General features: G+C 41.6%; 1 protein-coding gene across 1 annotated transcript; it reads right to left on the bottom strand.

Moving 5' to 3' along the window:
• Nucleotides 1-12,434: 12,434 nt before the first annotated feature.
• Nucleotides 12,435-54,103, bottom strand: LOC148041028 (protein yippee-like At4g27745). Its single transcript, XM_087675599.1, has 2 exons — nt 53,613-54,103; nt 12,435-13,040 (listed from the first exon to the last, which is right to left on the bottom strand). The coding sequence occupies exons 1-2, from the start codon at nt 53,706-53,708 to the stop codon at nt 12,813-12,815; spliced, it is 324 nt and encodes a 107-aa protein (XP_087531725.1). The 5' UTR covers nt 53,709-54,103; the 3' UTR covers nt 12,435-12,812.
• Nucleotides 54,104-72,089: the final 17,986 nt, after the last annotated feature.

The following is a 72,089-nucleotide window of genomic DNA, read 5'->3' as shown; positions in this document are numbered from 1 at the left end:
ACGCGCCACCCATATCTACGGGTGTAGTGAGCTTACCTCCATGCCGTTTGAGTTACCTCCTCTCCCACCCACTCCGGTAGCTCCACGATCCAAGTGCAAGCTCCACACTCCAAGCTCCATCACTGCGAGCAAGAGAAGAGAAGAGAAGAGAAGAGAAGAGAAGAGAAGAGAAGAGAAGAGAAGAAGAGAGGAGAAGATGGAGAGCTTCTCCACCCCACGGTTCCTCACCCTCACACACTCACTCCCTCACACTCTCACACTCCCTCTCTCAAGCACAAGCTCAAGCAAGCAAGCACAAGAAGAAGAAGAAGAAGAAGAGGAGAGCCACTTTTTGCCACACACAAGAATGAGCTTCTCATTCACTTTTCAACTTTATATACAAAACCCTAAATCCCTTTTGGGCGGTCATCCCCTTTTCCCTTTTTTACATGGCCGGCCGTAGCCTAGGCCCTTTTTCCCATTGGCCTTCTATCTTCCTAGCTTTCTTTCCACCGCCCATCTATATTTACAAATTGCACGGGTGAGAGCCCAGCACTCCTTGAATTAAACCGCGATGCGCTTGCGCTCTTTTGCACAAGTTTTGTCTTGCGCTTTTCCTTGTGCGCCTTTGCCTTTCATTTCTCTTGCCTTGGCCTTTGTCTTTGTCTTTTATTTTAGCTTTCCGGATTTTCCACCGCCTGGCTCTCGTTTACAAGATTTTAGGGTGTGCCTTTGTATTTTAAAATGCACCTTTCCCCTTTTGCAGTTGCCTTGGACTTTTAAGGTTGCCCTTGCGCTTTTGGCCTTTTCTCCTCTTCTTTCTTCAATCGAGCTACCTTTTTTCCGCCTTTGCCCTATGTCTTTTTTATTTCCTTTTGCTTTCTTCGTGTTGGGGTTAACACACACACACACACTCCCTCTCTCTAAGTGAACTTTCTAATTAAAACACAATTTGTAAGCTTACAATCGTTGTTTTTCATGGTGGATACACATTTTTATATTCATCCTTTGGCAATCCCCACCTCCATCCTATATACAAACTTTTATGATACAATGTGGAGGAACATTGTCCTTAATACCAACCCCTTTACTCTACATAATGGATATGTGTATCATATTGGTGCAACAATTTTTGTCAAAGAGTTTATTGATGGCTACGAGCAACATGTCATACTCATGAGTCATTCAATTACATCATCTTGCACCTCCACCATAGGAGCAAGGTCAATGGTTTCATGTCTTAATATTTTTCATGTTTGACAATTTTTCCATTATGTCTGGGATACTTGACCATATAAGGCAATGTAGATTCATGTATCCCACATGAAGGATGATGATATTGTCCTCATTTTTTATCTTCCTCATACATAGCATAATTAGGTGCTTTTTTATTTACTTCACAAGATTTCTTGACATCCTTTGCCTATTGGTCTCTCAATGTCTTGAATGGTAAACCTTTTTTCCACAAAAACATAGTATGCTTAATTAACAATAGATGAGGAAGTGCAATACTAATTATACTTAATGTGCAAATGGTCATGAATTTGGATATATGTCTTGAGATGTCCCTACCTACATAGTAGTTTAGGCCATCACATCATTGTGTGCTAGGCATGAGTGACAGGTCAACTATAGGTGGTGAAGACCTCCAAGAGCTCCTGTGGATTGAGAAATAGTAAATGAAAAAGGGTCTTTTAACTCATTATGTTGACTTGAAAATTACTATTTTTTGTGAGCTTAAAAAAGGCTCTTGTAAATGACATTGAGTTTAGTTATTCATTAGTGTTAGCTCGTCATGTAAGAAAAGAAATAGTACTTGAAGTGTTAGCATGATGTTCATAGAGTTAGGAGAGTATGTCTGACCAAGTGATTGAGCAATCACTATGCAAAGAAAATGTGCTTTACTCATATCCCATTATGAAGCTCATGCAATGTACATAATAGAATTCAACATGAAATTTGTGGTTTAGGGTTTTTATATTTACACATTTGCTTGGCTTTCTAACTTCATCTAACAAAAGCATTGCACTAACTCTTACATATGTTTCTCATTTAGACAACCTACGTGGTTCTCATTTACTTGAAGTGTTAGCATTATGTTCATAGAGTTAGGAGAGTATCTCTAACCAAGTGATTGAGTAATTATTGCACAAAGAAAGCATGATTTACTCATATCTCATTATGAAGCTTGTGTGCAATGTACATAATAGAATGCAACATCAAAATTGTGGTTTAGGGATTTAAAAACAAATCACTACATGCCATGTGATACACATTATTATTTTATTTAGATAGACTCAAAGAAAAGTTGTAAATATATACTAATAAACTATGTATATTTGATAGATACATTACATGTATATTGATTTAAGACTAACAATGCAATTGTTAGTAGCACAAGTTCCAAATTATGATTTGAAGAACATTGTGCCCTTGCTAGTAGAATGTGTTTCTCAATTCTCATTAGAGTGTATGAGGATCTTGTGCAAGAATAACTCGAACACATACAAAAGACTTAAAACTCAATATGCACAATCATTTGACAAAGATGTCGATAGCCATGACATTGATGATGGTATGAATGATTTATTTGATGATTGGTAGTGAAGATTGCCAGGAAGGTAATGAGGCTTACCTTCAAAACGAAGCCCTCCAGCCTCTCTATCCTACTTCAAATTTGACATGACCAAGTGTAAGTTTATTAATCCTTAATCTCCAAAATTGTTATTCTTGGAGCAATGTGTCTATAACATCTCTATTAAAGTAATTATCTTGCTCTTAATGCAACCAAGTGTAAGTTTATTAATCCTTAATCTCCAAAATTGTCATTCTTGGAGCAATGTGTCTATAACATCTCTATTAAAGTAATTATCTTGCTCTTAATGCAATCAACTGTTCAATTTATGTTGGTCAATGTGTAATTTTTTCTCTCTTCTTTGTAGGTGTCTCTTTCTCCTCGATATAAAGATGTTTCAAACAAGGCGCCACAAAGAGTACTATCATGTGCAATCAAAAAATATCAAAATCTTATAGACATTGATTTTCTATATTCATTCACGTAGAATTTTTTCTCCTTAAAACATGATGTTTTGTGACAAGTTATCTTGAAGGTAGATTTGTTCCATGTTGTTGAGTACAAAGGCACAAATGCGACACTAAGACTTGAGCCCACAGGTTTTTGGTCCATCAACTCACTTGATTTATGACCATGAAGGAACCGTGTATCTTTTTTGTGCACTATGAGAAAGCATTTCTTTACAAATATCCAAAGTCTCTTACTGTGCATGGTTATAAGTCGTGTCAATGAATCCTAGAGGATGATGAATTTTTGACAATACAAATCCTAATATTAGTGATGTGAGGGACAAGACAACACAATGTTGGATGTCAAGGCAAGAGCAACGTTGGAGCTGCAAGTGTCAAGCTCGTCAATTATCTTGAAGGTAGATTTGTTGCGTGTTGTTGAGTACAAAGGCACAAATGTGACACTAAGACTTGAGCCCACATGTTTTTGGTCCATCAACTCCACTTGATTGATGACCATGAAGGAACCATATATCCTTTTTGTGCAATGTGAGAAAGCATTGCTTTACAAATATCCAAAGTCTCTTACTATGCATGGTAATAAGTCGTGTCAATGAATCCTAGAGGATGATGAAGTTTTGACAATACAAATCCTAATATTAGTGAGAGTGAGGTGCAAGACAACACAATGTTGGAGGTCAAGGCAAGAGCAACGTTGGAGCTACAAGTGTCAAGCTCGTCAACTAATGGCAATGAGAACAATACAAAGGATGCTCAAAAGATGACTTCTTGATGTTGGAGTTGGAAATTATTCTTCAAATGGCAAAAGCAATAGTTGACAAGATTCTAGCCCATGAGCTCAAAGGAGTATTAGGGATAATATGGGCATTGAATTGATTAATTATCATTCCATCAATAGTGTACATTGAGAGTTGCATGCAAGTTCATGTGGCTTAAAAAAGGTAACTTGTTTAAATCAATTTTTGTACATAGTTGTTTTCTATACATTTGTAACAAATGGTGGAGAGTGGTGGGGAGCCCATGTGGTGACCTTTAAAGGTCAATAGGGATTTGATACCCTTCAGGCTTGATGTAATGTTGGTCAACATTGGAGTGATTGCATTGCTATATACTAAAATACATACTAATTTGAGTGTCTAATTGAGACGAATTCAAAGCTTACTGATCAAGGCCAGTGAGAATAAGGACATAGAAATTAAAGTGAATTTGTTTCATTGAAGAGTGAGACACAAGAGGAATCATTAGCAAAGAGTTTCGGTCTATGATAGATGCGCTGATTGCATAGCTAGCTCGCAAGTGGTTCTATAAATTCTCTTCTCCAACAAGTGGGTTGTGGACCTTTAAGGACAATTTGTTGTTATCTACTAATGTAAGAGCGCTCAGTCTTTGAGAATCTTATACTCATTTTCATTCACTAATGGCATTCATTCATTTTACATTCATTTTTCTTCTCCAACTATGTGGTTTTTCATTTTTTGCATTCTTTTCTAAGTTGTGTGCTTTAGTCAACTTTAATGAATGTGAATATACCATGCATGTTTTTGTTTGTGTTATGGATTTGCTTATGGTTCCTACTAGTCCCAAACTCTTGCTAAACTTATTTCACATTGAATTTTGATCTCTATATTTCATTGCCATGAGACAACCAAAGTTAGCACAAGAATTAGATTAATGTTATAAGCTTGGATTTATACTTACACCCAAGATAAATGAACATACGGCATGTAGAGGTCAACAATGTCGCAAATCCTTCAAAAAATGTAAATTCTCCTCAAAGTGGGATGGTGTAGCCATTACGATCACTATCACAAGTTATGCCACATGTCCTTGTGTGGGCGGCCTAACCTAGAGAACATAAGAAACTAAACATATGAAGAAATATAAGAGATGATTCTGAAACACGTATATAATTATAGTAACATAAAATAAGCTAGAAGAATATACTTGGGAGGACATAGACTCTTACTCCTTGAAGCACTAGCATAGGACTCACACTATTGTAGTAGACTAAGGAGATGGTCTTTGCAATAACTCAAGTTGCTAAAGATTGAGAATTTCACTTCTCCATCACATAAAATAAATTATTATATATTTTGAGAACTCATACCTTGGTCATGCCCCAACCTAAGTGATGTGACCCTTTCCTTTAGCAACCTATTTCTGCTTTCAATTTTGAACTAGCTCCTCTTGTTCTCTTCTTGCCCACTTTATTGTGGTCACTATTACTTCTCCATACCTATCATATTAACTATAATTTTCCCTTTTCTTTCTATTTTGTTCCATTAGGTCATGCTTTGGATTTATATGTTTAATAACTTTCTTAAGACGTGCTTTCAATCTTGGGGTACGAGAAAAATCAATTGAATTATGCAAAAGAGATGCATGTATTCGTTTTAAGTAAGAACAATTATAGATGAAGGAAAAGACGTAGAAGCAATGCTTGTGAACTTTGACCCACATAGGAATACAATTCTCTTACTTAACACTCCTAGACAACTTTGGGTAACCATTATGTATGTGAATAGTTGCTTTGTCTTCAACAGTACTTCATGAATGATTACTCATCAAACAATAAACCCTCTCGATTGATGTAATAGTAGAGATTAAGGTATATTTGAGGCACCTACCTAAATGGATAATCTAAATGACATGATGTTGAGCTCTTGTATATGAGGAGAAAGGGACTTGCATGTGAGCATGGTCCTAGAGACTCGATAGTCTAAAGTGGAAGGTGTACTTTTCAAAAAAGCATTCATTGATCAAAATGGAGGTATGAGACATGCCATATTAAGTGGATAGCCATTTATAGACACTAACCATGATGCTTTCTAAGTGTTAATGAAAGCAAGGTATTGCCTATGCCGTATTAAGTGGATAGCCATTAATAGACACTAACAATGATGCTTTTTGGGTGTTAATGAAAGCAAGGCATTGCATATTGCTAATGTACCTATTAAGAAGAGGGGTATGTACTAAGAGGGAATACATGAAGGAGAGTTAGTACCCTAGTGTCATGGAGACTCGAGGAGTACAAGGGAGCATGGAGTGGTTGTTTTCTAGTGCTTACTAAGTTGAAATGTGGGTATAGTATTGTAGGACTTCCTAGAGTGTATTCATTGTTGCGAGTTTGTGAAGTCAAGGGCCATCCTACTTGTGCAATAGGTAGTGTATTGTGACTCTGGAATAGGTGGTTGTAAGGATTTGACTCCCTACTTTTTGCGAATGTGGTGGAAGCTTTGTGGTTGTTCTTGCTCATGGTGTTTGAAGACAAGGTGGTGTTCATAGAGATGTGGAGAGTTCAAGCTATACAATAGAGTTAGAGGACTCCCCAAGAATCCTCTTGGATGATCTACTTGCCTATGTGTTGTGATGTTGAGGAGATCTAGGTGTGTTGATTCTCTTTATTTGGTGGATAGTTATTTGTTCCTCAAGGAGGATGATGAGCACGAGGGAGCTATTATGCGCAATGAAGAGAGTGTGGTTGTATTTAGTATGCCTAAAACTTTGAGGTATCCCCACAATGCTCGAATCAAGTTTTCAAAGGAATAATAAAAGAGTGATGTTAACCTTTCTTGAAACTAAAATAGGTCTTTGTAGTTTCTTGTGTGTTTGTTGAGATCCATATATTGGCCTATTTCTATAATTATTTTGTCTTGGTGGACTAGGTCTTTAACTTAGGTTTGATGTTGTGGTGGGTGTGACAATCTTGAGCATTGTCTTTTTCCTTTTAAGAAAAAAGCCTTACATGAATGTTGTTCCTCTAGATAAGAAAAAATGTCCACAAATTTGAAACCATTCCATGGCAACAAAGACAAGGATGTCCTCTAGTTTGTTGAAGAGTTCAAGACCGCATGTATGGTGGGAGATCTCATGGAAAACAAGTGATTAAAGATTTTTGGTATCAAGGTGAGGAGTTCTCTCTTTGCATATGCAAGAGTAGCTTGCTAGCCTATGGAAAGACTAAGATACAAGAGACGTGAGGCAACAAGTAGCACGTAAAGAATAGAAAGCTTGTTACAATTCAAGCTTGGTCATGTAAGCCTCAATTTTCCTTACATACCACAAAGAAGGGGGAGACATGTGACTTATGCCAATGAATCCTTCCACTAGAAGGAACTACTATTGCTATCAAAATCAACATGAAACCTTTGAGTCAAGAGAAAGACCAATCAAAACAAGGGTCTAACTCAATCAAGCATATGAGGTATGAGGGATCTAGGAGAGGAAAATACTTGCCACTAGCTACCATACTCCTCACAATGATGCTTGCTTCTCATGATGGTGTCTATTGTTTGGTGAAGAGAAAATGAAACTGTGATAAGCCTTTTTTTGTGAGAGATTTGTAGTAAAATATGTTGCTTTTTAAAGGATGCAATTTTGTGGACGTCTCTTAAGCATCGAAATTCAATCTACATTTATTGTAAAAATCATGCAAGAAGTGTAAGTGACATTCAAAAAACATCATTTGTGGGACAATAAATCAAGTTGTCTATGCAATACTTTTAACGTTCATCTCATAAGGGATGCTTGTCGATTTTACAAGCCCCATCACAAACAACTCTTAATCTGGTAGTGACTGCAATTGCAATGGATGTTTTAAGGATGACTAAGTCAAGCCTACTAGTGAGCACTAGATGAGGAAAATTTCTAACCTTGTAACAAGAAATGACATGCGTAAGGACTTAGTTGCATATGAAGTGGCCTATTTATCCATCATATCATAATGGAGGTAAAGGATGACAAAGTGTTGCCTATTGGAGCTCTTGCGACCTTTCAAAGTGGCAAAGTTTGAATGAATGCATGAAGCAAAGGACAAGAAGCATGATCTTCTTTTAAGAAGAAAATCTTACAAATTTGGCTTGGAGTTCCCATTGAGTGATTCACATTGATTGTAAAGTATTTTTAATATATTACTACTTTCAAATAATTTATACTACTTGTAAGACATATATTATGCTAGTTTACAAATGCAAATAATTTACACTACTTGTAAGACATATATTATGCTAGTTTACAAAAGAATGCTTTGGAAATGAATTGCAAAGTTGCTTTGTAGTGTACTATTATTTGTTATTGCTAGATCATTTTATTTTCGCTCTACACTTGGGTGTAACCTGATTTGGAGTTGTCCATCTCCCCCACTAGTTTCCCATCTTTGATAACTCCATCAATTACCAATAGTTTACTTGCAAATTTCTTGTGTGTTGCACCTAGAATATTTGTCCCTCTTTTTTAAGTGGGGTATATGGTAAAATAACATGAAAAAATCTTCTACTACTGCAATGCTTCACCTTTTCCACCACCGTGCTATGTGCATTTAAAGCAGCCACCATGGGTCCTCCATCCAACACGACTTCTCCATTCCCTGAGCACTCCACATAGAGAGACTAATACATGTATGTATTGATGGTGCAAAAGCCATGTGCTTGAAGAATGTGTTGAAAATATGTGGAAAAGTCACAATAACAAGCTTTGCGATCAAGAATTTCATGCGGGACTTTCCTACCTTGCAAAGTTGCAAGAGGCTAAGAGGACAAGGTCAAGGTGAGAGGCTATGATCAACATGCTGAATTCCAAGGAAGACCTTATGAGAGTGATAGAATGGTTAAAGAAGAAAGGAAGGTGAGAATGTGAGAAGTTCACTACGATGCATGGCCTTAGAGATAATGAATGAGGAGGGAGGCCAGCTGGTTAGTTACAAGGCACAACCGACATGGAGGGCAGAACGAGATAAACCCCTTTGGAGGGAAAGAGAATGTGTGTAAATATTGGTGCCTGCCGAAGAATGACTCCTACTTCTGGAAAAAGCAGTAAATAATCAGAGACAATTATTTATTGCTAGTTATCAATAAGATCACCGCTACGGCTTCCTGTAAAAACTCTGATTCATTCTTTCAGACCTGGTAAATATCTATCCTCATGCTAATGCAATTTCATCACATTTCTCCAACTTTTCTTACTTGCCATTTACCATTTTGTAAAACTAATGTTGGCCATCATTTTTGAACCCTTAGGTCCAATGCTACATCGCGCGTGAAAGAACTTTTTAAAAACATATGAGCCAATCTCAAGATGTGGGAATGTTTATATAAATTATTGGAACACTAAAATTGAAATCTTAGGCAACAATTTTCGTATTGTAATAAACAAAATGTGTTACATTAATTTATCTTGTTGACAACACAGAGAAGATAGTTCTAATCATGTTTTCACCCGCGCATCCTAGCTACTTATATAGCCCTTTGCATAACTATCATCTAACTTGTGGATTGGTTATATATATGCATCTTCAAAGGGAGATCCTCAACACGCACAACATGTTCCTAGATGGCCTCTAGCATGATAGAATGCATGCAATACTTATCCAAGTAGGACCAAAGAATTTGACATTTGACCATTTGAACAACGGGTACTTCTCTTGTGTTTTAGTTCATGGACATCCACTCCTTGCGTGTCTTGGGAAATAATACCATATGATAGTTCTTCATTAACCAAATTTGTTGTGATAGGGATCCTTAAAAATGGAGTCGATTGTTACTAGGGGTGTGGTGGTGGCAACTATGGCATTCAACATTATGGCTATGGCATTGGTCCAAACTCTATTGCATCCCTTATAGATTCCAAATTGCCTTGAAGAACTCATTAATATCCTTGTGATGAAAATCCTTATTTCATTTTATATAACCATGGCTCACTAGCACATTTACAATGTGGACCACCTTGATATGGATGCTTATTAGCTAATTGTCAACTTGTATTCTTAACAGTTTTCCTATCTCGCTTACTATATAAAGTTGAACATCATTCTTTCCTTGAGTAATAGAAAAGTATTAGTTGATAATTGTAATGATGCGCATCATGCCAAACATATGGTAAGGCCTTTTCTTATACTCCATGTGTCCATGGAATTGAATTGCTTCTAGCTTTTCTTATACTCCATGTGGATGAGTTTAAAGTGGGTAACACCTCGTGTTTCTCACACATTCTTGTCATGGAATCAAAGCTTGAGTTGTGAACAGGTTCATTTTTAAGCTAATATTAGAAGTGGCATTGAAAACAAATAGCTCATACAGGTTGGGACATTTAGGGTGGTTACAAGAGATAGTATAGTTATATCTATGGATATATACCCTTCAGACATAACTCTTTAAATCACATCCATTTATTTATAAATACCCACCACTTGATTATAATCACAACTTGTATTTTACATTATAAAGTAAAATAGGCTCACATGAAGGATTCAACCCCACCCTCATTGCTTCACAATTTTCTCAAGAATAAAACAATAATACTCTCGGGTAACAATCAATATTCTTCTAATGCATTTCCTCCAAGTTGTTTAGACTTATTTCAAATGCTACAAAGTTCCAATTGTGGAGAAATTCACATGCTTAAGAATGTTCAAATAGAAAAGAAGAAAGTACTCTCTTCCTATAGGAACCACCATTTATGTAAATAGTGCATGTATATACGTACATCTTCACATTATGTTGATAATATGTGTAAAGCTATGTACTAGCTCATATAGTGATTGGAACAAATCTTTATTATATGCATTTATAAAAATGAAAGCATCCACATATATATATATATATATATATATATATACACACATTTACACAAATCTTCATAAAGTCATTTGTATTTATGCCAGTACGACCATTAAAGCTTTTCATACTTACACCACCACCACCATTATAATAACCAAAATTCCTTATAAAAAGTTGCCATATATTTTAAACTAATTGCGTGTGATCCTTACCAAAGAATTCTTCCATCTCAAGGTAAACATTATGTTTATTTGGTGTGCTAAAGTGATATGGGTCTAGCTAGTTGCGAGGTTATGCTGTGTGCTAAATTAATACGGGTTTAAGCTAACCTCAAAGGGCTCCCTTGACATCAAACGCATACGTTATACTAAACAATCAGAATAGCTATGATCCATTTGGTGCTCTCTATTGGTATGCAGAGAACACAGTCTCCACCATTGCATCTTCTATGTTCGTTTGTCTTTCCCACTTTTGTGCAAAGCAAATTTTCTCTCAAAGTCTCTATTGTCACCTACCACCTGTTCTCAAAAACACTGGATATCAACCACTTTTCAACACATTTCTCAATAGAACCATATACAGCAACAAGAAGCCATATTGCATTTTTAATAATGTCCAAATAAACCGGTTTTCATCAATGCCTGCAAGCTTAGGGAGATCCACAACCACAACTATTTGGTGAAGTGATAGGTCTATCTCAACTCTTTTCACCCCACAAGTAGACGCACAGATCTGACTTCAATATTAGTTGTTGAGTTTGCTTCTTTGTCTAAACTTCTAACTTCAATATCAATTGTTAAGTTGCTTCTCAAAGTACAATCACTTTTGGCATATAGCATACAATATAGGATGATCTCGTTTCCTACTACCTAGCCTCCTCTGAAAGGTGATGATACTTGTTTAAAAATGAGGTTGCCTCTCACATGTATGCAAGAGAACATCCACCACCATGAAGACCTTTGTCTCATCTTTGTAAATCCAATCAAGGTCTCACAGGTTTTCCAGACTGGTGTTTGTTGTTGCCTCGTAATTGTTGCGTCGCCTCATCTTCAAACAACCTTGATTAAAACAAAGTTCTGCCTTGAGGCAACTCACTTTTGTCATTACAGTCTTAGAAACCGACAAAAGATGGCAGTTTCTTTATTTTTTACACAAACAAGACATTGGATGGCAAAGTCAGAAGGCCCCAACATTTTGAAAGTGTTTAAACATGCAAAGGGAGCACTATACCAACAATTCCTTAAATTAGCAGTAGACTGTAAGGGAGCTTAAATTCATCCCTATGCATTCATCTTATTTTTATGTCAGACATCAATGTATCATTGGTAGCCAACATGAATCACTATAAAATCCATCCACATATAGACCTGAACAAACATACCAGCATTCTAGGAGTCCCCCTCGAAATTTATGTGGCAAAGACTACCACTAGAGCTGCAAGTAGACAACAGCACAAACCAGAGAGAGGAAATTCTACTGACCAGACTGACCTTCTCAGACACAAGTGATTATGTCCCCACTGCAACCACCTCCCTAATGCCAAAACATTGGTCCTCATCACAACCCCAACCTTCTATGCTTTTCATCTTTTGCCAGCTTAGCAACTTGTAATACAGCTTCATCACCGAGATTACATTGAGGCTGTAGATGAAATGTCTCCATTGGAAAACAAAATTTCCAGCTATGTGAGCTTTGATCCTCTATAAAATAGACATCCTCAAATTCTAATGCCACATAGTTGAGTGAAGTTCCGTCAGAGAGATCACCAGATTTACATACCCTCTGTATGATCCTCTTCTATCCGTACACTGGAGACACTTTGAACCATGTCAAACCCAATAGTCAGTCACTTGGAAGTACACAAATCTGTATCCTTGTACATAAATGTTCACAGCATACATATATACATTTAATGCAGTAGTTTATCAAAAAATGAGACACACAAAAAGGGTCTGGTTACAGCCGAAACTTCTAGAAATGTGGCACACACTTTTGTCTATCAACAACAGGGTGTGAAGCTACTTTAGACCAGCTTTCCTTCCATGGGCATAATGTTGGCACCAATTTATCAGCGCCATGTTTGCACAAGTAATGTTCCTGCCTCTATTCATGCCAAGGCGATTGAGTGTCATGACTTTAGTATTCATGGAGTTATTGTTAAGGCTATTTTGGAGGGACCCTATCTGACAATGGTCCTGAATTGAGGGTATAAGTGGTTCAAGAAAGTTGTGGATTTCACCTATCCTCCCTTGAAACTTTAGCCTTTTCAAGAATAAACTTTCCTTCCTTATATTTCTGACTCTCCTCATATGCTTTTTCATATTTCCAGCCAAGAACTTCTTGACATTGACAGCAAAAGACATCAGCCACAGTATGCAGCCCCGTCATAAGATGCCGATCTTCTTTAGGTCCCACGGATATGTTGACAACATTTGACAAAAGAAATGCACGTCCGTTTCTTCCCTGTGTTAACTCATCTTCAGTTTGAATTTCCATACCAGAAAACACAAAGAATGGCTCCACAAGCTCCATAAAGCACAATACAAAAAGCCAACAGTGAAGTCCAGGTGAATTTCTTTAAAATTAAGCTTCTTAAACAGCTTAAATTTGATAGTCAGCTGTGCATGTGTGCATGCACACACGTGTGTGAGATGGCAAACATACCCTCTCTAAACACTTGACCTGGTTGCACATTCCCAACTTTGAGTTTATACAGATCCTATCATATCATACCAATGAAAATCTCTCTCTTATGTCCCTACACAAACCAAATTGCTTTGGGTGGATAATATCTGAGAGAATGGCCTAGATAGAACTCAGTTAGCTCAGTTTTGACAGGTTTTATTATGGTAATAACAGTTTGGACGATGAGGATACAATAGTGGGATCTATGCTTTGAATGCCTCTTGTTGCCTACATGGCATTTAGGCTATCCTCTCTCTCTCTCTCTCTCTCTCTCTCTCTCTCTCTCTCTCTCTCTCTCTATATATATATATATATATATATATATATATATATATATATATATATATATATATATATATATATATATATATATATATATATATATATATATATGTGTGTGTGTGTGTGTGTGTGTGTGTGTGTGTGTGTGTGTGTGTGTAAAATGATCACATTCACATAAATCCTTCAAGGCAACATGAAAAATGCATGTAAAACACATGCAAACAGCAAGTGAAGCTATTGTGTCATTCTAGTCTCCCTGCCTGTTCCCCCCTCCAACCCACCCCCCCACCCAAACAACAAAAAGAAAAATCCTCTAAAATTTTCTATTCTTAGTTTTGTGTCCCTCTAATTTAACTGTCAATGAACCATCAAATTGTGTGACTTTTATTTCTATGAACGGTGCAATCTAGAATGCATGTATGATTGAGTCAGCATACTTACTTCTAAATACAATTAGCATTTGGTTTACATAGACTGTTAATGATCAAAAGACAAAAAAGATTAAAGCCCAAGTTGGGTTTGTGCACAAATAGATGATCTCAATGATAAAAGACAATTCTCAAAAAGCAGAAGGAAGAGATAAATCACCACTAACATTTGACACACGGAGGTGGCAATTCATGACCTCACTCTACAAAACCAAATAAATTATTCACATTGTCAGCCTTGCAACCCAACTTTAAGAGGAGGAAACCCAAATTACAAAGGCAATTAGAGCACAGACTGGATCGCCTAGAGCATTTGGTGATTCCCAATTCAGTGAATGAAATTTTTAATACCTTGGGCACCAGTTCACAATACTAGACGGTCCACTCCCCTAGTTAGTATGCACAATGGTTTTGATGGTGAGCAATTCTCAGCTGGTCTATGCCACTTGGTCATGATAGGAGCCCTCTCCTAAGATCAATTACAGGCATGTTCTGAGTGCTGAGATGACTGACTCTCCTTTCAACTCCTCCAACTGCAGGGTGTCACACTGTCAAGTGTACCCTCAACATCATCGACTACACTAGGCATCATCATTTTCATCAAGTTCTGCGCCACAAGACTGACATCAGCTCCTCCTCTACCTTTGGTATCAACATCCATGGTTTGAGAAGGGGTTTCTTTTCCCACAAGGTACTGTTGAGCGACTAATAGTAGGGTTTGCACTTAGTCATAATTATGGTGCATTAGCCACTACAGTACTCTCTTTAAAACAGCTCCAAAAAAGTAATTAATGCAAAACTACCAAAAATATATGGCTTTATTTTTGACAATAGGACAAATACAACCCCCAATCCTCTGTAAATAGCAGTCGAGTTTGTGCATCCTCATTTCATATTCAGCCAGCCACACCTTCAAATCTCTCATCATCCACTTTTGCTCACACCCCTTCTAGCAAAAATCCACAATTCATGGAGCCTGTTCAAGTGCTGCCCCAGCTGAAGACCTGATTTCCAGTCATCTACTGCTACATTTTCAGTCAGCCTACTGCCCTGCTGGTTCTGAACTCCACTCAGCTGCCTACACATCTTCATCAGCCTGGCAACCAAATTTGACCCTGATACAATTGCGTTTCCTGCATCCTGCTACCACCCAGCTGATTAGACGTCTGCCCCAACTGTCATCAGGTTTGAGAAAATACTGGTTTGCCTCAACCTAGAACTTGTTTACCTTGGGAAAAATCCTTCCCAATTTTTTGGAAGAAGGAAATAAATAACATTCTCTCAAAATATAGTTTTTTTTTAAATTTATGTATAAAATACCACCTCAATAGAGGATCCTTCTCAGATGATGATGAGAAAGACTTACTTCCTCTTTCCTAGAAAAATTTTCCCCAAACCTTGTCATCTTCATCCACAGACAGTCATCTACATTCCAGCACCTAGTGTCTTGCTGATTGGAGGTCACCTACTCCTGCTGTACCTACACTTTGCTGACTAGCAGGCTGTTGTGCTACTGCCTAGTGATTCTGGCATTATCACCTTTCCAACCCTAATCTGCATTTTCAGCTGTCACTGCTGCTGCTGACTTCATTAGACAGATTTCAAATTGCTACTGCATTTTCAGGATCCCTTGGAGTGCACCACACTCTGACACCCACTCCTTCAGCCACCTCTGCCCCAGTCCTAGATTTCAAATTGCTACTGCATTTTCAGGATCCCTTGGAGTGCACCACACTCTGACACCCACTTCTTTAGCCACCTCTGCCCCAATCCTAGAGACACAAAGGTTCGAGCCCCACTACTTGTATCATCTTCAGACTCATTATTCGTTCATTATCATTCAGCATTTTACAGATTGTGTTGTTCATATTGTCATGCATTTTTTGTTTGTGTGTTTACCATACCATTTATTTGCATGATATCAGAGGGGTGCCCCAAGAGTTAAAGCTCTTCTCCCCTAGTGAAGAACAAAGTTTGGCCTTCCAAAACACATGGACACCTTATGAGTTGTCTTCCACATTGTCACCACAGCATTCTCCCTTGAAGCCTATGTGACCGCAGCTGAAAGGGAGTGGTATTCTCAACTATCTCCTTCAGAGGCCATGACATCAGGAGGTCTAAGGGATTGGTATCTCAATCCAAAATGTATAGAACTATTGGAGGAATACAAAATGATTTGATGTGTAGGATTGGGATCAAGTTGGAGCAAGCTCAAATGCTCCTTATCCACCACACCACACCTTCAGCATACAAGTCCACCAACCCAAGTCTACTACCTAGGAGACCTTGCACATTCGTCAAATATCCATGTCAGTGCATATCACAAATCCCCAACAAAAAAAAAGACAAACCGAGTTGGGAAACAAGCTATCAGCTGTCATCCATTTCACATAACATGATGCAAGGTATGTATGGTTCAAATTTTGTGAGTCCTTTTGTTGAGATGCCAAAGTCATTAAGTGCATTCTAATACATTAATTCCTATTTCGGTCTTCATTTACATCCCCAAAAAGGCTTTATTTGTATCATTTATTAGTGTTCGAGTGCCATCCAAGATAGTTGGGGCACCACCCTAGACAGTTCAATGATTCACATGTCTATAAATAAGGCATGGGCATTCATTCACCGCACACTTCACTCTTTCATTCTTCAGTCAATCTCTCTCTTCACCGACTGCTGATCACCTTCACCTCTCCAATGCTTGGTGGATGCTCCCCATAGGAGTGCCTTGTGTGCTGCCTCCTGGAGCTAACACCTTGATTCAGTTGGCCGCCACCCAGCCTGTTGCTTGTCAAAGGAGCTGCCAAATCTGCATTTTCAGCCTGCTGCCTTGTGTTTTGGGCTGCCATAGTTATTGCCCTGCTGCCCATCATCATTGCCACCATCTTGTTCATCAAGCAACCTGTTCCCACGTTGTTCAATCTTTGCCCTTTACAGGTACAGCAACTGTCCAGCTCATCTTTCATCTCCCACTGCTGTCACCTTCTATTCAGCATCTTCCATTTGTTGATTGGAGGTTCCGATCAAGTGCTATTCTTGTGTTTTCTCCTCCAGTTGGCCAAGCAGTGGACTTGATAGCATCCATCGTCTAAGAGAGATTTCAGTATCATCTTCTTCTTTGACAACTTTGAAGACTACATTTCGCTCTCTCCACTGCTATCCTTCATCTTTTAGGCATACTTCGACATTCTACTACCAGAGGACTGTTTCGCTCCCTCCACAGGGCAGCTCTTTTCTGTATCTACCGAAAGGACTCCATTTCACTGCCTTCACAGTACAAAGCCCTTCCAGGTGCTACCACCTGATCAGCTACAACTGCGTAGTTATCTTTGAGCTCCGGCCCATTGTATCACCATGATTGATTCAGTATGATTCAATGTCTATCATTCTTTGTTCTTCTTCTATGTTTTGAGTTTCCCTTGTCACGATGTCTACTATACACCCTAAATTTCTCCCCACAAACTCTACCATTGCTTGACATTTTCATTCCTCTTTCTGAAATGCACGTCATGGGTGCAACTAGTCATGAAGACCCAAAGCAGTATGTAAACACAAGAAGAGGTGATTATAGAAAGAGGTCATGTAATACCTTTGCATCTAATGCTTAATCTTATGAATTTGCTTTTGGTGCTTCATCATCACTACCCTTGTGTGTAGATACCCATCAGTGCTTGATTTAGGAGTGGAAGTCTAAAAGTAGCCTTCCTCCTCAAAGAGTATAATCTAATTTAACAATAATTACAAGAAGTAAACAAATCATATAAACTGAAATGCATACTTTACCACTTTAATCTTGGACAATGGACAACTTGTTGGCCCCAAAACTGGTGCCCCTTGTGGTATTTCTTTCAAATGGATGGAGTACAACTAAGATTCACTAATATCCTCCACTAATCCAAGTGCCTCTTGCTGTCATAAATGACAAGCAAGCCTTCAAATCAATTTGCCCCTTGGTTTGCTTGGAGATTGGCTTTCACCTGCTCCTTATGAGACAAATTTAGCCCCAAATTTGATATTGACTGACTGACCTCTTGAATCTACCTAAAATCCTTCAATTTCAACTACAAGAATTCAAGTCCTAGGTCCTCAATTTTGAGCATGCATCCCAAGGCAACTATCAAACCTTAATTTCTACTGTAGATTAGGGTTTACAACAAAGATTAACCAAAATCTCCACAGCAGAATACTAAAATGGCTAGATTTTGCTAAGATAACTTGAGAGATGGTTGGAGGATGAGAGAAAATGCTGAAGAGAGAGAAAATTCAAATTTCCAACGTGAGAAAATTGAAGAAATCAATTACTACCCTATCTATACAACCACGAAAGCTATCTCCACTGATGGAACACCCTAAATATGATGTTGCCTAGCTGAAATAGCCCTCAAACTGCTGTCACCTATTGTTGTAGTCTTGTTTGGGCACATCATAGCTCCTTGAGAATCTCCTAGTGCTCGAAGTTGTTGGGTGTAAAGTCCCTTCAGGTGTAAAGTCCCTTAATCTCCATGTGTATAAACTGATACGGGTGTGAACACCCCCTTATTTATACCCTAACATATAAATACATTTTATGCTTGTGTAGCGTGACGAGCTGGTACACTCTTCTTGGGATTCTCCGACTCTGACACTCAACATTGCTCTTGCTCCATTCTTGGCTCACATTCCCATTGCACACTCATCCCAACAAACTAGTATCAGAGCTACGACAAAAAGTGCACATGCTTCTCGAGGACTGTGCGAGTCAGTTCAGTGTGCACGCATGAAGAAGTTAGGTCATCATTTTTCAATCAATTGAGGGGTAGCAGGTGTTTGTTTTAACTAGTCGGCAATAAGTTTTGACCAAGCTGCAGTTCAGTCCGTGACCAGGTGAGTCATGCGAGAGTCAACTCTGACTAGCATGGCAGCATGCGTGACCAATACTCGTGAGACTTGACAGATAGCATGGATGGCAGACAGTAGCATCCGATGGCTCACAGATACCATGCGACACCATATGAGACATTTTTTGATGACTTGGCACATCTTCCTAAGCCCCAATTCGCACATATAAGCACAATCTACAAATTTGTGCCTAAAATTTGGGGCTTTTTCCAGATTTGATGCTATTCATATATAATAGTAACATTGGACCCAGAAATTGCAGAAATTGTGCACATTGGCCATGAAAATTTTAGGGCTTTTCATGTATCAGTGAAATTTTGCTCAGTTGAGCCGAATTTACTGACAATGATACACATTTGGACCCGAGAAATTTGAGGCTTTTGCAAAATTTTGTTGCATTTGCATGTTTTATGCTCTCGCAAATATGCAATAATGCAATTGGGGTAGATTGACCAATGAAATTTGGGGTTTTGCTGAAATTTGTGGATTTTGGCAAAATTGATTTGTGAAAATGCACTTTGGGGACATTGCTGAAGCAATCTTGGTGATGTAAGCAATGAAATTTGAGTTTATTATCTCCCATTTGTGAGATTTTGAAAAAATTGCAGAGAACTTTGGTGTTTTTTGTATATCAGAAGTGCTTTTGGGCACATATGTTATGCAATACACATGTTGGGCAGCTCTCCTATTGAGTTGATGTATTGCTGAATATTTATGGTACAGCAGTCTTAGTGATCACTTGCACATTTGGGATTGTTGCAAATGTATTCCTTGTGATATTGCCAAAGTAGGAGTCACCTTGCAATGGTGTATGCTTGGAATGTATGCTGAAATCTCAGTTATATTGATGAAAGTCATTCTTTCTACTGCTATACGTGTATTTGGATCAAATCTTGCTCTTATTCCCTGAAATTTTGGGCTTAAATTAGCTGAATATTCAGTCTGTTATGTACTATCATAAAATACACCATTGTTACTTAGCACTTTACTGAATAATGGCCACTACTGCTTCTAGCAGCAGTGACATAAATCCCTTTTTGAAATCAAGAGATTTGATTGCATTGGCTTTGATCTGTGGAAGGACAAGATGCAAGGCATTTTGTTTCTCAAGGGCTATGATGATATTCTCTTAGAAACCAAGCATGTAGCTATGAGAAATGAGGATTGGGCTAGACTCAACAAAAAGGCCATTGCATACATTAAAATGGATGTGTTTGATGATGTACTTACATACACTAAGCGTCTTGATACGGCTAATGCCATATGGAAAAAGTTAATGGATGCTTATGAAAACAGAACTCCACTGAATCAATTGCACCTCATGCACAAGCTTGTGAACATGGAGTTGGATAAGTCTAAGCCAGCATCTGAGCATTTGAGTGCTTTCACAAGGATTTTGAGTTAGTTGCAGGACTCTCGTCTGTAGCCCTTCAATGATAAACTGAAGGCTATTTTCTTATTGATGACTTTGCTTGATAGCTGGGAGTCTTTGGTTGTTTCACTAACCAACAACCTTGCTTTAACCTTTGATGGTGTTAGGGGTTCTATTCTCAATAAGGAGAATAGAGCCCCTAACACCATCAATGATTAACTGAAGGCTATTTTCTTATTGATGACTTTGCTTGATAGCTGGGAGTCTTTGGTTGTTTCACTAACCAACAACCTTGCTTTAACCTTTGATGGTGTTAGGGGCTCTATTCTCAATAAGGAGATCAGAAGAAAGTCTAACGGAGAAAGCAATGGTTCAACATATCATCTTAGAGGTAGCTCGGAGAAGAGGGGTAATGCAGGAAATAAAGGCAAAGTTAGGAGTAAAAGTAAGGGCAAAAGCAAGATGTTACTTGCTATCAATATGGGTGTAAAGGCCATAAAAAGCCCGATTGTCAGTACTACAAGAAAGAGTAAGAAAAAAAGAAACAGCAAGGAAAGAAAAAGAAGGATGACAAGAAAGATGATAACAGCTCTTTCTCAAAAGAAGCTATGAAGGCAAATGTTGCATCTAGTGTGGTCATTGAAGAGCTCTCTGACACTAGAGAGATACTTGTCGCAACCTCATGCAATGATGTAGATATTATGGCACTAGCAGGTGATATGCACATCACCAAAAAGGAGATAATTGATGCTTTACTTTCAACTCATGATGGGTTATCCCAATCATGGATAGTCAACGGTGCCTCTTTTCCTGTTACTCCCTCTTTGCAGTCATTTTCAAAGTACACTGTAAGTTGCCTAGGCAAGGTCTACTTGGAAAACAACTATGCATGTGAGATAGAGGGTATAGGTACCATTCACTTGGCCCTTGAAAACAGCCAAGAGCTGATTTTACAAGATATCAAATATGTACCTAGCATAAAGAAAATTCTATTGTCAGTTGAGCAACTTGATGCGGGATATTTTACTACCTTGATGGTGGATCTTGGAAGGTCCACAAGGGCTCTATGCTAATTGTTAAGGGCAACAAAATTTTGTCTATTTGTATTGTAAAGCATTACCTGGCAAGTTTTTTGTCAGTTGGGCAACTTGATGCGGGATATTTTACTACCTTGATGGTGGATCTTGGAAGGTCCACAAGGACTCTATGCTAATTGTTAAGGGCAACAATATTTTGTCTATTTGCATTGTAAAGCATTACCTGGCAAGTTTTTGGCTGTGGTTGAAGTTCGTTCACAAATGGATGGAACTTTGGCACGAAATACTTGGCCATATGAGCCAAAAAGGCCATTTGAAGTAAAAGGCTTTAGTCTTCGCTTTTGTAATGATTGCATATATGGAGAATATGTGAAGTCCCCTTATTACTCTAGTGTTGTTAAGAAGTCCAATGCTCTTCATTTAGTACACTCTAATGTGTGCACTATGGCTGTTAATTCACATGAGGGTACACAATACTGCCACTTTTATTGATGATTTTAGTAGAAAGTCATAGGTATAAAGCAAAAAGGAAGTGTTCGATGCCTTTAAAAGGTTTCACACTTTTGTTACCATACACAAAGGGCGTAAGTTAAAAGCTATAAGAATAGATAATAGGGGCGAGTATATCTCTAATGAGTTCAAAAAAATTGTAAGTTAAAAGCTATAAGAATAGGTAATAGGGGCGAGTATATCTCTAATGAGTTCAAAAAATTTGTAATATGCATAGCATTAAGAGGGAGTCGACAGAACCTTACAATCCTACATCAAATGGCGTGGCTAAAAGATATAATCTCCTGTTTGTGAGAGATTCAAATGCACGCTATCCACAACTAATCTCCTGTAGCAGTTCTGGGGAGAGACTCTTAAAACTACAATTCATGTATGCAATCACTTTCCCAATTGTGCATTGGAAAATGGCATTCCTAAAGAGGTTTGTTCTGGCAAACTTGCTTCACATGACCATTTGCGTATCTTTGGTTGTGATGCTTTGTGCATGTTCCCTCATCTCCATATCTCATGAAGATGCCCTTGATGGATTATAGGGTTTGGCTTCCTTAAGACAAGAAGATAGTACGCAGGCAAGATGTAGTATTTAATGAGGCAAAGTTGCTGAAAAATGCTACACAGGGTGACCTTGACAAAAAGAATGTCAAATTTCAACATGAACAGTCAGCCATTCAGCAACCATTAGCTAAAGACTCTATTCCTTTTGATACTAAAAATGAGCAGCAACCTATTGTGCTACAGCCAGGAGATAATGGACAACAAATAGATGCACAGGATGGAATAGGACAACAAGAAGAACATGCTAAAAACAGGTTACAACAGCAAGAAAATGCTGAAAATCAACCACTAGGTGCACACCTTAAGGATATAGGCCCATTGCCTAACAATACAGATCATTGGGCAAGAAGGTCTACATGTGTCAAAAGGCAGCCACAGAGGTGTCAGCCATCTTTGAATTGCATTTTATTGACCAACGAAGGTGAGCCGCTAACATTTAGAGAGGCACAATCATGTGAAACAAGAGAGGCAAAGAAGAGGCAACCAAGCCCCTTTGCAGTAGAACGCCATAGTAGAACACCACAATAGAACGCCGTAGTAAAATGCAGTAGTAAAATGCAACAGTAGAACGCCACAATAGAACGAGATAATGGCAGCAGTCGCAAAGGTTGAACCACCACGTGGTGGGAGACTGATGGTTGTATCTGTGCTACAAAATAAAAATACACTATGACATCTAATAGATCTCCAATCCAAGAAAGAAGTGGAGGATCCCAAGATCCGTCATATCAAACTCCTCTCCAAAATCTCCCAATTATGATCAGCATCCCAAGTATAGCTTCCTGTAATGATAAGATCATCCACATACAAGATGAGCAAAACACACTTGTTATTGAGCTAAAACATGCTTTTAGCTCATTATCATTCTTAAATAGCCCCAAAACACACTTAATTAATGAAAAACCCTAAAACAGGGAGCGGTCTAGGAGAGTTTCAGTGGTCCCCCAAAAACCCTAATTCTTTGGGGCACCCTTCAACATCTATAAATAGACAGGTTGCCCCCATTCAGCTTGATCCCTTCCATGTAGGTTTCTCACCCTTGTGTGCAAATATCAACCATTAATCTCCCACCACATGGTGGTCCGGCCTTCGCAACTACTACCATCACCTCGTTCTACTGCGGTGTTTTACTACCATGTTCTACTACAGCATTTTACTACGGCATTCTACTACTGCGTTTTATTGTGATGTTCTATTGCAGCATTCTACTACTACGTTTTGTTGCTTCACCCACATCATCAGGCATCATTCTCTATAGTCGCCTCAGTCTCCTCACACTCTGGTAATCACCGTTTGGTGTTTCTCTCACTCCGTCACTCCAACTAGTGGTCATAGCACTTAGGATCTGTCTCTGGTGGACATCACTCTCTGACACACTGTTCTACCCTTGAGTATCTATACACTCTTACATTCATTTGCAGTATTCATTCACTTCACAATTGTGTTCTTCTCTCCCTTCTTTTGTTTGTGTTTGAGTTTCTGAATTTTGCATTTAGGGTTTGAGTTTTGGTTTTCGTGTCAATGTCTATCTCTTTGTGTTTCTGTCATGGTCATACACTGTGTTTCCTCAGTGCAAACCCTAGAAGTTTTCTTCACATTTGATTGGCTTGCCTTCGCATCTTGCGAGTTATTGCCACTATTGGTTTTTCCTCCCAAAGAAGAGGCAACCAAGCCCCTTTGCAGTAGAACGCCATAGTAGAACACCACAATAGAACGCCGTAGTAAAATGCAGTAGTAAAATGCAACAGTAGAACGCCACAATAGAACGAGATGATGGCAGCAGTCGCAAAGGTTGAACCACCACGTGGTGGGAGACTGATGGTTGAGATCTGCACACAAGGGTGAGAAACCTACAAGGGAGGGATAAGGCTGAATGGGTGCAGCCTATCTATTTATAGATGTTGAAGGGTGTCGCAAAGAATTAGGGTATTTGGGGGACCACTAAAACTCTCTTGGACAGCTCCCTGTTTTAGGGTTTTCATTAATTAAGTGTATTTTGGGGTTGTTTAAGAATCCTAATCAGCTAAAAAGTGTGTTTTAGCTCAATACCCCCTCTCAAGCCCAAAACTGAGCAAAAAGGTTAGACCAGTCACTTTGATTTTTACTTACCCCAAGGCATCCCAAGTTCTCTATGTACCGCAGACTTAGGTTTTAACCTATTGTCCGTTCATAGTCTTACATGGCTTGGTACAAGTGTTGTATGTACACAAGATGCAATGACAGTGGAGGATGCTTCTAGAGGTGTTGTTCTTTGGATACGATCCTAAGAAGGTAGGCTTTACACACTCATAGCCTTAGTTGCAAGGTCTTCCCACGAGCTTGGGCTGCTTTGGCCTACTCGTTATGGTCATCTAAATTTTGACAGTGGCAGCAGTCTCGAGGGCTGGAGAGCCACGTGGGAAGAGACTCATGACTGAAATCTGCATGTGGAGTGAGAAACCTGCACAGATGGAATGAGGCTGGATGGGGACACCCTATCTTTATAGATGTGGAAGGGTGCCCCAAAAATTAAGGTTTCCACTGAACTCTCTCGAACCACTCCCCGTTTTAGGGTTTTACTCTAAAAGAGTATTTCTTTAGTGTGTTTTGGGACTATTTAAAAGGCTAATCAGCAAGTAATGCATGTTTTAGCTCAACACCCCCTCTCAAGCCCAAAATTGAGGCGAAAGGTTAGGCCAACCACTCTAATGTTTATTGACCCCAAGGCATCCCATCCCAAAGCAGCTAGGCATCGGACAAAGGGTGCACGTCGGTTGCCCAGTGGCTTAGTAAGACTATAGAGGCAATGGTTATCTTACCAAGGGAATCCAAGTATTCACAATAGAGAGGACAAGGCATCGGACAAATGTGCATGTCGGCTGCCCAATGGCCTACCAAGCCCTACAAAGGCGGATGGAACTACATGGAACTTTTTTTTTTTTAATAAGTGAGGTAAATTTTATGGAATACGGCCAATTGAGTAATAGTGACCCAGAAGACAGGAGTAGGAAGGGTACACCCAACACATCACAAAACAATACAAGCTAACCCATCCACTCAGGGTGTTGATGACGAGGAAAAATAGGTGATGAGGTATCCATGTGATGGAGGAGGATGGTGGTGTGGTGACATCTACCGCCGGTGGAAACAGCCTAAGATCCGCTCACCTGGTGCTTTGTGCAAAGTATGCTACATGCTAAAGAATCCTCATGCAGCATGTGCCACTTAGACAGTGTCCCTCGTGGGAAAATTGTTCACTTGCCCAAGCGCCCTAGTACAAAGATGATGAAATCATGGAATGCAAAGAGAAAGGTACAACAAGGAGAAGAAGCCAATGCCGAAGACAAAGTGTTGAAGCCCGTAGAATACTAAGGTGGATAGGAATCCCCCTCTCAACTTGGATGTAGATGCCGAAGAAGGAAGAGGACATTGATGTCGGTCTTTGTATGGTGCCGAGAACCATAAGGAATGAAAGAAGAGGACATGGATGAAGTGGATGAAGCACCCCGCTAGAAGAGCAAGGTAGAAGCCACCGCCACGATAGCATCGAGAGAGATGCTACACGATCCGCCTCGGAAAGGAAAACCGCCATGCTGGAAAAAGAGCAAGCACTCCTAGGATGATGAAACCATGAAAGGAACGGTACGCATCTCCACATCTCTAGCCCAAGTAGGACCAAAGCAATCTGCAAGTTAGCCCTACACTGAAAGACAAAACCCTGCAAAAGATATGAGAATTTGCAAACACAAAGGTTAGTAGTGAGATGCTCCAAAGCAAAACATAACAGAAAGAAAATCTAACTCAAAATAAATGCAATGAATGTGTATGTGTGTGAGTAAATGCAGCAGAAGATAAAAGGATGAAAAAGCTAAGGACAATGAATCCTGTGGGCCCGACTCTAAGAGTGCGAAAAATGAATCCTAAACTGATCTAGGGTATCCGAAATTACTTAGAGACATGCTAGTTTAAGAAGGTGGCTACCATCGCGTACGTCCAGTGGCAAGGCTCTACCAAGGGAACGCCTGATGAGGTGGGGAGGAAGGTGAGATAGATGCATGAAGTGAAACGGGATCAGAACCTACAAACCAAGTAGCCAATCCCTTAGGGGTAGTGAAAGAGATGGGTTGTTGAGGCTGTACTCGAGCCACATGTCCAGCAGCAACGGCGGGTACTGAAGGAGCAGATGAAGCAGGAGTAGAAGGCATAGCCCCACTAGATTGTGCAGTCGTAGCGGTCTACAAGGCTTTTTAGGTGTAAGACCTTGGGCCTTGGAACGACACTCCTCATCCACATAGCCCGCCCTCTAGCAATGTGTGCAAAACCGGTTTTTCTTAGGGAGTTGCTGCCAGATAGGTCTAGATTCTTTGGATCCATCTGAGGAAGAGGAGTCACCCTTTGATTGACTTACCTTCGCATCTTGCGAGTTCTTGCCACTGGTGATTTTCTCTCCTGAAGAAGAGGCAACCAACCCCCTCTGCTCTGAATTAGACTGTGATGAGGATTTCTTGTAGACTTGAGCATGCAGCCTTGCGTAACGCAAGAACTGCTACTCAAACTCGTAGAAGGTTGGCAATCAAGGTTGGGAGATGATGTGTTGAATGAAATTGAAGTACTTTTCAGATAACTTATTCAAGAAGAATGTAACCTGATCGTCGTCTAACTTTGGAGAGCCAGTAGTGGCGAACTTGGCAAGTAACTGCCTATATTCAGCCAGCTTAACTTTCAAATCATCCACTTTCTTAATAGAGAACTCTTGAAGCTCAAAGTCGAGATTGATGCACCGAGTACAATCATGAGCTGCAAAGCGGTCAAGAAGGTGACTCCAACGCTCTGATGCGAGCGGGAAGTGCTACAACTGAGAGTGAAACTCAAGAAGCAACCCCTGCATCAACTCAACATTGGCTGTGGCATTGCGGGCTCTCCATTGACGGATGTAGTCAGGGTGAGCTAGTTGAGGGTCCGGCATAGGCTCTAGACCAATGACGAGGTCCCAAAGACCCTAAGACTCAAGCACTTGTTGCATTAAATTAGACCAAGTGGTGAAATTTGACCCATTAAAACGTGTCTTATCCATGAAGGCATTCTTGGCCGTTGCAACAAGAGTGGTAGTGCTCGGAGATGGATAGTGTGAAAAAGTGTAGTGGGGGTAGGTGTTAGAGATCACAGCCTGATCAGGGGCAGCAGGGCAGGTACAGCCAGTACAGTGGCAGCAGTGCAGTAGGACAGGTGTGCAGTCGGACTGCCACGTGGCAGTCCGACCTGTGCAGGCAGTCGGCTGCATTTAATGCAGCCGACAGGCAGTTTTCTGGCGCCCTCTTTTCCCAGATTTCTGGCTATAAATAGCCGACATCTCCAGCAATCCCTCACACTTCTCTACTCGCAGATTACAAACCAGTGACACGCGCAGATTCTGTCTCTGTTCACAGATTTCAGACAGGAGACAGTGCAGACTGCAGCGGACTTCGAGGTGAACAGCAGGTTGCATCGTCGAGGTGGAGACACGCAGTCCAGCGCACTGCGCCCGTGTATATATCTGCACATCTTTGTATTCAGCACACTTTATACAGCAGATCTTCATCTTCCACTGTCTCTTTCTCTCTCTTCTCTCTCTGCGTTCTCTCTCTCTCAGTCCTACGCTTCCGCACCGCTGCACTCTGACATGGTATCAGAGCAGTGTTAGAGGGCTGACTGAGCGCAGAATCAACCTGAAGAGGAGTTTCCATCGCAACACAAATTTGCGTTTCTTTTGCGTTTGAGGGCAGACAGGAGGGCTGCGCCTTGGAACAAGGCTGAAGCGAGTGTGGGCGCGCAGGAAAGGAGTCCAGGTGGTGGATTTGCTGCTGTTTACTGCTGTTTGACGCGGAGGAAGTTTGAGTTTTCAGCCTACAAGTGCAGGTTTTGCTTTTTCATCGCCTCCGGCAGGTGAAGAAGTTTCAGGACGAGGAAGAGCCTTAGCAGGAGTTTTCACAGTCAGAGGGGGCTGCTTTTGCGTTTGTGAAGGCATTACAGGTGAAGATGTCTACAGAGATTGACTTGGAGTTCCAGTCGATTATGGACCGGAAGGTGCCTGTCTTACCGGCTCTTCCTGCAGATCAGAAGCTCGACGGCGACAACTACCGCATTTGGCGCGTCATGATGTTGGCCATCCTTGAGTCCTATGATTTGGCGGAACTGGTACAGGAGGAGATCGACCGGCCCTCGGTAAGAGATGAGTCCAAACTCTCTTCCGATGCTCGTGCGGAGTTGGCCAAGGCTCAGTCTCATTGGGACAAACTGAATGCCAGGATTTGTACATTTTACTCTGCCCTTATTGCTTCGGGGCGAGAGTCTACTCTTCGATGGGAAGAGTTGGTTCCTATGGTCTTGGACCAAGAGGAACAGTTAAAGGGACAGAATGCTTCCAAGTCGGAGGCGCTGACAGGTCAAGCCTCTCAGAAGAAGGGAAAGGACCAAAAGAAGAAGAAGGGGGATAACAAGTCCAAGAAGGACAAGGAGAAGGACAAGGACAAAGACTCCACATGCCATATTTGTGGAAAGACTGCCCATTGGAAGAAGGATTGCCCTGACAAAGACAAGAAGGACACCAACACAGCTCGTATGGCGACCATTAGAGTTGTTCTTGCTTTGGCTGGCCATAGGAGATGGCCTGTTTACCAGTTGGATGTGAAGTCGGCCTCCCTCAATGGTGATTTGAAGGAGGAGATCTATGTTGAGCAGCCTCCTGGCTTTGGATCCTCGGATGGGAAAGTCTACAGGTTGAAGAAGGCTTTGTATGGCCTCAAGCAGGCTCCGCGTGCATGGAACGAGAAGATTGATTCGTTCCTCCAGTCTCAGTTGGGATATCGGCGTTCCAAGGCCGATCCGCAGCTTTATGTTCACACTTCCGAGGATGGTTGTGTGCTTTTTGTCTTATATGTTGATGATTTGATTGTCACAGGTGATGCTGCACAGCAGGTCCAAGAGACGAAGTCAGCTTTACATCGGACGTTCGAGATGACGGACTTGGTCTACTCCATTTCTTTTTGGGCCATGAGATTTATCAGTCTCAGAGGGGGATCTTTATCTCTCAACAGAGATATGTACAGGAGCTCTTGGTGTCTTTTGAGATGGAGGATTGTCGGGCCCTTTCTACTCCTATGGATCCGAACTGGAAGGCCACTTCCCATTCAGCTTCTCCTTTGGCGGATGCTTCCCGCTATAGTCAGTTGATTGGGTCCTTGATTTGGCTTCTCAACACTAGGGTTGATCTTTGTTTTGCTGTTGGGCTCTTGGTAGGGTTCATGAGTGAACCTAAGACGGTGCATTGGCAGGCTGCTCAGAGGATACTTCGGTATTTGAGGGGGACGTCTGATTTAAGGATTCATTACCCCGCAGGGACAGATGGTTCAGATCTTGTACTTGCAGGTTGGAGCGATTCGGATTGGGCCGGTGATGTGGACCACAGGCGGTCTACTACAGGTTACTATTTTACCTTGGGTGCGGGTGTTATCTCATGGAGTAGCAAGAAGCAGCCCACGGTAGCCCTTTCGTCTACTGAGGCATAGTATCAGGCCGCGTCTTCCACCACATGTGAGGCTGTGTGGCTTCGGCGATTATTGGAGGAGCTTGGGTGCCCCCAGACTCGTCCTACTTTGCTGCAATGTGACAATAAGAGTTGCATTGCCTTGGCACGGAACCCTGTTTTTCATGCCCGGACGAAGCACATAGAGATCCAGTACCACTTCATCCGAGAGAAGCTTCTGGATGAGACCATCACTATGGAGTACTGCAAGACGGAGGACAATCTTGCAAATTTGTTTACAAAGGCACTTCCCCAGGCTCTACTTCGGAGACATTCCAGATCCCTCAGGCTTCTGCCCTGCCCAGGCTCTGAGAGGGGGTGTTAGAGATCACAGCCTGATCAGGGGCAACAGGGCAGGTACAGCCAGTACAGTGGCAGCAGTGCAGTCGGACAGGTGTGCAGTCGAACTGCACAGTCGGACTGCCACGTGGCAGTCCGAACTGTGCAGGCAGTCGGCTGCATTAAGCAGTTTTCCGGCGCCCTCTTTTCCCAGATTTCTGGCTATAAATAGCCGACATCTCTAGCAGTCTCTCACACTTCTTTGCTCGCAGATTACAGACCGGTGACACGCGTAGATTCCATCTCTGTTCGCAGATTTCAGACAGGAGACAGTGCAGACTGCAGCGGACTTCGAGGTGAACAGCAGGTTGCATCGTCGAGGTGGAGACACGCAGTCCAGCGCACTGCGCCCGTGTATATATCTGCATATCTTTGTATTCAGCACACTTTATACAGCAAATCTTCATCTTCCACTGTCTCTTTCTCTCTCTTCTCTCTCTGCGTTCTCTCTCTCTCAGTCCTACGCTTCCGCACCGCTGCACTCTGACAGTAGGATGGGGGAGTGGAGTACACTTGGGAATGGACCCTAGATTGCCCACCAGGCATGCAGGTAGTGTACAAGGTGGATCCATAGGTAGGGAGGGGCTGACTAGGCATGGGCATGGTAGCTACATGAGAAACCCAAGGAGGTGGGATGGGAACACGAGGAGCAAAAGATGGGAATCCCTACGTAGGTGTAACCCAAGGAGAGTGTGAAGATGCACCATGAGCTGCGGATGGAAACCCCTGTGTATGAAAGGTCATGTGAGATGTGAAGCTGGGGATAGTGAGGGGGATGCCCATCACAGTTGACCCACGAGTTATGGGTGTGCTCATTTGTTGAAAGGTGAGAGGCACTATGTTAAAGGGTGGCAGTCCCCCTAACGAAGTACCATGGTGCAAAGAGGTAGAGAATGGGGTGGAGAAGGAAAAGGTGCTAGGAGCAGAGATGGAAGATCCAACCCCTAGGGTGTGTGATACACATGTGGAGTGTAATCCAAGGTTTTGGAAAGATGATTAGAGGTGATCAAGGTGTGATATAGAAGAGGGTGGGATGGGAGGGAAGTGAGAAGTGTGTGTGATATACTTGAATTCCATTTGCTTCGTGAGCCCCCTCTATTGAAGTTCACATACACAAAGCCATTTGGATCCTGTACCTCAAAAGAAGAAACAGGCAAGGGTTTTGATTCATGCAACACAAAAGAATTGTATAAACCTGACATTGGACTTGGCTGAGATGATGAAGATGGATCGCCAGACGTTCCGAGTCCCCTATGTCCTCCATGATCGGAGAGGTGGCCAGCCTCACCAACCGGTCCAAATGTAGTAGCAAAACTGGAAGGAGGGGTGTAAACATCACTGTACTTGTTGCGATAGTACTCCTCAGAGTCCTCCTCTGTCATGTTAGAGAAATCTGGTGAAGGTGGAGTGTCATCCTCCTCACCGAGTCCATAATGCTATCTGAGGGCTTCCAATGATGGAGAAGCCTAATAAGACATCATAGGAACTGGAGAAGAAGTTTTCTAGGACATTGTGATTTGGTTACGAGTCGTATTGTGAGCCTTGCACAAAGACTAGCTCTCCACAATATCCGCAAGATACTCTTTACAAAAGCACCGGCTGTGATACCATGTGAAGAAAACTGCTAGGGCTTGCACTGAGGACACGCACTATGTACAACCACGACATAAACACAAAGAGACAAACACTGACACAGAGGGCAAAACTCAAACCCTGAACGCAAAACTCAAAACTCAAACCCTAAAAGCAAAACTCAAAACTCAAACACAAACAGAAGAAGGGAAAGAGAGCACACAACTCTAAAGTGCATGAATGATGTAAATGAATGTAAGAGTGTACAACATGCTCAAGGGCAGAGCAATGTCGGAGTGTGACGTCCACCAAAGACGGATCCCAAGTTTGTGACCACCAGTCGGAGTATAGGAGTGCTGAATAGTGAATGGCAACAAGCTGGTCACCAAAACGCAACAATCTGGAGGCTGGAAACTAGTAAACGCAGCAATGTACCACCGATCAACGGCTGGAAACTGTACACAATCTGCTGTAAAAAGCAGGCTGAAACAATGTCTGATGTGGCTGGCGATGACTGGATGACCAGATCGCAGTAGATGATGATGTCGCCAGCAGCTGATGTCAGCATGGATGAAGGCGCCAGCAGTAGGAGCAAACACGGATGGAGTGGCAGCAGTCTCGAGGGCTGGACAGCCACATGGGAGGAGGCTAATGGCTGAAATCTGCACGTGGAGTGAGAAACCTGCACAGACGGAATGAGGCTGAATGGGGGCACCCTATCTATTTATAGATGTGGAAGGGCGCCCCAAAAATTAGGGTTTCCACTGAACTCTCTCAAACCACTCCCTGTTTTAGGGTTTCCACGAAACTCTCTCGAGGGTTGGACAGCCACATGGGAGGAGGCTAATGGCTGAAATCTGCACGTGGAGTGAGAAACCTGCACAGACATAGATGTGGAAAGGCGCCCCAAAAATTAGGGTTTCCACTGAACTCTCAAACCACTTCCGTTTTAGAGTTTCCACGAAACTCTCTCGAATCGCTCCCTGTTTTAGGGTTTTGCTCTAAAAGAGTATTTTTTAGTGTGTTTTGGGGCTGTTTAAGAGGCTAATCAGCAAGTAATGCATGTTTTAACTCAACATGGAAAGGGCACTCACCCCAAGGAGAAGTGCTGGCAAGGATTTCAAGGATTCAAAAGCTGCACCACCACAACAAAGTCTATCTTCGTGCATGTCTTTGCAAAGCAAGATACAACCCTTGCTTCTTCCACTCAAGAGAAGCCGTGGCCTGTGGATAGTGGAGCTTCTTCTCACGTGAACTTTCGGCAAGATTAGCTTCAAAACTTGAGTTCCCAAGGGGACACTGTCACCATTGGTGACAACTCTATGGTTCCAGTTCATGGAGTAGAGACCGTTCTCCTATTACCGAATAGGTAGTCTTTCTCTGCCAAAGTTCTTTATGTACCTAAGTTGGGCTTTAACCTTTTGTTTGTCTATGGTCCTATCCAACTAGGTACCTGTGTGGTCTTCACTAGAGATGCAATTAGAGTGGAGGATGAGTCTACAGGTGCAACTCTTTGGACAGGCACATAGGAGGGTGGGCTTTATATCCTCACAACCTTAGCCACAAGGTCTTTCCACGAGCTCGGGCTACTTTGGCATGCTCAACATGGTCGTTTGTACATGGATGCAATTTGACAAGCTTCTCGAAGGAAGATGGTGGAGGGACTTCCAAATTTCCCTCCTATTCACACCCTTAGCCCTAGTTGGCTAGGGCTTGAGAGGCAAGCAGCATCAGTAGCCACATCCATAGGTTGCCACTTGGAGGGCTTCTACACCACTCGAGTCAGTTTAGACCGACCTTTGCGGACCTACGAGCATGGCCTCCCTCGAGAAAGCCAAGTACTTGGCGCTGATTGTTGATGACTTCAATCATTATGTGTGGCCGTACTTCTTGGAGTTCAAGAGCGAGGCCTACTCCAACTTTTGCAAGTGAAAGATGTTTGCTAAGAAGCAAACGACCTTCAACATTCGTGATGTTCGGGCCGATCATGGTGGAGAGTTTACTTCTCACCTCTTTTCTCAATTCTGCAAGGATCACAACATTTGGGTGGAGTATACCCATCACTACTGACGGGTTTCTCTACTCCTTAATGAGTACCCCTACCCCTTCTGCATCCCCTTAGTCTTTTGGGGATGCACAGTCATCAGTTGGGGAGTTTCCTTCAAACAAGGAGGATGTACCTTCACTTAGTGAGGGGGAGTCCCTTTCCCAAACATATGCCTTGCAAGTACCGAAGGCTTCACAACCTCTCGCAACATGATGAGCCTATCACCGTTTTCAATGGCATCGGCGGCTTGTGGAGGATGCAAGTGTTACCCATTTTCCTGCCACTCCTATAGGTCCACACAGATCAGCTCATTTATAGGCCCAACATGATAGTTCGCTTTGTGTGAACTATGCTCTTATGACCCAAATTCTCCGTGGCAGTGAGTCTACTTCAATTGATAAGGCTCTTACACAGGATGTTTGGAGATAGGCTATGCAAGATAAGCTCGATTCTATCAAGCGAAATCAAACTTGGGAGTTGGTTCCACGTCCTCGACAGCAGAAGGTGATCGGAGTAAACTAGGTCTATATTACCAAGTATCTTGCAAATGATTCCTTGGACAAGCATAAGACTAGGCTTGTTGCTAATGGTTTTGCACAGAGGGTGGGATTGGATTATTCTGAGACCTTTGCACCTACGGCTCGTATGTCTACCATTCAAGCTATTTTGACCCTTGCATGTTAGAGATCGGCATTCTCTAGATAGTCAAGCAGGAGTTGATCAACCGAACACGTGACAAGGCACATCGGACAACTACAACAGGTCAGACTACAACTGGTTAGACAGTTTTGGTAATCGGTTGCATTTAATGCAATAACCTGACTTATTTAATGTATTTTTCTTGGACTATTTATAGGCCCCGATTTCCACACTCTTGTGCAATTGTGCTCTTGGTTTTCAAGCTGCAAACCGTGCAGACTACTCTCAAGGTTCAAGGAGAGTGAGATCTTTGAGGTGGAGACATACACAGACATTCTCTCTACGCCCGTGTATATATCTAAATCCTTATACAGCATTCTTCATTGCAGATTTTCTATGTTTTACTCTCTCTCTCTCTCTCTCTCTCTCTCTCTCTCTCTCTCTATTCACTCTCTGTCTTGGTCATATGCTTACGCACTCCTTCACTCTGACATGGTATTAGAGCATTGAAGGATTGACCAAGGGTGAACCTACCTCAAGAGGAGATTTCAGCACGACACCAAGCTGTGTTTTCAGCGTTCAAGGGCAAGCAAGAGGGTTGTGCATCAGAACAAGGCTGAGGTGAGTGTGGACATGCAAGAAAGGAGAAGATTTGCTGAAGCTACTGCTGATTTTTGCTGTTAGAGAAGGAAGAAGGCTGGGTTTTGGGCCTTCAAGTGTAGATTTTACCTTTTCATCGCCTCCGACGGGTGAAGAGGGAGGAGCACAAGGATGTCTTCTAAGGCTGAGACAAAGTTTCAGGTGATCACAGACCGGAAGATTTCCATGTTACGGACTCTTCTATCACTTCAAAAGCTGAATGGCGAGAACTACCGCATCTGGCGAGTTATGATGCTTGCCATTTTGGAGTCCTATGATTTGGCGGAGCTTGTTACGAAGGCTATTCATTGTCCTTCGCAAGACGAGTCCACACTCTCTTCCAATGATAAGTTGGAGTTGGTAAAGACTCAGGCACATTGGGACAAACTCAATGCTCACATCCGCTCATTTTTATTTCTCTCATGCACTATAGCTGTGATATCTCATATAGAGCATTTGACAGTGGCTCGAGAGATATCGCTGGAGCTTGATCTGATGTATAATCACATGACCATCATGAAACAAGTTTCTTTGGAAGTGCAGATAAGGACCATGAGTGTCAACAAGTCATCTACTATGTGGGAGCATATTAACGAGCTGAGGCAACTTCAGATGAAGGTACAAAATGTAGGGAAGGTGATCACTTCTGAAGACATGGCGATAACTCTTCTTTCATAGTTACCGCCCCATTTTAGTGGTTTTATTCCGCCTTGATTGCTTTAGGGCGATCTGAGACTCTTCAATGGGAGTATTAGAGCTAGATAGCTGGTCATTCCTTGGACAGGTAACAGGTACAGCAGGTTTCCCAGAGAACGATTGGTGCATGAGTGCCACATGGCAGCTGCCACATGTTAGGTGACAGCAGTTTGCAGGTTGGACAGCTGGTCGGCCAATTTGCCAATTGCTGACCGGTCACCGACCTGCTATTTCTAGGTTTTTTTGTTGGCCTATTTATTGGCCCTGATTTCAGCAGTCTTTCACAGCTCTCACAAATTTCAAACTGCAAACCGTGGAGACTGTCCTCAAGGCTGATGGAGACTGAGATCTTCAAGGTGGAGATATATGCAAACATTCTCTCTTCACCCATGTATATTTCTGCATCCTTGTACAGCATTTTACATATACAAATTTTCTATGTTTCACTGTCTCTTTTTCTCTCTCTATTCACTCTCTGTCTTGGTCATTTGCTTCCGCATTGCTTCACTCTAACATGGTATCAGAGCATTGAAGGACTAACCTATGGTGGACCTACCTGAAAAGGAGATTTCACCACGACACTAAGCTGTGTTTTCAGTGTTCAAGGGCGAGCAAGAGGGCTACGCATCAGAACAAGGTTGAGACAAGCATAGGCATGCGAGAAAGGAGAAGATTTGCTAAAGTTGCTGCTCGTTTTTGTTGTTAGAGAAGGAAAGGCTGTATTTTGAGCCGTTGAGTGCAGATTTTACCTTTCATTGCCTCCGGTGGGTAAAGAAGGAGCGGGATGAGTGGACAAGAGCCCTAGCAAGCTCATTCTCATAGTCTGAGGGGGCTGTTTTTGTGTTTTGTGTAGGTATTGTAGGTGAAGATGTCTTCTGAGGCCAATACAGAGTTTCAGGCGATCGTGAAGAAGGTGCCCGTCTTACCAACTCTTCCATCAAATCAAAAGCTTGCTAGCCAGAATTACCGCATCTAGCGGGTCATGTACTTGCCATTCTAGAGCCCTATGATTTGGCAGAGCTTGTTACGAAGGCTAATCATCGTCTTTCTTCATGATACAAGTCCCGACTCTCTTCTAGTGATAAGGTGGAGTTGACAAAGGCTCAAGCACATCGAGATAAACTCAATGCTTGCATTCACTCATTTTTATTTCTCTCATGTACTACAGCTGTGATCTCTTATAGAGCATTTGACGGTGGCTCGAGAGAGATGGCTGGAGCTTGATCAAATGTATAATCACATGACCGTCATGAAATGAGTTTCTTTGGAAGTGCAGATGAGGACCATGAGTGTCAACAAGTCATCTTCTATATGGGAGTATATTAACAAGCTAAGGCAACTTCAAAAGCAGGTACAAAATGCGCGGAAGGTGATCACTTCTGAAGACATGGCGATAACTCTTCTTTCGCAGTTACCTCCCCGTTCCAATGGTTTTTATTCCGCCTTGATTGCTTCAGGGTGGTCTGAGACTCTTCGGTGGGAAGAGTTAGTTCCTATGGTCTTGGACCAAGAGGTGCAATTGAAAGGGACCAATGCTTCTAAATCTAAGGCCTTAGTTGGTTAGTCCTCTCAGAAAAAGGGGAAGGACCAAAAGAAAAAGAAGGAAGACAAATCCAAGAAGGACAAAGAAAAGGAGTCTACTTGTCACATCTGCAGTAAAACAAGTCGCTGGAAGAAGGATTGCCTCGATAAGGAGAAGGAGAAGGAGAAGAATGAGAAATCTTCAAAGGATTTTGGCGCAGTGGCTGCTCCCTCATCAGCTGCTTTTCTCCACTTAGAGGTGGTCGAGGATATTATTTTCTATTTTGCATGTTTATGTCACATAGTTTGGTCACTTACTCTACTTTACATCTTTCAGGTGTAAACGCACCTTAACAACCCTAAGGTCTAAGGATTGTACTCATTTTGGAGATTGCATCGTGTATTGGGTTGTTTTCACTCTCTCTTTCTCTCTACTGTTTACTTTGTACTCTCAGCTGAGAGCTTCCATTTTGGTATCAGAGCTCAAGCTCAACATGATCCAGCTTTCCACTCAAGGCTCATCAGCCTTTATCCTTGGCTTGTCCAAGCCTGCCACCCTAGAGGCTCACCCGCCTACTGCCTCTAGTCCAATTGCAACTCCCGCCACCAACGCCAACTCCATCGCCCTAGTCTGTTTGGTGCCACCCCCAAGTTCATTTGCGCCACCAGTAGCAACAACACCATGTTGAGCTAAAAATGCATTAGCTTTACTTAAACAACCCCAAAACTTGCTTAATTAATGAAGAAACCTTGTTTATTTAAAAGAAACACGATCCTAGAGAGTTTCTATGTCCCATAAGCACAAATCCACTTGGGAAGGCCCAAACTTTCTATAAATACGTATGTTGCCCTCCATTCACCCAACAATCTCGTTTTTGCAGATTTTAGGTGTTTCAGCTTGCTGCCCACGCCCTGTTCACGGAGGACATCTCAGCCGAAGCTGTCCATGGCTGTCTACATCAATTTCCAGCCCTCTTCTCGTAGTTTGGAGCTGATCCCAGCCAGGTGACTGATGTTCCTGCACAGACCTGCTGTCTGCTTTCCCACTTCCCTTCACACCATTTACATTCCCCTATCAAACACCTCATGTTGCACATCACACCGCACCGGGGGGTTATGGAAACATAGACACCGCCTTTAGGACCTCATCCTTTCCTCCATCGGGTGGTGTTCCACCTACTTCTCATACACTTTCACGATCATTGCAGCCTAGGTATCCCACCCCAATCTCTCTGGAGTGTGGATCAGTTGGTACCACAGCTTGCCTCTATAGCATTACCTAGTGGACCTCTTGGTCATTCTACTGTGCCCCAGCCGAGCTTTGGACAAGGCTTTCGTCTCCCAGTGCCTCCACCTCCATCGGCACCTTATGGAAACATTCATGTTCCAATGCCTCCGCATCGATCGGCACTCATTGGACACTCCCAGTCTATTTCTTCCTACCCATCTTTTCCCCCTCATTCTTCCTATCAAACACATCCACCACCACTATCTTACCCTCCACCTCCATCTTATTTCACTTTCCCGATACCTCATGGTTCCGACTCATCTTCTGCCAAGCATGCTTTCAATGATAAGACTCATTTTAACGGATCCAACTTTACCACTCGGTCGAACTTGATGAGACATGTCCTTGACTCCCACAACCTATGGGATCTTGTGCAAGGGTTGGAACCCCAACCCGATCCCGCACTTGCTCCATACGAGGTTGTCCGCTCATGGAAGGCTAGGAATGCCTCCGCTATTGTCGAGTTGATGCATGGCTTATTGCCTAAGTTTCACTCTCAGCTTTAGTATTTTGACTTAGCATCAGAACAATGGGCATACTTGACTAACCGCTATGCGGCTCGGGATAGGACTCGTCGTATAAATCTTGACCATGAGCTCCAACTCTTTAAAATCACAAACAGGGATGACTTGAAAGTCAAGTTGGCTGAGTATCGGCAACTTCTTGCTGAATTCTCCACTGCGGGAACTCCCAAGTCCTCTGACAATCAAGTCACATTGTTTTTTAACAAACTCCCCGGGAAATACTTCAATTTTGTGGAAGGTATAGTTTCAAGGCCTACCATGCCTACTTTCTATGAATTCGAGTGTCAGCTATTGTGTTACGCATGGTTGTTCGATCAATTTCATATGAATTCTTCCTCAGAGGGGGCTCTTCTTGCTCGTTCTTAGCAGAGGCAACAACAGAAGGGCAAACAAAATCAAGCCTCCACTTAAAATAAAAAACAAAATCAATCTGAGGAATCACAAGGAAACTCCCAGTCACAACTCAAACAAGGGTGGCAGAATGTACCTAAAAAGAATAGGTATTGTCAACATTGTCAAAAGACTGGTCTTTTTACGACGAGTGTTGCTCAAAGGCTAGGGGCACAACACCCAAATCTAAGTCTCGAACCCCCGCCCCTCAATAGAGCAACCCCCAATTGGGGAGGCAGGGTGATGGCAAGGGGCAGTTTAAAGGTCAGACTCATATTGCCACCGCTCAGCCATCTCAATCGACAACGTTCTCAACTTCAAAGGGCTTGTCTGACTGGTCTGCAGAGGCCCACATCGTCTCCATAGAGACATCAAATGCAAGTCTCGTCCACATCTGTGAGTTGCCTTCCGACGAGGTTACTGCAGAGGCCCACTCATCACAACCGAGCACTTCAGCTCTTGTTTGGATTGTGAATAGTGGAGCTACACATCATATGACTCCTATAGTGGACATTTGCTCTTCCCGAGCCCTTGTAGCCGGGCGGGTTCACGTGAAACAACTCTGTCAAGATTCAGGCTCAAGGTAGCGTCAATTTTGCCACTGGCAAGGATCCAAATCTGGCTTCGCTGGACAATGTATACCATGTCCCCCAGCTTGGGGTGAACTTGTTATCTATTCAGTAGCTTTGCCGATTGGGGTGAGCAATTTTCTTTACAGCGACCACAGTCGAGATCCTTGACTCTCAGACTGGTTTAATTATTACTCACGGTGAGACACAGCCTAATGGCCTTTACCACATGACTCGCTTTCTGACCGAGCCGACAAGCGAGGGCTCCATGTTCCATAGCTTCCAGGCCTTAGCCACATCTCGAGAGCCTACGAACAATGAGTGTCTTTGGTACTTTCGCTTAGGGCATCTTGGTTAAGACTCTCTTTATAAGTTATCTATCCCCCCATCAGCTGGTTGAGTGCCTTCCCTGTCTAAAACTAGCTCACGATGTCTGTAAAGCTTGTCAGCTCGGAAAGCAGCACCGTATCCCATTCCCTCAACAGTCCACACGTCATGCTGAGGAGCCTCTTAGATTAATTCATATTGATCTTTGTGGACCAACATCCACTGCCGCCTTGAATGGCACGTTGTACTTCTTTTTTATAGTGGATGATCATTCTAGATACATGTGGGTGTACTTCCTCAAGCATAAGTCCAATGCTTTTATCAATTTTTATGCTTGGGTGTTGCTGGTTCATAACCAGATTGGTCGTCATGTTGGTTGCATGAGGAGTGATAGCAGTGGTGAGTTTATCTCCCACGAGTTTTTCGAGTTTCTCTTGAAGCATGGCATCTCTCGCCAGCTCACCTCTACTAACTCCCCCTCTCAGAATAGAGTTGTAGAGCGTAGGAACCAGACAGTCATGGAAATGGCACACTCTATGCTGTTCACAGCAGAGCTTCCTAAACGCTTTTGGGTCAAGGCTGTTAAAACTTCGGTGTACATCCTCAACCGGTGCCTGACTGTGGCTCTTCTTCAGAAGACCCCGTATGAGGCATCTTTTAACTCTCGGCCTGTCATTTTCCACTTCAGAGTCTTCGGGTGTCATGCCTACACACACGTGCCTGATAATAAGATAGGAAAGCTCACTCCCCGAGCTGATCTCCTTATTTTTGTTGGATACTCCTCTGAAGCGAAAGCCTATCGTTTGTTCGATCCTCGAACAAACAAGGTGATCGTTAGGAGGGACGTCGTTTTTTATGAGAGGGATATTGTGCAATCCTTTGCACAGGATTCCGATCCTATTCTTCCTTCCATATCATTGGAGATCGTACCCATTGAGCCTGTGGTCTACTTCCCGCTCCTAACATTCCTACAGATTCTTCATCTCCCAGGCAACCTCCACGAGACCTGTTATCTCGATAGTACCAGCAAACTATGCGGGATTCGGGGATCCTACCACCGGATTTCACTCCGGAGGGACCTAGAAGATCTGCCCGGTTTGCTCCTCAGGCTTCATTTGCGTCGTTGTTTACAGCCGATTACATAGCGCATAGTGAACCAAATACATAGCAGGAGACTTTTCAACACCCTCAATGGCGAGAGGCCATGGAGAATGAGCTAGAGAGTATTGACTAAAATGAGACTTGGACATTGGTGGATCATCCAAGCCACAAGAAAGTCATCGAGACAAAGTGGATTTTTAGGACCAAGCTAAAAGCTTATGGGACTTTAGATAAGCACAAGGCTCGCCTTTTTGTGCAAGGGTTTCGACAGAAGCATGGCATTGATTATGAAGAGATTTTACCTCCTATTGCATGGTTGACATCTTTCTGGTTGCTTCTCGCGCTAGTCGCTCATCACGATTGGCCGATATATCAAATGGATGTCAAGAGTGCCTTCTCGAATGGTTATTTGGAGGAGGAAGTCTATGTGGAGCAGCCACCGAGCTTTCCTTCAAGGAACCCAAGGGATAAGGTATTCCACTTGCAGAAAGCTCTTTATGGATTGAAGCAAGCACCGCGATCTTGGTTCCATAGGATGGATGACTTCTTACGGACTCATGGATACCATTCTAACCCTTATGACCCAAACTTATATGTTCGATCTACTGCAAAAAGGGGGTCAGGTATATCCTGATATATGTTGACGACTTACTCATCACACGCTCAGATTCTACTGCACTAGCAGACATCAAGGCAAAGCTTAGTGCTACTTTTGAGATGTGTCAGAGTGCAGCGGTGCGGAAGCGTAGGACTGAGAGAGAGAGAACGCAGAGAGAAAAGGGAGAGAAAGAGACAGTGTACAATGAAGATCTACTGTATAAAGAATGCTGAATACAAAGATATACACGGGCGCAGTGCGCTGGACTGCGTGTCTCCACCTCGACGATGCGACCTGCTGTCCACCTCGAAGTCTGCTGCAGTCTGCACTGTCTGCTATCTGAAATCTGTGAACAGAGACAGAAATCTGCACGGCACCGGTCTGTAATCTGCGACAGAGAATAGTGGCCAGACTGCTGAAAACGTCAGCAATAAATAGGCGAAAAATCACCTAGAACGGGGCTCAAAAATGGGGCGCAGCCTGATAAAAATGGCTGCCGGCAGTCGGACTGCCACGTGGCAGTCCGACTGCACAGTCCGACTGTGCAGCTGGTCCGACTGCTGGACCAGCTGTGCTGCTGCCTAAAAAACAGGCTATGAACTCTAACACCCCCTCTCAGAGCCTGGACAGGGCAGAAGCCTGAGGGATCTGGAATGTTGCCGAAGTAGAGCCTGAGGAAGCGCCTTCGTAAACAAATCCGCAAGATTATCCTCCGTCTTGCAATACTCCACAGTGATGGTCTCATCCAGAAGCTTTTCTCGAATGAAGTGGTACTGAATCTCAATGTGCTTCGTCCGGGCATGAAAAATAGGGTTCCTTGCCAAGGCAATGCAACTCTCATTGTCACATCGCAGCAATGTAGGACGAGGCTGGGGGCACCCAAGCTCCTCCAACAATCTCCGAAGCCACGCTACCTCGCATGTGGTGGAAGATGCGGCCCGATACTCCACCTCAGTAGACGAAAGGGCTACCGTGGGCTGCTTCTTGCTACTCCATGAAATAACACCTGCACCCAAAGTAAAGTAGTAACCTGTTGTAGACCGCCTGTGGTCCACGTCACCGGCCCAATCCGAGTCGCTCCAACCTGCAAGTACAAGATCTGAGCCATCTGTCCCTGCGGGGTAATGAATCCCCAAATCAGACGTCCCCCTTAGATACCGAAGTATCCTCTGAGCAGCCTGCCAATGCACCGTCTTAGGTTCACTCATGAACCCTGCCAAGAGCCCAACAGCAAAACATAGATCAACCCTCGTGTTGAGAAGCCAAATCAAGGACCCTATCAACTGTCGATAGCGGGAAGTATCCGCCAAAGGAGAAGCTGAGTGGGAAGTGGCCTTCCAGTTCGGATCCATAGGAGTAGAGAGGGCCCGACAATCTTCCATCTCAAAAGTCACCAAGAGCTCCTGTACATATCTCTGTTCGGAGAGAAAGATCCCCCTCTGAGACTGATAAATCTCATGGCCTAAAAAGAAATGGAGTAGCCCCAAATCCGTCATCTCGAACGTCCGATGTAAAGCTGACTTTGTCTCCTGGACCTGCCGTGCATCATCACCTGTGACAATCAAATCATCAACATATAATACAAACAGCACACAACCTTCCCCGGAAGTGTGAACATACAGCTGCGGATCGGCCTTGGACCGCCGATATCCCAACTGAGTCTGGAGGAACGAATCAATCTTCTCATTCCAAGCTCGCGGGGCCTGCTTGAGACCATACAGGGCCTTCTTCAACCTGTAGACTTTCCCATCCGAAGAACCAAAGCCAGGAGGCTGCTCAACGTAGATCTCCTCCTTCAAATCACCATTCAGGAAGGCCGATTTCACATCCAACTGATAAACAGGCCATCTCCTATGGCCAGCCAAAGCAAGAACAGCTCTAATGGTTGCCATACGAGCTGTAGGGGCAAAGGTGTCATGACAATCAATCCCTGGGCGCTGGGCAAAACCCTTAGCAACAAGGCGAGCCTTGTACTTATCCAAAGTACCATCACTGAGATATTTGGTCTTGAAGACCCACTTGACTCCAATCACCTTCTTCTTCGGGGGGCGTGGCACAAGTGACCAAGTGCCATTCCTCTCAATAGCCTCCAACTCAGCTTCCATAGCTTTCTTCCATGGGGCGGACTGTAAAGCCTCCTTCACGGAGGTGGGCTCACGATCCTGCATAACTCGGGACATCAAACAATAATTGGAGCAAACAAGCTCCGAAGAATGCGCCTGGTGCCTCCGTGACCGCCGCGGACCATCCTGCGGTCCCCACTCCTCAGGAACCCCCTCGATCCCTGAATCACGGAGTGTGTCACGGGCCCAGCGAGGAGGAGGCCGAACCTCCCCTCGTCGTTCTCCATCAATAGAAGACTCTGGAATGTCCACCGATGGTAACTCCTCAGAAGGATCCGGTGGAACAGTAGACTCTGTGTCAGAAACAGAATCATAATCAAACGGCACAGGCTCCAGTGGAACTGTAGAAGGAGCCAAACTCTCCCCTGGATCTCCAAGAACGGGATGCTCCTCACCCGTTGAAGAAGCCGGAACCTCCACAAACCGCACATCACGGCTAGTATATACATCCCGCTTGACGGGATCATACAGTCGGTAGCCTTGGGACTGGGAGCTGTAGCCAACAAATACCTGTTTTCGGGAAGCTACTTCAAATTTGTCACGGTGAGCCTTGGGAATGTGAACATAGGCATCACACCCAAAGACCCGAAAGTAAGAAACATCTGGCTTCGTCCCAAAATAAGCCTCAAATGGAGTCATCCCTTCCACGGCCGAAGTAGGGGATCGATTAAGGATGTGGACTGCAGTAGCCACAGCCTCGGCCCACAGAACCTGAGGGGTCTGTCGGTGCTCCATCATGGTGCGCGCCATCTCGATCACACTGCGGTTCTTCCGTTCTAGAATACCATTTTCTTGAGGAGTATTGGTATTGGCAAACTCCTGGTGAATTCCTCTATCTGCACAAAATCGAGCAAATTCATTAGACACAAATTCACCTCCCTTGTCGGATCGCAAGGTCTTCAACTTCCGGCCTGATCGGTTCTCCTCAAAGAGAAGCCAATCCTTGAAGTGCGAGAAAGCTTCTGACTTTAGTGCCAAAAAGTAGGCCCATGTCATCCTGCTATAGTCATCCACGATCAGCATGAAGTACGAGCTCCCACGCAGGGACTCATTCCTCATAGGGCCACATAGATCCGTAGATACTAGCTCCATCGATGAAGTAGACCGCCGCGAAGCTGTGTGGGGAATGGCATCCCGATGCTGCTTCCCCCGTATGCAGGAGACACATGGCTGCTGGCTCACCACTATATCCGGCAACCCTCGAACAAGCTGTCCACGTGACGCCTTCCGAAGATAGTCATAGTCCAGGTGACCAAACCGAGCATGCCATAATTCAGACTGTGACTCTGAGGTAAGAAGAAGAGAAGAGAGGGCAGTGGAAGACTTCAGTTTGTAAATGCCGTTCTCCTCATATCCAGATGATAGAACCTTCCTCGATTCACGATCAAGGACTCGCACAGTAGAACTGTCAAATTCCACCAAAAGACCAAGGGAGCAAATCTTATGAACTGAAAGGAGATGGTACCCTAATCCTGGTACATGCAAAACCTCTGAGATATGGGTGCCACCTCGTCCATCCGGAATAAGCTGCATCTTACCCCGACCTGCAATAGAAACTGAAGAGCTGTCTCCAATGAGAACCTGCCCACGCGAAGGTCGCAGCTGGGCAACACCATCTGATGAAGGAGTCATGTGCCGTGAGGCACCACTATCAATAATCCACTCTCGAGATTGGGGAGCCGCCATCGCAGCATCAGAAGCATTCGGTGAAGCGTCCTCAATGACAACTAAATGTAGAAATGCAGCTGATGAGGGTGCAGCCACCGCTCCAGAATCCTTGGTTTCCTTCTTCTTGGTGTCCTTCGAGTCTTTGTCAGGGCAATCCTTCTTCCAATGGCCAGTCTTTCCACAAATATGGCATGTGGAGTCTTTGTCCTTGTCCTTCTCCTTGTCCTTCTTGGACTTGTTATCCCCCTTCTTCTTCTTTTGATCCTTCCCCTTCTTCTGAGAGGCTTGACCTGTCAACGCCTCCGTCTTGGAAGCATTCTGTCCCTTTAATTGTTCCTCTTGGTCCAAGACCATAGGAACCAACTCTTCCCACCGAAGAGTAGACTCTCGCCCCGAAGCAATAAGGGCAGAGTAGAATGTACCGAATCGTGGCGGCAACTGGGACAAGAGTGTAATCGCCATGTCTTCGGAGGAAATTGGCTTCCCCGCATTCTGAACCTGCATCTGTAGCTGCCTTAGCTTGTTAATGTGTTCCCTTAGCGAAGAAGACTTATTGACGGACAAGGTCTGCATCTGTACCTCCAAAGAAACCCTCTTCATCAGGGTCATCCAATTGTACATTTGATCAAGCTCCAGCCAAATCTCACGAGCCACCGTCAAGTGCTCGATGTGAGCGATCACGGCTGTAGTGCATGATAGAAAGAGAAAGGATCGAATCCTAGCATTCAGTTTGTCCCAATGAGACTGGGCCCTGGCCAACTCCGCACGAGCATCGGAAGAGAGTTTGGACTCATCTCTTACCGAAGGCCGGTCAATATCTTCCTGTACCAACTCCGCCAAGTCATAGGACTCCAGAATGGCCAATATCATAACACGCCAAATGCGGTAGTTGTCGCCGTCGAGCTTCTGATCTGTAGGAAGAGCCGGTAGGACAAGCACCTTCCGGTCCATAATCGCCTGGAACTCCAAGTCCATCTCTGTAGACATCTTCACCTGCAATGCCTTCTCAAACGCAAAAGCAGCCCCCTCTGACTGAGTAAACTCAGCCTTCTAAGGCTCTTCCGCGTCCCGAAGCTTCTTCACCCGCCGGAGGCGATGAAAAAGCAAAACCTGCACTTTTAGGTTGAAAACTCAAACTTTCTCCACGTCAAACAGCAGTAATCAGCAGCAAATCCACCACCTGTACTCCTTTCCTGTGCGCCCACACTCGTTTCAGCCTTGTTCCAAGGCGCAGCCCTCCTGTCTGCCCTTAAACGCAAAAAACGCAAATTTGTGTCGCGATGGAAACTCCTCTTCAGGTTGATTCTGCGCTCAGTCAGCCCTCAAACACTGCTCTGATACCATGTCAGAGTCCAGCGGTGCGGAAGCGTAGGACTGAGAGAGAGAGAACGCAGAGAGAAAAGGGAGAGAAAGAGACAGTGTACAATGAAGATCTGCTGTATAAAGAATGCTGAATACAAAGATATACACGGGCGCAGTGCGCTGGACTGCGTGTCTCCACCTCGACGATGCGACCTGCTGTCCACCTCGAAGTCTGCTGCAGTCTGCACTGTCTGCTGTCTGAAATCTGTGAACAGAGACAAAAATCTGCACGGCACCGGTCTGTAATCTGCGACAGAGAATAGTGGCCAGACTGCTGAAAACGTCAGCAATAAATAGGCTGCAGGCAGCCTGATAAAAATGGCTGCAGGCAGCCTGATAAAAATGGGGCGTAGCCTGATAAAAATGGGGTGCAGCCTGATAAAAATGGGGCTCAAAAATGGGGCGCAGCCTGATAAAAATGGCTGCAGGCAGTCGGACTGCCACGTGGCAGTCCGACTGTGCAGCTGGTCCGACTGCTGGACCAGCTGTGCTGCTGCCTAAAAAACAGGCTATGAACTCTAACAGTCAGACCTTGGTTTGTTGCCTTATTTTTTGGAGATGGAGGTAGTTCATTCTGGGGAATGTATTTTTGTGTCATAGCAGAAATACGCTCTTCAACTAGTGGAGCAGCACGCTTCGGATCAAACACGGCCAGTGGCCACGCCTCTTGATTCTACTATCCACTTGTCGAAGAATACCCTAGGACAGCCCTTCAATGCACATACCTATCACTCTGTTGTAGGAAAACTTCTTTGGTTAATTCCCACTAGGCCAGATTTAGCTTAATCAATATTTCACAACACCTAGGATGTCACATTGGATTGCATGTCTTTGTGTGTTGCATTATTTACGGTGTACTTATTCTTATGGCCTGACATATGGTTCTAGTTTATGTTTGCACGGGTACACTGATTCTGATTGGGCGGGAGATCCCGACACTCGGTGTTCTCATGGCGGCTACCTCTTTACCTTAGGCACGGCTCCCATTTCTTGGTCAATCCGTAAGCAAGAGATGGTGGCGGCTTCCACAGCCAAGGCTAAGTACCGGGCTCTCTTCAATGGCACCGCCGAGGCCATCTACCTCAGGAGTTTACTAGCGGCACTTCATTTCCCATGCGACTCTCCCACCATTGTCTACTACGACAACCAAAGTGCCATTGCCCTTGTGGGCAATCCAATCATTACACCCCAGATGCGGCATGTGGGAGTCCGCTTCCATTTTTCCAAAGAGCAGGTTAAGCTAGGCATTATCCGTCTAGAGTTTGTGCCTATATTTGACAATTTTGTAGATATTTTAACCAAAGTCGTCAACCGACCGGTTCTTCAATACCTGTTACCCAAGATCAGTTTGGGTATACCCTTTCTACTTCTTCAGCTTAACAAGGAGAGGGTGCTTCCCTCTTGCTTTGCCTTCCACTTTGAGAGGGGACAGCTTCTACTCTTGATAGTGGCAGTGATGATGCTTACAGTTTTAAGACATTCATTCATTTATTGTATTATGGACATTTGCAACTTCATCGGCATTGTAATAATGATATGATTGTAAAAGGGCGCTTGGGCAAGTGAACAATTCCCCTGAGAGGACACTGTCTAAGTGGCACCGTTGCATCACATCTTGCGTGAGTATGACATCTTGCATCACCCTTTGCATTACCCCATGCATTGGTATTCTGTTCATGTAAACATGCATCTATGCACATTTATCCCTTTTAGGCCTTTTGGAGTGGTCGACTCTGGTTCCACCATATTTGTGGCATTACCCATGGCAATCTCCAAGGCAGTTATTTCTTTTGCTTGCTTGCTTTGCTTGTCTTGCTTGCTTCACATATTTGCTATATACACAACTTAGTCTTATTCTTCTTTGCCGACACCCAATAATGGTAGGGATAGTATGCTTGTTTTGTGAAGGTCTTGGGTCTTACCATCCTTTATCATTCTCCCGTTTGGGACATGGATACTCAATAGAACGAAAACTAATTTGAACCCCCCACTTAATGCTAAATCAATCACCAAAAAAAACCCTCCAGAGCAATCCATAGCTGATTCCATCCGCCTTTGTAGGGCTTGGTAGGCCACTGGGCAGCCGACGTCCATCCTTTATTTGATGACCTGTCCTCTCTAGGGTGATCACTTGGGCTCCCTTGGTAAGATTACCATTGCCTCTGTAGTCTTAGTAGGCCACTGGGCAGCTGACGCGCAACCTTTGTCCGATGCTTTGGGTGCTTTGGGGTGGGACACCTTGGGGTAAAAGATCTTTCTCGTGGCACCGTTGTTAGGCCTAAGAGGGGGTGTTGAGCTAAAAATGCATTAGCTTTACTTAAACAACCCCAAAACTTGCTTAATTAATGAAGAAACCTTGTTTATTTAAAAGAAACGAGATCCTAGAGAGTTTCCGTGTCCCATAAGCACAAATCCACTTGGGAGGGCCCAAACTTTTTATAAATACGTATGCTGCCCTCCATTCACCAAACAATCTCGTTTTTGCAAATTCTAGGTGTTTCAGCTTGTTGCCCATACCCCGTTCGCGGAGGCCATCTCAGTCAAAGTTGTCCATTGTTGTCTACATCAGTTGACGCCTGATTTCCAGCCCTCTTCTCGCAGTTTGGAGCTGATCCCAAGCAACTATTGTTCCTGCACATACCTGCTACCGTACTGCCTGCAACGTCATCTACATCCTGCGTTTGGCAGTTTTTCTCTCTCCTCCAACTATCGCCCAGCTTTTACAAGCTATCCTGCCTGCGTTTTTAGTCTTTATCTCTCCTCACTGCTATCTCCATCAGATCTAGCTTCTCACTACTACGTTTACTGATGTTCGACATCTGGAGACAGCCTTGCTGCGATTCGGGATTCGTTCAGAGTACGACACACTCTCCAGCTCATTATTCCTGCCTCGATCCTTGAGATACAGGAGTTCAAGGTTCAATATTCATTTACTGCATAGTGTATTTGCTGCATAAGCATTGTATATTCAGCAGTTACATCACTTCAGTTATTTTCTGTGTTCATTGTCTCTGAGCTACCCTAACCCTAACTATGTTCTTTTATCAATCTGTGCTTTGTCGTATGATTGTTATTTGTGCTTCTGTATCAAAGTATTTCTTTACACACCAACGCCGCCAGCATGCTGTTGGCCAATGCCACTGCCCCTGTGTCTACCAGGCCCACCAGGCACCAGCATCTTCCCGCTTCTCCAAGCCATCAACATCCTCCCGCCCCACCAAGCCAACATTGAAGATAAAAGCAGACATTTATTTATTTTTTATTCAGAAATCTGAACTACAAATTGGGGCTTTTACCCAAGGAGTACATATCTGCTCCTACACGTGCTTTCAAGCACACAAATTGCAAATTCTTGGGATTCAAGTCAGATAATTTGGGGCTTTTGGCTGTTTAGAAGACATTGGCACATGTACTGAAGATTCAGTTTGAAATAGACTGAAATTGTGCATCTTGGACACAGTAAAATTTTGGGGCTTTTGCATTTTTGGTGCTATTGAGCATTGTTTGTGCATTAGACAGTGTATGCATTGGACAGTTGTGATCAAGTGTGACAGAGTTTTGCTAATTACAGCTTCGTGTATGCTGTAATTTCTAGAAATTTGCAGATTTCCATGTTGTTCTAACTTTAGTCCTTGCTTTTGTGTTCTTTGAAACAATGACATTTATCATGACCAATCAAGGACAGAGTGATGTATTCACATATGTATCCAAAGAGGATAGATGGGATGGCAATAACTATTCTCTATGGTCCTTCGTGATGAAGTTGGTTAGTTTGCTCCTAGAAGAAGAGCAAACAAGAAAGAACATTGGGGTAGATGTTGTAGCCTCTAAACACACTTTTATGGCAAGATAAAAGGGCAAGGGCAGCCACTCTAAAAATGCTCTGCAGAGTTTTGGAAGTTCAAGTACTTCACACAGCAACAAGAAACAGAGGGGCATGCAAGCCAAGAAGGGCAAGTGCCATTATTGTAAGAAGCCAAGTCACTGCATCACAGAATGTAAAAAGCGCATTGCCAAGGAGAAGAGGAAGGAATCAAGGATGTCTATTTCTAATGTACCTTCTACTACTACGGAGTCTGCATCTTTTGTTGTTAACCATAACTACTATTTTTACACTTGCAATTATGACTCTTCTTGGGTTGATAGAGCATTCAGCTCTATTGAGGATGCTAGCACTTGGTTCTTTGGCAATGGTGCTTCTAAGCACATTACATCCCACAAGGATTTGTTTTCCTCTGTTATTGCGACTCCTGTTAGCAAATCTATATAATATGCCAACAATGCATCTTACCCCGTTAGAGGTGTTGGGGAGATTATCTTGAAAGCTATTGATGGCTCTATTCTCCGTTTACACGATGTATTATATGTGCCAAGGATAAAGAAGAATTTGTTATCCATTTATTCTTTAGCAAAGTGTGGTATATAGGTCACATTTGATCTATGAGTTAGATGCTTATTCAATTGATCGGTCAATCTATTTGGCATCTACTATTACTCCTACTATGTCACAGACAGAGTTATGGCATGCTCGCACGGGCATGTTAACTATGATAGTTGATGCTTATGCGGAATACTCAGATGCTAGATGGTTTACCTCTTGAGCATTCCTAGGCCAGTTTCTGCTTTCCACGGTCTACCTACACCTATTGAACATTGTTATTGTTATCTCGGATTTTTCTAGGGTCTCCCCTATTTTTCTGGCATTTTTCTCTTTAGTGACCAGCATTTAATGCTGGTCAGCCAGCATTTATGGCCCCTACACGAGCAAGTTGGCTAGTTTTTTGTTGTTTTGGCTAGTTCAAACAGGGTGCTCAATTGTACAAGTCAGCCAGTAGAAATGATGGTGCCAAAAATAGGCAGCTAGTCTACATCACATCTGGCAAAAAGTACATAACTACCCAGATAGATATGCACAAACTCACCACACATGAGATGTATAATCTGCTAACATCTCCAGCCTTCTCTTTTTCACTTGAAATTACTCAATTCACTCCATTGGCAAAGTTTGTTCAAGATTGAAGTTCAGTGTGGATAAAATCCACAACAGTCTTGTATGAAGTACAACATACAACATTAAGCACATAGAAGCAAAGTCTGCAACCACAGTGCACTCTAAAACCAACAACTAGACACAAATCATAGCTTTCTATGCGCAAAACCATCTACAGATGGCTATGGCAGCAAGCTCACACATGCTACACAACACGGATTGGTTAAAAATTTTGTGCATTGGACATGTTTTGTACTGTATGGCAATCACCTCCAGCCTTTTCACCTACTTTCTTTGGATAATCATTCATATACAAACAACAACAAACTCATGACCATAACATGTCAAACACAACATCTCTAATAGCATCTACTAGAGTCAAGACCACCACACAAAACATAAGATCTTTCAATAGATGTACTCAAGACTTCTTCTTGCTACACTCGACTTATTACATGGCTATGTACATCAAGGAAATATAAATGTAGTGTAAAGAGGATCAACTAATCTCATGGATTGCTGTCTCTGTTACTTGCATGACCCCCATTCAATAGCATTGCGACAACCTTGTCACATTTTGCAAACCTATGTGTGTGCCTCCCCCGCCGAAAACATTCATGTATTTTGACCAATTAAGATCAAACCACATGAAGTATGGTGCGAAGCTCGATTGGAATAAGCCTTGGCTTTTCCACACCCTCCCATGTTGTGGTCATCCTATAAGAATGAATACGACAAATCCTAATTGTAATCAGCATTGACTAATTAAGAGTGAGCCACATCATGTACGGTGTGCAGCTTAATTGTTATCAGCCTTGGCTTTTGCATGGTCTCCCCCATCATGGTTGTCCTATAAGACAAACACCACCAATCATCCTACTGATGATCAGTCTTCACAATCCCAGTCTTATTTTATGAGGCTGAAAATCATCTCAAACCTATTCGACATTGGCATCACGATTGCAATCAGCCTCTGCTTTTGTGGCCACCTCAAAACAGCTCAATCGTGTTCAGCCTGAATTTGCAGTCTTATCTCTCAGGGCTGCAATTCATCTCAGATCGTACTCAGCCAAGGGCATTTGTAAACTAGCCTTGCTTCCGGGAATCAGTTCACAAGCACATTTGCATCTTACGTGTCTTGCAGTTTAACGGTCATTGCTTGTATGCGGGACGATCTCTGTCTCTTGAGTCAAGTTTTGGAAGATAAAAGCATTTCGAGAACTTGACGATGTTTATCTCAAATTTTGCATCTCTGCATCCATCTTAAGCACACAAAGGCTGAAGAAGACACCATTGAGGCCCTTGTTTTCTTGTGTTTTTCTTTGGTGAGAGCAGTAGAGTTGGAAGAAAAGGACCTGGAAGGTTTTAGAGATGAGATCGTCATGCGAGGCGACGGGCATACGGCAGTTGCTGCAGCTGTAGAACGCCGCACCGAAGAAGGATTCCGCCATTATCTCTCTGACCGTCTCTCTCTGTCGTCTCCGCTCCTCCAGCAGGTCCTCCCGCAGTTTCCTGTTATTCTTGTTGGTCTTTCCCCAGCATATCCAATCTTGACATCGTCAGGACTCGGGCCTGAAATAGTTGGTCTTTTCCTGTCTTTTTCTTTTTCTTTTTCTTTTCTCAAGAAATTTGAATTAATGAATAGAAATATTTCTCTTTCCCCTTTCCATAAAATGCAATCTATTTGTAAGTATTGATTGAGTACCAACTAGCGAAGAAAGCTCGATCGATAGCAACAGCAGCTCAATTGCTAGGAATTCCATAAAATACAATCTATTTGTAAGTATTGATTGAGTACCAACTAGCGAAGAAAGCTCGATCAATTGCAACAGCAGCTCAATTGCTAGGAATTCTGCTTGAGAAATCCATGGGCCGAAGAGTTTGAATCTTAGATTGAGCAGCTCAATGGTGCCTTAGACTCTTGCCACACATTTAGTCACCACTTGCATTTGCCACCAGTAAAGGTAGCTATAATTTTAGTAAGTAGGAGAGAAAAACAATATTTCACATGCTGCAAACAACTTTTGAAATGTCTGGTAGGTACTCTTGAAGGGGTGCAAAGATTGGAATGAAGCCTAATCACAATCATTTTTAAATTGTCATATTAAAAGGAAAAAAGTACTTGATTGGGTTTCATTCCAATCTCTTCACTCAAAGGTTATTCTAACCTTAAGGTCAAATCCAACTATATCACCGAAAAGCACAGGATGTCACAAAACCTACCAAGTTGAGGGGTGTGAACTTGAGACCACCTCCAACTCACACGCATGCCCAACTAGTGTGAACTTGAGGCATTCTCCAACTCACATGTATGCCCAAGCATTAAAAAAGAAAGCATTGATTGGACTTCATCTCAATCTCCTCAACAAAAGGTTATTATAACCTTAACGTCAAATCCAAGTATTGAGGGATTTGAACTTGAGAACTTCTCCAGGTCACACACACACACCCAACCAGCTAAGGTAGTGCTTATTAGCATGCCTATATATACTTACATAGACATCCTTATCATAGATAGATACATTGCTTTTTTTACAATGTGACATGCATTAGATGTAATTAGACATGTATATACAATTTGCAGTCATATCATTCACTTTATCAAGCCAATAATCAATTGTATCTCTCAGAACCTTTCAACAAATAAACCTTAGAAAAAATTGATTTGCAAAGAAATGACATTTTGGTCAATTCGTGGGAATAACTTATGTTCCTTTCAATTGCCATATCAATATTATCTTATGTTCCTTTCAATCATCATATCAATACCAATAGGACTCATTAAAAATCTACTTTTCCATAATGATATATCAACCTTCAAAGTTGTGAAAGTTTTTCCTTAGATTTTGACCCTATTATAATTTGATGATCTAGCAATTATATGTTCCATCAAATTCTTTAGTTGATGCTATTCGTGTTCTTTTGTGCATCACTAGATGATTCAAATCAATTATACAACATGTGTATTCACAACTACTTTTGGAAATGATAAATTGTCCACTAGTTAGTCCTTCAGTCCATCACTTTGGATTGTATTTAAATGGGCACATTAATATTAAATTTGGCATTGATTCTCTTCTTCGTTTGTTTATTGGCCAACTTGACATGGTATAGATCATATCTAAATCAACTTGCTAAGGAAAAGATCACTTGAAACAGAACATAGGCATTTCAGACTTTAGAAACTTTCTTTAAAGATGTCAAGTGTTTTTGTCAAATTTAACGATTCACTTGACTAGTTTGTTTGACCCTTATGTAACTCTACATATAATGCTACTACATTGACGTACATCTTTATATTGATTGACATGGATGTCCATTTGTGCATATAATTCATGATAAACATTTTTTGTAATAAAGTTATTTTGAATGAATCTTTTAATCAAATCTTGTGCATTTGTCATTTTTATTACATGAGATTTTTGGATTTGAAGGTTACACCTCTTGATGTTCATGTTTGGAAGGTTTTTTGAATAAGATCTCGCTAAAGTTAAGATAATTACAATTAATACATGACTATTTCAAGGACTTTGATGTAAGATTTTTTTTACCTTGACTTTTTGTGAGTAGTGTACTTTATAAGTATGTTTGTAGCTATATGCACATAGATATATATGAAGGAATTACCAAAATGCCATTAATTATGGAAATTCCCAAGATGCCCCTCAAAATCAAAATTTGCAAAAGCACCCCCAATATTTGTGTCCAAATCCCTTCATTTTGGTCAAAATTTCAAAATAGCCTTCAAGTTTTGTCAAATTCATAATATACCTTCCATAATCTTAACAAAATTTTCTCAATACACCATATATCTTTCATATCTTTATGTCAGTCATATTCGATGGAGGAGGGATGATTGTATAAGGATTTTGTAATATTAAACATTGATAAGACAAAATAGCTTAGAATTCACAAAGGCAAATGCCACTATTCTCACATTATTTGTAGTGATTTTTTGTTCAAGACACTCATGGGTAAATTCATAGTATTAAAAACGAACAGATTAGTTGAGTTTGAGAGTAGGTTAATCAAACATTTCAGTGCTTTTCAAATATTGGGAGGGTTTTTGGGAGATAGAAGTACACCATTTTTCCTATTTGCATGATCTATGATTATTGGACACAAAATCATTTAGTTTTCTTCATCCCATCTTTTTGTGTATTGCCCCAATCGGTTTGTTCTTTTTTATTTTGGCTAGTATAGATGAGACATGCAAGGTGATAGAGTCCCTTGTTTGCTGTCCAATAAAAGCAAGATATACAGTCCTTTGTTGGTCGTACAATAAAGGCAAGATAAAGGTACCACATGCCTCTTATCTAGTAAAAGTCATTATGGGTATCATGAACTATTTTTCATGAACTAAAATGGCAATATTTGCTTGTATAAATAATATAATATCTTAAATATTTTTCTATCCCCCTTTTATGAAGGTTTTTGCTTGAACTTTCTTGTTATGTTACTATTTGTTCAATATGATGGTTGAAATAATTTCTCTTTGTGGTTCATACACCTTAATATCTTTGTTTTACTTACATTCCTTATTTTCTTATATATTTACTTATCTTCCTTCCCACAGCAATCTACTTGCACATTTTGGAAGAATGCAACTCTTGTTTACTTCAAATTCCTATTAGTTTTGTTTCTCTTTCTCTCTTTATATATGGTGGCCTATTGCCAAATCTTTGAGTAGAGAGATGAAAAATCAAGTACGAATAATAATCACACATCTCTCTCTCTCTCTCTCTCTCTCTCTCTCTCTCTCTCTCTCTCTCTCTCTCTCTCTCTCTCTCTCTCTCTCTCTCTCTCTCTCTCTCTCTCTCTCTCTCTCTCTCTCTCTCTCTCTCTCTCTCTCTCTCTCTCTCTCTCTCTCAATCAATCAATCAATCAATCAATCAATAGACTTCGCATTTTACATAGCATGTTCAACAGTAGCATAGCCAAGTCACAAACACATCTATGGATTGTCTATAGAGGATGTGGAACCTTGAAGCAATAATCTTTTTTCTCCATGAATATCCATTGATATGCCCATGATGATGCTACAATTTGCCAAATATGGGAGGTTTAGATGTATATGAAAAAAATTCTTAAAACTACGAATGTTTAAACCTAAAGCTCAATCGACTTTATCACTATCTCCCTATCTTTCCCTTTAAGACATATCTACCCTAGCAAGGCTAGGAAGATAACATTGGTAGTCACTTTGTACCTATCCTAATAAGCATCACTATCTATTTCCCATGGAATGCATGGACTTGGCTAGTTAGGGTGCCTTTGAGTCTACCTAGCAAGTCAAGTGTCTTACCTCGACACATTAGGAATATCAACCTAAAGGTTCCAAAGAAATTATGGGTCTCTTAACAACAATCTAGCATCTAGCCAAGAAAGATCACTTTTTAGTCGATCGAGGCTAAAAGTGGGGCTAGCACTACACTTTATTCAAAAAGAGTGAGAAATAAGAGGGACTTGAGTGTCAAATCCTCTCCCAATGAGCACAATCTCACTCTAGCTTGCTAAGCTAGGTTTTATGACATGAACCCTAAGAAAGTCAACTTTTAGTCATTACCTTAATTGAGTTGAGAAGCTACCCAACTAATTAGGTCTACCCTTTTGCACGACATCCCCATTGAGGGAAGATGTTCACACACACACACACACACACAGTCTTTAGTTATCTAATTAGGTTCGAGCACATTTATGAAGACATATAAAAAGTAGTTTCATTAATTAGCCTTTTACTATATTGTGCCTTCATGTACCTTAAGTTATGGACACAAAAAGTGTGTCAAACAATCCTTAGAAAATAGTTGCAAAGCATTTGTATAAATCTGTACATGCTTTAAGGTAGAATGCCTCATTGGCAACCATCACCACACTAAGACACTTGGATACTCAGATCCACAATACCTGGATACTATTAATCTTATCTCTTGACTATTATAGGAGCTTTCCAAAATCCATTGGCTTCATAAGGTTCCTATTCTATTGTAGCTCACTATCACCATTATGGAGAGACCTCTTGTACTTGGTTCCAATCCTAGCATCTAGGATGGATTTTGCTTCTTGTGGTGAGAGGCTTGGGGTTAGTCAAACCCCCCAACCCCTCCCCCCCCCCCCCCCCCTTTGCCAAAGAATTCATCCCTTTGTAAAAAAGTCTAGAAAGTATTCAAGCATTGTAAACAATCCATGATAGACATTTAATTTACACATTCTTACAACGGATATTCTAGATCATAGAATTCATCCTTAAAGTACAACAACTTAAGAACTTGATATATACCCTATTTACCTTATTGGATTTCAAGTCTTGCACAAAATGTATGAACACAAGTTCCTTTCTTGTGTGCGTATCTTGCATTTAAGTTTTACGACCCTACTTTTCATTCTAGGAATTCCTAGAGTCTCTCATGGTCCAACTCTAGTATTTTCAGGGCTTAGGTATATCTCGTTAACAATATTAGTTTGTCCCCTTGGTTCATAACTTCATAACTATGGCATAGCTCCTGAGCTTTTAGAATGACATTATAGGGGTCCAACGAAAGCATACCCCTTAGACTTCAACCTTGACTTGTGATTGTGTTTTGAAGGAACCTAAGAGCCTTTCCTACTCTAAGGTGTACCCTTGAGTAAGGTATCCCACTAGAAGAAACAAGTTCCAAGGCTACTTGTAGTCTTGAGCAAAAGTTCCCTCTTCCCTCTTCTTGTGGCCTTGGTCCAGTATGCCATGGATGGATGCTGCTAGTTATGGCTCGAGTGGTGGTAGATAGCTTCGATACTTGTGTAACCATTAAACAATAGTGGAGCAGGGGCTATATGGAATAGGGTCTTCAAGAGGTGGCAATACTCTGTGATGAAGATGATTTGGATTATACGTGATAGAGGGTGGGGCTTGATTATAACAATGGAAAAGCACAACTTCACTTGGATCATCCCCGCTCCCCTTCCCCATTCCTGCCTCCCTCCCTCCCTCCCTCCCTCCCTCCCTCCCTCCCTCCCTCCCTCCCTCCCTCCCTCCCTCCCTCTCTCTCTCTCTCTCTCTCTCTCTCTCTCTCTCTCTCTCTCTCTCTCTCTCTCTCTCTCTCTCTCTCTCTCTCTCTCTCTCTCTCTCTCTCTCTCTCTCTCTCTCTCTCTCAACAAGAACTATAGCAGCCTCTCCTGTTGATATCATGGTCATAACTGGGGTGGTGTAAATCGCGTTACATGGCAGCCTGCTGAGTACGTTATTCAATATGATTGGCAGGATGGTAGTGATGATAGACAAGAGTGATGGGTGGTCAACAAAACATGGAGATTCCAACTTGCGAGAATGCAGCTAGCGTTGTTCTTAGAGCTCATGGAAGCAAACATGATGGAGATGATGATGATGATGATTAGTAACATTATTAACCTTTGTTATTATACTAAGGTTATTACTCTTCACTTTGATAGTTAATCTCACATTTAATAGTAGTTGCTATTGTGACTATGGTAGTTTGTCATATGTCAATTTCGAGGAAGCTCTCGCAATTGACATTATCCCCACGTATGTTATTTGACCGTCACATTGCAATGCTATGATTAACGCCAATGCTATAATAGCATATTCCCACATATGTTATTTGATTGCCATATTGCAATGCTACGATTAACACCATTGCTATAATAGCACATTCCCACATATGCGATTTCACTGCCACAATATTGCACTACTATTATTAACACTAGTGCTATAATAGCACTAACAATATCATTATGAGTATGAATACTGGCAATGTAGCTATTTGTGTTCTATACACTACTATTGCCATTATCATTGTTGATGTAAGGTTTACTCCATGTGTCTATGCTAGTGTCGAGGGTCAACGCCTTGAGAACTTCAAAGTTTTGTACAAATGTTAGGCACAATCTCAAGCTCCCATGGATTCTATTATTACTTTTATTACAAAACTTATGATACATTAGACTTTTTCATGTGTAGGAGAAGAGATCAATTGTGTTGTAGCATGAGAGACCTTTTTCAACAAAGAAATTGACATTTAACAGGTACAATGTTCTAGAAGCTATGGCTTTCCAATCAACCCTTGGGCTCATAATGACTTCCTTAGGCATCCTCCCTTTCGTAATGTCAAAGAGGAGGATGGTCCAAATGCGATCAAGCTCATTTGGCTTGCAAGCTAAATGATTTGTGCATAGGAAAAATGCTAGCATGGCTCTTGCCCACTCTCTCAAATAGTATTTAGAGAGGAGTGTCCCCTTTTGTGTGCATCTGAGTGTGCCTCATCTAATTAAAATACATAATATGCAAAATCACACAAAAACGAGTACATCGTAGTTTCTAAGATTCTTATAAATGTTTTAAATGCTACATGAGGGCTATATAATGGTGGTATAAAAAACATTTAATAAACATAATGATGTGGTTTTTGTATATAGCTATTTGGAATTCCTAATTTCTTTTTTATCCATGTAAATATGTTGTTTTTGTTGGCAAAGGGCAAAACCTTTAAAGGCAACATTATTCCCACATTATTGAATGTTCCTCTTTTTGGTTGAAAAGGGATAAACTTGTTTGAAAACTTTACCAATGAGAAGTATTAACTTGCAAATATGAATAATCAATATGCATGAATATTGGAAACCTTGATTAACCACACCATTAGTTTAAAAGGCCATCGCATTTGGAGTCATATTAAAATATCTTAAAAAGGCATGACAAACAAGGGGAGGAATCAACATGAGCATTATCGCTTTATAGGATGAGATTGAAATATTGCTTTCCAATCATTCCACTAAATCATATCAATGAGCTATCAATGTAGGTTTAAAAGATATAATAGCAAAAATAATTTGTACCTAAGAGAACCTTTTCAAACCTTTCCACAAATTTTTGTTGTAACTATTTTACAACTTTCAAGGCTACATATTAAAGTATGTTGTCATCATAAGTCTAACTAAAGAGTCTAACATTCTATATCACTCATTTTTAAGGTTTTGGGATGTTTAACATTGAGCACCTTTTTAGTACTATATAATTTTGTAGAAACTATTGGATTGATGTGCATCCAAATATTTAAATAATCTACAAAAATTGAAAAGTAACTATACTCATTCTATGTATCTTAACAAATTTTGATGCGTGATAATGATTGAGCCTCCCAATTGAGCCTCCCATTATAACATTAAGCTAATAAGTAAGCATTATAAGATAATGCTGAGTGATATAATGAGCCTATTCAATTTGCTTGAATAAAAGACATGTGCAATGTTTCTTTAATATACTTTCTTTTAAAGTGTAGAATCTTAGTCCAAATTTGTTTGCTGAATGAGGTTTAAGGGATGGACATTAATGAACACTTGCACTAATTCAAGAGCTTCCAAACTTGCCAAATCACAATGTCTCATTCACAGCGTGGATCCCTATGTTTTCCACTCTCACTCCTTATCCATACGTACTCCTCTCATACTTGTGGAAGCAAGAAAACAAAGAACACAAGTGTCGGTACTCATTGTTGCCTCTTCCTCTCTTGTTGTAGTATACCATTGAGGGAGAAGCTTCAATGCTTGCATCATCCAAATATACTCCTCCAAGCAGGTTCCTCAATGCTGCCACCTCTTCTCTTCAATTGCAAGCCACTACAAGAGAGGGAAAACAAAGGAGGAGGAGAAACCAAGAGAAGTGGAGAAGAGGGGGAAGCCTCTTCTTGTTCTCTCTATTAAGTGTGCGTGTGCACGCACGCACGCACGCACGCGCATGCACACAGACATTGGTGCACAGATCGGATGTTGTATGCATACGTAGCGAGCGGCAGAATGTCCCCAAGAGCAAAATAATTCTACTTTTGCACCAAAAAAAAGAGAGAAGACTTGCACGACATGAAGCAAAAGATTAATTGGGTACAATCTCCCCCCATGCCTTGTGTGAGCGCTCCACAAAGCATGTATTTGATATATTATTCATCTTCAAGCTAAAAAAATAGCCCAATTTACAATTAGCATGCTTTAGCTTTTGTGTTTGCTTTTGTTCCACTAAAGAATTAAAGCGATTGGTCGCCCAAAGAGTCGGCCTATGCCCAAATACAATGCCGAATAACAAATATTTAAATCATGTATCCATGCGCATACAAAATAATAAATAAATATCAGGTGCTTCAATAAATAAGCATGCCAAAATAAATATTGGCACCACGCCTAAGATGCATGCCCATCAAAATAATAATTTGTTCTAAATACCTTGAATACACGCTATTGCCCAGTGCTTCCCAACACCACCGCTCCCTGCTCTACACATCAACTGAAGCATTGATAATTGTTAGAAAATAATAAAATTAAGTAGATAAAAGTGAATACCTAGCAGTCTTCAACTACAAAATAAATAAATTGGTTAGAACTCAATCCTAACCTTAATTTATTACGAGTGCGCACTCTAAACTCATAAACATCCATTAATTTAAATATGTATTTTGCAAAATCACCCGCTATGGAATCACCCACTTGCACATTAAATTAACAAGATGCCCGAAAAGGACAGGCGTCCCCATCGACTTTTTGCACAAGGAATCCACCTTGTGTGTGAGCCCGGCAACAAATATAATTTTACGGAATCCACCGCAAAACCTCATGGAATCCATCGTGGAATATGCCTCCTGGCATCATACCCCCATGGTGGGATAGCAATTATCCTCAATTGCTATTAGCTCAATGTGGAGCCAGCAGTGAGGGGTAAGCACTTAGGTCTTGAGCATGCATCCATTGGATCTCTTCAACAGGATGATTTTTAAACTTAACCAAATATCTAGAATATCTACGGCCAATTCTAGTGGTCATAAAGTTAGTATCTAGAATAGTTTCAAGCTCAAGGATTTTAATTTCTTCTTCTAGCAAAGGAGGGTTTTCATAGATAGGATGTACAGGTAATTGGCCTCTAAAAGGTCCTAACAAACTGATATGAAAAGTGTTGTGGATTTTCCAGTGTTGTGGTAATTCTAGTTTAAATGCATTGTCGTTGACTTTGTGAATGATCTTGAAAGGTCCATAAAATTGAGGAGCTAACTTTACAACATGGTGTTTGTCAACACTTTGTAATATTCTCTTTTCAATACGTAACCAAACATAATCATCAACGTTGAAACTCATAGGTTTTCTTTTCTTGTTGGCTTGTTTTGTGTATAATTGCTGGGCTTTCGCAATCATATCTTTAACTTCATTAAAAATAGTAGCATGCATGTTAGCAATATCATCAGCAGCTTGAACTTTGCTTGACAATGATGTAACTGGGGTAGGTAATCTATATCCATAAATGATTTCAAATGGTGCTTTCTGTGTTGTTGTATGTGGTGTGTTATTGTATACAAATTGAAGTAAATGTAAATGTGTATCCCATGTTTGTGGTTTTGAAATTGTGTATGCACGCAAAAGATCTAAAATGGTAATGTTAGTAGCTTCTATTTGCCCATTTGTTTCAGGATGAAATGCACATGAAAAATAAATCTTTGTTCCTAAATTAGCAAATAAAGTAATCCAAAAATTATTGCAGAATCTAGAATCACGGTCATAAATAATAACTTTTGGCAAACCATGATTAGTGAAAACAGTTTTCAAGAACAATTGAGTAGCTTGAGATGCAATTAACGTTTTCTTGCATGGAATGAAATATGCTTGTTTGCTAAACCTATCGACAATAGTCCAAATCATGTCATGATTAGCTTTAGTGTTAGGCAAACCAATGATAAAATCCATTGAGATTTGTTCCCATGGTCGTTCTGGAATTGGTAAAGGCATTAATAAACCATATTGTTTACCATGGTGTCGTTTAACTCTTTGGCAAATTAAACATTCAGATACAAAGTTAGATACATCAGATTCCATGTGTGGCCAATAAAAATCTTCAATTAGTGTACGCAAAGTAGAAATAATTCCTTTATGGCCTTGGTATGGGGGACAATGAATTTCGTGCAAAACAAATGATCGAAATGAAATAGTTACACATAATCGTTTTTCATAGAACATAAATCCATCAGCGTAAGACAATGAATCAATGGGAATCCAGTTATTTGCAACTAATTTATTCCAATCAACTTGAAAACTAGGGTCTTGGTCATAGGTATCTTTCATAGGGAGAAGAGAGTCAAAAGAATACCTAGCAGTCTTCAGCTACAAAATAAATAAATTGGTTACAACTCAATCCTAACCTTAATTTATAACGAGTGCGCACTCTAAACTCATAAATGTCCATTAATTTAAATATGTATTTTGTGGAATCACCCGCTATGGAATCACCCACTTGCACATTAAATTAACAAGACGCTCGAAAAGGACAGGCATCCCCATCGACTTTTCGCACAAGGAATCCACCTTGTGTATGAGCCCCGGCAACAAATATAATTTTACCGAATCCACCGCAAAACCTCACGGAATCCACCATGGAATATGCCTCCTCGCATCACACACACACACACACACACACACACACACACACACACACACACACACACACACACACACATGCATGCACGCACACGCACATGCGCATGTGCACACACACACATGCACGTGTGCGCGTCCCCCCCCAACACACACACACACACACACACACACACACACACACAAGCGTGCACACACACGCACACACACACACGCACGTATGCACGCACACACGCACACACCCCCAAATTGGATTTAGTTATCTAATTAGGTTCGAGCACATTTATGAAGACATATAAAAAGCATTTTCATTAATTAGCCTTTTACTATATTGTGCCTTCATGTACCTTAAGTTATGGACACAAAAAGTATGTCATACAATCCTTAGAAAATAGTTGCAAAGCATTTGTATAAATCTGTATGTGCTTTAAGGTAGAATGCCTCATTGGGAACCATCATCACACTAAGACACTTGGATACTCAGATCCACAATACCTGGATACTATTAACCTTATCTCTTGACTATTATAGGAGCTTTCCAAAATCCATTGGCTTCATAAGGTTCCTATTCTATTGTAGCTTACTATCACCATTATGGAGAGACCTCTTGTACTTGGTGCCAATCCTAGCATCTAGGATGGATTTTGCTTCTTGTGGTGAGAGGCTTGGGGTTAGTCAAACCCCCCAAACTCTCCCCCCCTGCCTTGCCAAAGAATTCATCCCTTTGTAAAAAAGTCTAGAAAGTATTCAAACATTGTAAACAATCCATGATAGACATTTAATTTACACATTCTTACAAGGGATATTCTAGATCATAGAATTCATCCTTAAAATACAACAACTTAAGAACTTGATATATACCCTGTTTACCTTATTGGATTTCAAGTCTTGCACAAAATGTATGAACACAAGTTCCTTTCTTGTGTGTGTATCTTGCATTTAAGTTTTACGACCCTACTTTTCATTCTAGGAATTCCTAGAGTCTCTCATGGTCCAGCTCTAGTATTTTCAGGGCTTAGGTATATCTCATTAACAACCTTGGTTTGTCCCCTTGGTTCATAACTTCATAACTGTGCCATAGCTCCTGAGCTTTTAGAATGACATCATAGGAATCCAATGAAAGCATACCCCTTAGACTTCACTCTTGACTTGTGATTGTGTTTTGAAGGAGCCTAAGAGTCTTTCCTACTCTAAGGTGTACCCTTGAGTAAGGTATCTCACTAGAAGAAACAAGTTCCAAGGCTACTTGTAGTCTTGAGCAAAAGTTCCCTCTTCCCTCTTCTTGTGGCCTTGGTCTAGTATGCTATGGATGGATGCTGCTAGTTATGGCTCGAGTGGTGATAGATACCTCTTCTTGTGGCCTTGGTCCAGTATGCTATGGATGGATGCTACTAATTATGGCTGGAGTGGTGGTAGATACCTTCGATACTTGTGTAACCATTAAACAATAGTGGAGCAGGGGCTATATGGAATAGGGTCTTCAAGAGGTGGCAATACTCTGTGATGAAGATGATTTGGATTATACGCGATAGAGGGTGGGGCTTGATTATAACAATGGAAAAGCACAACTTCACATGGATCATCCTTGCTCCCCTTCCCCATTCCTCTCTCTCTCTCTCTCTCTCTCTCTCTCTCTCTCTCTCTCTCTCTCTCTCTCTCTCTCTCTCTCTCTCTCTCTCTCTCTCTCTCTCTCCCTCCCTCCCCCAACAAGAATTATAGCAGCCTCTCCCATTGATATCATGGTCATAACTAGGGTGGTGTAAATTGCGTTACATGGCGGCCTACTGAGTACGTTATTCAATATGATTGGCAAGATGGTAGTGATGATAGACAAGAGTGATGGGTGGTCAACAAAGCATGGAGACTCCAACTTGCAAGAATGTAGCTAGCATTGTTCTCAGAGCTCATGGAAGCAAACATGAAGGAGATGATGACGATGATGATTAGTAACATTATTAACCTTTATTATTATACTAAGGTTATTACTCTTCACTTTGATAGTTAATCTCACATTTAATAGTAGTTGCTATTATGACTATGGTAGTTTTGTCATTAGTGTTATTTGAGGAAGCTCTCGCAATTGACATTATCCCCACGTATGTTATTTGACCGTCACATTGCAATGCTATGATTAACACCAATGCTATAATAGCATATTCCCACATATGTTATTTGATTGCCACATTGCAATGCTACGATTAACACCATTGCTATAATAGCACATTCCCACATATGCGATTTCACTGCCACAATATTGCACTACTATTATTAACACTAGTGCTATAATAGCACTAACAATATCATTATGAGTATGAATACTGGCAATGTAGCTATTTGTGTTCTATACACTACTATTGCCATTATCATTGTTGATGTAAGGTTTACTCCATGTGTCTATGCTAGTGTCGAGGGTCAACGCCTTGAGAACTTCAAAGTTTTGTACAAATGTTAGGTACAATCTCAAGCTCCCATGGATTCTATTATTACTTTTATTACAAAACTTATGATACATTAGACTTTTTCATGTGTAGGAGAAGAGATCAATTGTGTTGTAGCATGAGAGACCTTTTTCAACAAAGAAATTGACATTTAACAGGTACAATGTTCTAGAAGCTATGGTTTTCCAATCAACCCTTGGGCTCATAATGACTTCCTTGGGCATCCTCCCTTTCGTAATGTCAAAGAGGAGGATGGTCCAAATGCGATCAAGCTCATTTGGCTTGCAAGCTAAATGATTTGTGCATAGGAAAAATGCTAGCATGGCTCTTGCCCACTCTCTCAAATAGTATTTAGAGAGGAGTGTCCCCTTTTGTGTGCATTTGAGTGTGCCTCATCTAATTAAAATACATAATATGCAAAATCACACAAAAACGAGCACATCGTAGTTTCTAAGATTCTTATAAATGTTTTAAATGCTACATGCGGGCTATATAATGGTGGTCTAAAAAACATTTAATAAACATAATGATGTGGTTTTTGTATATAGCTATTTGGAATTCCTAATTTCTTTTTTATCCATGTAAATATGTTGTTTTTGTTGGCAAAGGGCAAAACCTTTAAAGGCAACATTATTCCCACATTATTGAATGTTCCTCTTTTTGGTTGAAAAGGGATAAACTTGTTTGAAAACTTTACCAATGAGAAGTATTAACTTGCAAATATGAATAATCAATATGCATGAATATTGGAAACCTTGATTAACCACACCATTAGTTTAAAAGGCCATCGCATTTGGAGTCATATTAAAATATCTTAAAAAGGCATGACAAACAAGGGGAGGAATCAACATGAGCATTATAGCTTTATAGGATGAGATTGAAATATTGCTTTCCAATCATTCCACTAAATCATATCAATGAGCTATCAATGTAGGTTTAAAAGATATAATAGCAAAAATAATTTGTACCAAAGAGAACCTTTTCAAACCTTTCCACAAATTTTTGTTGTAATATTTTACAACTTTCGAGGCTACATATTAAAGTATGTTGTCATCATAAGTCTAACTAAAGAGTCTAACATTCTATATCACTCATTTTTAAGGTTTTGGGATGTTTAACATTGAGCACCTTTTTAGTACTATATAATTTTGTAGAAACTATTGGATTGATGTGCATCCAATTATTTAAATAATCTACAAAAATTGAAGAGTAACTATACTCATTCTAGGTATCTTAACAAATTTTGATGTGTGATAATGATTGAGCTTCCCAATTGAGCCACCCATTATAACATTAAGCTAATAAGTAAGCATTATAAGATAATGCTGAGTGATATAATGAGCCTATTCAATTTGCTTGAATAAAAGACATATGCAATGTTTCTTTAATATACTTTCTTTTAAAGTGTAGAATCTTAGTCCAAATTTGTTTGCTCAATGAGGTTTAAGGGATGGACATTAATGAACACTTGCACTAATTCAAGAGCTTCCAAACTTGCCAAATCACAATGTCTCATTCACAGCATGGATCCCTATGTTTGCCACTCTCACTCCTTATCCATACGTACTCCTCTCATACTTGTGGAAGCAAGAAAACAAAGTACACAAGTGTCGGTACTCATTGTTGCCTCTTCCTCTCTTGTTGTAGTATACCATTGAGGGAGAAGCTTCAATGCTTGCATCATCCAAATATACTCCTCCAAGCAGGTTCCTCAATGTTGCCACCTCTTCTCGTCAATTGCAAGTCACTACAAGAGAGGGAAGACAAAGGAGGAGGAGAAACCAAGAGAAGTGGAGAAGAGGGGGAAGCCTCTTCTTGTTCTTTCTATTAAGTGTGCGTGTGCACGCACGCACACATGCGCACATGCGCGTGCACACACACACAAACACAGACGCACGTACGCATGCACGTACACATGCACGCATGCGCACGCGTGAGCGCGCGCTCACACACACACACACATTCTCCCTCTCTCTCAAGCTCCCAATCTATGATGGAAGGATGTTAGAAGATAGACATAGGAACCCACTATAAGGAAGGGAGTATGAGGGCAGATGGGTGTGAGTAGCCTTAGGGGCAAGGGAAACCCTAACCCTAGCTTGGCAGAGGCTATATAAATAGCTTATGGGTCACTATCAAGTGTGAGATAGAGTGTACCCAAGTTGTACCTTGAGCAACTTATTAAACGAGAATTTGTTCTTGTACTTTGAGCCTCTTTCTCCCTCTTGTGCACACATTTCAATGCTGCAACTCTGCTTTCAAACAGTGTATCAGAGCCTCCACTGTTCCCCTTAGCTTCCTATACCTTCAGCCTCACTAAGTGCATAAGATTGTTCATCATCTTCATCTTTTACCTCTTGTCTCCATAGCCAAACTAGACCCACCTCTGATGGAGGACTCAAGGAGAATGAAGGAAGAGGTTTCAGCTCATGATTCTTTCCGAGGAACTCTTCAGTAAGTCAGGGCGACTCAGCCTGGCATAACAAAGGCTGAGATTAGTCGATGTGGTGGATGACATTGCAGAAATCGCAGATTTAGCGCATTTTTCGCAGGTGACCTGATTCGAGCTAAAGTTCTTTTGGTACAGGGTGCAATAATGGCGACTACCTTAGGGATATTGTAGCCCCTATAGAGGACTATACTCACCTTAGAGGGTTTGTATTGATTCATCTCCTACAGCTTGCAATGATCAAAACCCTAACTGTGGGTCTCTGGCAGCCATAGCTAGGAGCTTCAAGCTTCATCCATTTTCAAAAATTTTCAATGTTTGGTCATCAACAATGATTTTAATCATTGAGTCAACTCTTCCAGAGTGTGTTATTAATATGGGAATCTCATTTCAGAAGTTCCTCTACTCGAAGAGTCAACATCAAGCTCATTAAGATCGACATTTACCAACATGAGCTACAGATGAGTGCTTGTAAGAACTAAGGCACTTTGTTTAAATCATCATTGCTGCTAATACCTACACAATCTGAATGTTTTTATCAGGAAATGAAAACAACTAAGTGCTCTGCTTAAAATTGTAAGGCTATGTGTACAATTATAAACACATAGACCATCATACACTAGAAGTGTATTGCATATCTTGAGTGACTTTGTTTCAAGTACACTGGCCAATGAAATCAAAAGGATGAGTGTCATTGTACTCTCCTCGGATTCATCAGCAACAAGCATTGAGATCATTGACCAACCTTGTCCAACACAAGCTTCATCCACTAAGCCATACCACAAGGAGGAGCCTGAAGTCCAGTCTAGGTTTACTTCATTAAAACCTAAAAAGACTATTAAACCTCAGAAGAAGATTGCACATAAGAAAGGACCACCACAGTCATACCTTGAAATATTACATCTGCATGATTTTCAGCCTTTCTCCTCATTGCAGCTTTGATTTCAATTGTTTGATTTGCTTTCGCATTCAATGGAAAATTTGTAAGGGACTAGACACTACCCTTGTCCTAAAAAGTGGTAAGACCTTCCCAATGGGCACAACATATGCTGATGTCCGTCCTCAGATTCAAAAGTTTGATGGCAAAGATTTCCACCCATGGCAGGTACTTATAAAGTACAAAATCATGGAGAGAGGGTATTGGCCTCTCATTCAAGGCACTAGAGTTGTAAACTCTGCAAATTTGGTTGATATAGAGGATGACCAACATGCCCAAGCAATCATAATGTTACACTTAGATGAGTCCCTGATTCATCATGTTGATCAACTAAACACTACTAAAGAAAAATGGGATGAGCTTGAAAAGCTCTATGGAGCCACTGGTAAAAATCCTAAAATCTTCCTTAAAATGAATTCTTTAGCTTGGAATATAGATCAGGAGAAGATTTGGAAAAATTCATCTCTCACATGAAGGGACATATGGCACAACTTGCCTTTGTACAAGCTCCAATACATGAAGAAGATGATATTGCTATTCTCCTAAAAGCTATAAAGCAAGTGTTTCCTACTCTTGTAACCACTCTCACTAACATTCCAGATCCTACATTGTCAAGTACCATTCAATCCTGTTTGGATGAAGAAAAGAGGAACCACAAAGAAAGCAACAACAATCAGGCATCTTCAACTTCCCGTGATCAAGTATTGGTACATACAGCTCTCACTAGATGTTCTTTTTGTAAGAAAAAAGGACATATTGTAAACAATTGTTGGAAGAAGTATCCCGAGAAAATGAAATGTAACAAATGCAAGAAGACAGGGCATATCTCTAGTAAATGCCCCAACACTCCTGATGTACCCAAAGAATTGGTGGCCAACTATGCCTCCAATCCATTTGAAGATCGACTGTTTTGACTCTTTAAATCATCTACCTAAAACACTCTTGTAAGCCTGATTTATAAAGGCATCCCAAGAAAGGGGGGGGGGGGGCATCTTACATGCCTTGTAATCCAATGCCACCTAGACATTGAGGGGGGGTGTTAGAAGATAGGCATAGGAACCCACTATAAGTAAGGGAGTATAAGGCCAGATGGGTGTGAATAGCCTTAGGGGTAAGGAAAACCCTAACCCTAGCTTGACAGAGGCTATATAAATAGCATATGGGTCACTATCAAGTGTGAGATAGAGTGTACCCAAGTTGTACCTTGAGCAACTTATTAAACAAGAATTTGTTCTTGTACTTTGAGCCTCTTTCTCCCTCTTGTGCACACATTCCAACGTTGCAACTCTGCTTTCAAACAAAGGAGAAGTAGAAGAAGATAGGATGTCAAAGTCTCTCATTTAGTTTACCCACAAGAATGAGTTTTTCCCACTAATTTGAACTTTAATTATAGCATGATCTTGTGGGTGGATACTTGTACTTGGTTTCCTATACTTACAATTCTTATTGGTCTTTAAGACTTAGTCACAAGATTCCTAATGACTATGCATTGCCATACTAGCTTTTGGTATTTTCCTTTATGATTGTTGAGGTACCTTTCAAGAAATCAAAATTATCTACATGTTGATAGTATGTGCATGCTCGTTTTACAATTTATACCAAAATGATC

This window comes from Lygodium microphyllum, chromosome 1, assembly GCF_053477565.2.
Source record: "Lygodium microphyllum isolate KBCC chromosome 1, Lygodium_microphyllum_v1.1.10, whole genome shotgun sequence".
In the NCBI taxonomy this organism is placed as follows: Eukaryota; Viridiplantae; Streptophyta; class Polypodiopsida; order Schizaeales; family Lygodiaceae; genus Lygodium; species Lygodium microphyllum.
Note: the sequence above shows the minus strand (reverse complement) of the source record. Positions and strands in the feature narration are given on the sequence as shown.

Bases quoted from the DNA above. Each gene is read 5' to 3' on its own strand.
- LOC148041028 (XM_087675599.1), bottom strand. From the start codon at position 53,708: ATGGCGGAATCCTTCTTCGGTGCGGCGTTCTACAGCTGCAGCAACTGC. The intron at 13,041-53,612 runs GTCCTTTTCTTC...GAGTTAACACAG, and splicing joins TCATCTCTAAAACCTTCCAG to GGAAGAAACGGACGTGCATT.